The sequence below is a fragment of the Colossoma macropomum genome, unplaced genomic scaffold, assembly GCF_904425465.1.
Source record: "Colossoma macropomum unplaced genomic scaffold, Colossoma_macropomum, whole genome shotgun sequence".
NCBI classification, from domain to species: Eukaryota; Metazoa; Chordata; class Actinopteri; order Characiformes; family Serrasalmidae; genus Colossoma; species Colossoma macropomum.
The window spans coordinates 5201363-5273285 of record NW_023494790.1 but is presented as its reverse complement, the minus strand read 5'-3'; the positions used below and the strand labels follow the sequence as shown (position 1 = coordinate 5273285).

The 71923-nt window shown below is 39.1% G+C and overlaps 2 protein-coding genes across 2 annotated transcripts; one reads left to right on the top strand and one right to left on the bottom strand.

The window, feature by feature from the left end:
* Window positions 1-12621: 12621 nt before the first annotated feature.
* Window positions 12622-57088, top strand: LOC118808800 (cadherin-related family member 1). The gene is made up of 18 exons (XM_036571677.1): window positions 12622-12754; window positions 13076-13078; window positions 13683-13778; window positions 24538-24683; window positions 24808-24858; window positions 25840-25929; window positions 26188-26274; window positions 28690-28806; window positions 30952-31095; window positions 32905-32983; window positions 33759-33859; window positions 33951-34154; window positions 37580-37732; window positions 37885-38049; window positions 40616-40683; window positions 48137-48365; window positions 50390-50644; window positions 55853-57088. The coding sequence occupies exons 1-18, from the start codon at window positions 12694-12696 to the stop codon at window positions 56447-56449; spliced, it is 2646 nt and encodes an 881-aa protein (XP_036427570.1). The 5' UTR covers window positions 12622-12693; the 3' UTR covers window positions 56450-57088.
* Window positions 57089-65237: 8149 nt separating this feature from the next.
* LOC118808934 (leucine-rich repeat, immunoglobulin-like domain and transmembrane domain-containing protein 2) lies at window positions 65238-70519 on the bottom strand. The gene is made up of 5 exons (XM_036571814.1): window positions 70475-70519; window positions 69652-69665; window positions 69444-69581; window positions 67258-68036; window positions 65238-66025 (listed from the first exon to the last, which is right to left on the bottom strand). The coding sequence occupies exons 1-5, from the start codon at window positions 70517-70519 to the stop codon at window positions 65238-65240; spliced, it is 1764 nt and encodes a 587-aa protein (XP_036427707.1).
* Window positions 70520-71923: the final 1404 nt, after the last annotated feature.

The window sequence follows — 71923 nt, the reverse complement described above, 5'->3', positions numbered from 1 at the left end:
GTTTTTCATTGGACAGCGACGATTTGTTTTAGCATATTTTGAATAAACAATAGCCGGTTTGGGTCGTATCGAAATATTAATTAAAAATGAAATGTTCTCTGGCCCACGGATTAAACATGGCTCCTTTAGTGGGGTTTGACACTCGTACTGTAGAGGTTGTAATAACTTATTTCCAATCCGAAAAATATGAAAAAGCAAAACGTGATTTGACCTGGGGTGTTCAAACTTTTGCACATGACTATCAGTCTTAAAGGTAGAGCAACAGAAACAGCCTGTTTAATCCTAAGGGATACACAGAGGTTAGAAAACAGGTATCTAAAAATGAATTATGGCTGTTTATGCTGCATAAAACCACAGAAACATTATACATGGGCTTCGGTGGGGGGTCGGGGTAAAATACAGGCCCATTAACACTGCATACGAGCAGCACCTACTGATCCACTAGCACTCCATTAGCTGTGATGGTTAGCGCTGCAGTAAACTCACGTGCTGAAGACCAACGCACAGGGGTGTTATTCAGGGTGTTGTTGTTCCTAATCTGAGTCAAGACTTCACTCTCACTCTCCCTGCACTCCAACACTCTCTCTCTCTCACACTCTCTGTGGAGAATGTGGGGACAGACTCCGTCCCACCTTTGCGTTCTCTGGCTCAGGCCGTGCTTTGCGCAGTGGCAGATGACAGAGAGATTATACCCACAATCCTCTTGTCCACCATCTGTGTGCTGCTCTGAATTTAAGCCCAAAAAGCAGGCCAGTGCACAGCAGATGCTAACATCTGCACTGCCGCAGGTGCCTTCATCTTTTAAAAATCCCAAAACACAATGAATGCACGAGAAAAAATACCCTCCACCAGCTCTCCCTCCGTTAAAATGGGGTCACGTTCACCATTAAACCACTTAAGCTCCATTTCTGTTAAGCCATTTTGAATCAGCAGGTTTAGACAAATCAACAAACCAGTCATGAGAGAAATGGGGATAAAAAAACAGGCAAATGTTACTGAGACTGTTACTCGGCTGCGTTTTTGGGGGATTTGTTGTTTGTGCTGCTTCCGTGACAGAGGGCGCTGTCGCATTCTGGTTGTATTAGAACCCCTATTAGAACCATTGTGTTATCGCACAGTGGCATAACTAGCATTTTAATGTCCCTCCACTGTACAAAAATTGTTATTGTGTAAATAATGTAAAGATTTGATCACTCGTTGCCACAGGAGCCCCCACGCCTATGCCTCCCCTTCCAGTAGTTATGACACTGTTATAGAGCAGACTACCTAAACCTCAGTTCTCATTTTGCCTTAGGATACATTTGATTTACATTACATCATTTTTTAAGGTTAATTGTGTCACGCATCCCTCTGGCTCTGAGACACACTCGGACTCCATCTCCCAGAATCCTCTGGGAGATCACCTGACTCCAATGACTCCTGACCTTCCCTCATGCTCCAACCAGCGCTCTCCCTCACCAGAATACTAATTCTGTTCACCTGTATTGTGAATCATGTGATCTTCCTAGTTTAGTTTATAAGCCCAGGCTTTAGCATAGAATGGTTGCGAGGTATTGCGTCACTTTTGATCTACTGAGCGTTCTATTGTTTGTTGGACTCCTTTTTATGACCATTTTGTCTGTTTTCTCAACCCTGCCTTTTTGCCTGACCCTTTGGATTGTTTGTCTTTTTGTACTGGCTGTGTTTCCTGGATTTGACCCACGCTTGTTTAGTGACCACGAACCTGGATTTTGTTTCCGTCAGAAAAGCCTTTTTTGATCTTTTTTAACTGCGAGCGTCTGACTCTTTTTGGCATGTTACATATTGCATAATTTCATAATGAATTACATTTGTGTTTGTTTTACATTCTTTATCAGCAGATTTGAATATTTCTGTTTCAGTTTGAAAAAAAAATTTGACAATTTTTTCTGGGTTTCACTGAATGTGCCCTTTACATTACATTACAGGGAGACAGTTTTATTTTAGCCTTGGAGAGCATGACATATCTTGTGGTGTTGCACAAGGAAGCTATGTTGGTTTTTTCTCTTCACATATCGCCGCTGTCCAATGAAAAACAAGCATCTCCAAAATATGAACTTTACAGGAGAAGGCAAAAACCCTCTTACCTTTCAATGTAAGTCAATGTAAAGAGATTTTGTTCCAAGTGATTTTAGAGCTTTTCTATTGGTCCATTCATCATGAACTTTTTACACAATGTAAAGGACAGCTGGTGTCAACAAAAATGGAGATACATGGTTTTCATTGGACAGCGACGATATGCTACCATTGGGTAATATCATCAGAGACCACTATATTCATTTTCATAGCTACGCTGATGATACTCAGTTATACATTTCCGTCGAGCCGAATGACATACGCACCCTAGACTCCCTGACTACCTGGATGAGCAATAACTTTCTAAAATTAAATAAAGATAAGACAGAAATACTCTTAGTCGGCCCAAACGCCAGGGACGCACTCCCCGCTAGTCTGGGAGACCCGAGACATCAGACTAAATGGCAAGTATCAAGTTTGTGTAATTTTAGACTCTGATTTAAATTTTAAGTCGCGTATTAACAAGGTGACCGAAACAGCCTTCTTCCACTTAAGAAATATTGCCAAAGTAGGTCCGTTATTAATGGCGAGAAGCTCATTCCTGCTTTTATTTCAAGTAGACTGGACCACTGTAATGCTCTGTTTACTGGTCTTCCAAAAGAGTCATTTGAGTAACCACAGCTAATTCAGAACTAGGACTAGCTAGAACACGTTACTCCTGTTCTAGCTACACTGCACTGGGTCCTTTTAGTACACAAAGCTCTTAACGGTTTAGCACCTTCTTACATCACTGAGTCTCTGTCGTTTTATGTCCCTGCTCGAGCTCTCAGGTCCTCCACAGCAGGTCTGTTAGACATTCCGATGGTCCCCCGAAATTAAATTTGGGAAAGCCGCCTTTGTCTACTATGCACCCAAACTGTGGAACAGTGTATCAAAAAGTAATAGAGAGGTGGGCTCAGTGGACATTTATAAACATTTCTTTTTAATCAAGCTTACGATTGACTGACTGTTTTTTTTATTTATTTATTTATCTGTTCTTTTAATTTCTTCTTTTTATTTTAACCATTGTTGTGTTTTTATTTATATATTTTTTTTTTTGGTGTTTGTTTTAAAATTGATTCCTTGTTTATACGGCTTTGTTCTTTTATTCATATGACTCTCACTGTTCTATGCATTTTGTGCTCCTTTTCTATCATTACTTTTATTTGTTGGATTCTTTTTTTAATTCTTTTTCCTTCTGTGTTGTTTGCTTTCTCTGTGTTTTAATCTTTCTCTGTTGCTTTTACTCTAAAGCACTTTGAGCTGCATTTAATGTATGAAAGGTGCTATATAAAGACATTATTATTATTATTATTATTATTATTATTATTATTATTATCATTATTAAAGGCATAGCAAATGGTATGGATAGCAAAAAGTCTTTAACAGAATGTACTGGCTTGAATCAATGAATGAATGAATAATGAACTTTATACAGAATTCCAACCAGGTTTTATGTGCAGCATAACTTGAGTCATCTTTTTCTAAGGGCTGAATGTGGCAGAGCAGTTGGGGGAAAACAGATATAAACATCATCTGTATGAGTTTGGATTGGTCTCTTTGGGAGTCACAGCCGGATGATGCCATCTGTGGGTTTTTCACAGCTTTGGCTGCTGGAGCTTCCTGGTCAAAGGATTAATGACTAATCAATTGCTCTCCAGTTACTGGAATTAAGGGAAGTTTTAATCCTGACTTACACTCATATTGACCTTCTGTCCCACCATGTTCTAGATCTACCATCCTGTATGTGTTCCACCATGTTCTAGATCTACCATCCTGTATGTGTTCCACCATGTTCTATATCCACCATCCTCTGTGTTCCATCGTGGTCTAGATCTACCATCCTGTATGTGTTCCACCATGTTCTATATCCACCATTCTCTGTGTTCCATCGTGTTCTAGATCTACCATCTTCTGTGTCCCATCATGTTCTATATCCACCATCCTGTATGTGCTCCACCATGTTCTATATCCACCATCCTGTATGTGTTCCACCATGTTCTATATCCACCATCCTCTGTGTTCCATCGTGGTCTATATCTACCATCCTATATGTGTTCCACCATGTTCTATATCCACCATCCTCTGTGTTCCATCGTGGTCTATATCTACCATCCTATATGTGTTCCACCATGTTCTATATCCACCATCCTCTGTGTTCCATCATGTTCTAGATCTACCCTCTTCTTCTGTGTTCCATCATGTTCTATATCCACCAACCTGTATGTGTTCCACCATGTTCTAGATCTACCATCCTGTATGTGTTCCACCATGTTCTATAGCTGCCATCCTGTGTGTGTGTTCCGCAATGTTCTATATGTACCATCCTGTATGTGTTCCACCATGTTCTATATCTACCATCCTGTATGTGTTCCACCATGTTCTATATCTACCATTCTCTGTGTTCCATCATGTTCTTTATGTACCATCCTGTGTGTGTTCCACCATATTCTATATCTACCATCCTGTATGTGTTCCACCATGTTCTAGATCTACCATCCTAAACGTGCTCCACCATGTTCTAGATCTACCATCCTAAACGTGCTCCACCATGTTCTAGATGTACCATCCTAAACGTGCTCCACCATGTTACCTGTATATGCGCCATGTTCTTCTTGGCAAAGTTGCTGTTCTTGAATCCTGACTGCAATATCCACTGTGGCCCAGAGGGGGAGCTTTCCTCTGTTTGAGTCATAGTTCACCTCAGTGGTTCTTTCTCATGCACTTGTGGAGATTTTCCTTTGAAGTCTTGGTTCCTCTTTGTATTTCCTCTTAACGCTCATAGGGGGCTCATCCTTTTGAGTCTCAGTTCCTCTCAGTGGTTCCTCTTCATGCTCTTTGGGAGCTTTTCCTTTGGATTTTGGTTCCTGTCAGTGGTTCTTCATGTTTTATGAAGACACTGTTTCCTTTGGGGCTGCCCCAAAGCTATGTGTGGTCAAATCGGTAACACTGTACTGTACGGTTCATAAGCTTGTCATGATTACTGACATAACCGTACGTAACTGTTTAATAATGCTTATTCCAACACGCGTAATTTGCTATGAATGTTAAATTGTCCAATTTTGACCAATGTCAGCTACAGTAGCCTTTATGACAGATGATGCCTGTTGTAATAAGCATTTATGAACAGTTATGTAGGGTTATGTCAGTTGTCATGACAACCTCGTGTAGGTGTCATGTAGCCTTATGAACAGCACCCTATAGTAAAGTGTTACAGTCAAATCCTATCCTAACATGAGTCACTCAAACTTCACCAGCTGCTTTATTATTATTTTATTTTAGTCTTCAGTTTATCTACATACAAATTCCACAGTGCATTTGGTTGACTGTGTGAGGGTGAGAGTCTGTGTGTGCACTGAGGTGCAAGCGCATGTGTGTGAGGTGCTGCTGCTGATTTGTCTACATTGTTTAGAACCTTTTCTAACTCTGATATCCATCATATCATGAAACGTAGCAGTGAGAAGTGCTATATATGTCTATTACATTAACCATCCTGGAATAGCTCATATCTATGCATGTAATAACTACATTATTACACAGTAATAAGTACACTGTCTTTCACTTTCATTATATGAATGAAGGGTATTGTTTAGCAGCATTAGCTGTTTTTAAATGAGCAGATTGTTGTGCTGTTAAACATTGCTAACCTATTGAATCAGTTCTCTTGTTTTTCTCATTTATATCTGTAGACTCTGCCTTTCCTGGTAACCATGCATATTTCAGGAAGTGATGAGAGAGCGTGATTGGCTGCTTTTGGTCTGTGCGTGTGCCTCATCACGAAGCGTCACATGTTATTTTTACACCTGCGAAAAGCGTGACAGCTTGACTCGAAAGGTAACATGCACTCATGCACGCTGCTCTGTTTCTGACCTTAAAGCTGCGCTAATGATGTTAATCGTAAATACGTTTCACCAGATGAGTCATCTGTGCTGCCTGGGCTGGACTAGAGTTCTGTAACTGTCTGAGCTTTAACCTCAAAGGTCACGGTGGTGTGTTTAAAACCAGTCCAGTCTGAGTGGATCAGACACAGCAGTGCTGCTGGAGTTTTTAAACACCTCAGTGTCACTGCTGGACTGAGAATAGTCCACCAACCAAAAATATCCAGCCAACAGCGTCCTGTGGGCAGCGTCCCGTGACCACTGATGAAGGACCAGAGGATGACCAACACAAACTGTGCAGCAGCAGATGAGCTGTCATCTCTGACTTTACATCTACAAGGTGGACTGACAAGGTAGGAGTGTCTAATAGAGTGGACAGTGAGTGGACACAGTGTTTAAAAACTCCAGCAGCACTGCTGTGTCTGATCCACTCAGACCAGCGCAACACACACTAACACACCACCACCACATCAGTGTTACTGCAGTGCTGAGAATGATCCACCACCCAAATAGTACCTGCTCTGTGAGGGTCCATGGGGCTCCTGACCACTGAAGAACAGGGTAAAAGGGGGCTAACAAAGTATGCAGAGAAACAGATGGACTACAGTCTGTAACTGTAGAACTACAAAGTGCACCTTTACAGTAAGTGGAGCTGATAAAATGGACAATGAGCGTAGAAACAAGGAGGTGGTCATAATGTTATGACTGATCGGTGTGTGTGACACACACCATGAAATGCACACACAAGTCCAGTACAACACCTATGCTTATCAGTTACAAACAGAAACTGTTCAGTTCAGTCGTTCCTTAAAAGAGCTCAGTAACACTGAGATTAATACCTATTAATTACCTTGATTTATCAGTCTACTCAGGCTTTAGCAGGAACTTCAGTGTTTGTATAGAAGCTGTTTGTTGAGTTCCTTTTAGAGTATGTCTAACATGCATATTTCCTTGTTGTGCATTGGTCTGAAAATAATTAATAAACAAGCATTGATGGTGTTTCTTTTAAATATTATGGGTCTTCGTTTTAATTTAAGTGATGAGTATTCCGTTTTTTTTTTTGGTCCAAAAATGTTAAGGGATTTTCCAGAATGCAGTTTTCAAAATGTAACATGGACTGAACTGAGATACATACCTTCCAGTCGGGCAGGATTATTAAGCAACATCTGTACACATTCAATTGAAAAAGGAAAGTGAAATAAAAGAGGTTAAATAATGTGCTCCAGTGTTTCGGGTGTGTGGAGATTTTAAGTTTTCTGAGGCTGCATTACACTGCCGTACATTTAAACTCGACAGAGTGTCTGTGGCGGAGGCTTGGCCTTATACTGTTGAGGTCAGAGAGAGAGTAAGTGATGTGTGTAGTATTACTGTGTCCTTAAGAAACCAAAGGCCATGCCAAGTGTTCTGAGATTAACCCAGAACGTCTGAGGACATGTGACTAAGTGCAATGATTTTAATCACACGATTTAAGGCGTTTTAGTTCACTAGTTTTACTCTGGAGGTTTTGTGTAATATTCAGCATGTTTGCTCAATTTAAAGGCCAACTGGTGAAAATCATGTGGTGCAAAACATCAGCCCTTGTTTTTCTTTAACCTTGATGACACACCACTGTGAGTCATACATGTTTCAACTCTTCATTTAGATCAGCAGCTCATTCTTTATCTGGTGTGCGTGTGGTAAAAATGTAGATTAACCCCTCAAATTCTCAGGTCCAATACATTCTAAAGCCCTATTAGGACTGGAATATATGAGGATGTGGCTAATGTAATTTTAACCAGCAGTTCTCAGTGATTTTAGTCCCCTCTGAATGTGCCATGTTTTACCTGAGCGCTCCTGCATCAATAAATATCCCAGCACCTTTTACCTTCTATAAAACAAGCTATAGAAATAACCTCAGGTTACATTTAACCCTGTGAGATCGACGTGTCGGTATAAATGTTATCATTTAAGAAGTGCTTGCTTTTGTTCTCTGTGACCAAAATAAAGCAGATAAGCTCAACAGACTGATCAGGAAGGCTGGCTCAGTCTTGGGCTGCTCACTGGATGGTTTTGAGATGGTGGGTAAAAGGAGGTCACATAATAAACTCATTGCTATCCTTGACAATACATCACCCCCCCCTGTATGACCTACTGGTCAGACAGCGGAGCACCTTCAGCAACAGACTCATTCAGCGCCGCTGTAGTAAGGAACAGTGCAGGAGATCGTTTGTACCAACAGCGATCTCACTGTACAGAACCTCGCCGCTGTGCCGGGACAGTACTGTATACTAGACCACTGACAGGACAGGCTCACTGATCACCAACTGGACGTTATATCTCTCTACTCTTCACTATGCACTGCCACTTTGTTTATACGTCCATATATATTGCATATTGCACTGCCACTTGTTTATACACCCAGGCATATTGCACAAATATTAACATATGTTATCGTTTACAGCATTTAGTCACTTGGTTGATTCACTGGACGTGATATGCACCACTGTATTGTCACCTGCATAATAATTAAGCAATTTGACTTAATTATTTTTGTACTGCATATATTTTTAATGGTTGTTTTAGTATATTTTATTGTATATTTTTACTCTGTGTATTTATACAACTGTATAATAGTGTATGGCAATACTTTTGCTCTTGTTTTGGTCTTTACAGTATTTTGGGCTGCTGTAACAGGTGACTTTCCCTCTGGGATAAATAAAGTTATCTATCTATCTATCTATCTATCTATCTATCTATCTATTCATTTATCTCTCTATTCATTTATCTATCTGTCTACTCATTTATCTATCTATCTATCTATCTATCTATGTATCTATCTATCTATTCATTTATCTATCTATTCATTTATCTATCTATTCATTTATCTATCTATCTATCTATGTATGTATCTATCTATCTATCTATCTATCCATTTATCTATCTATCTATCTATCTATCTATCTATCTATCTATCTATTCATTTATCTATCTATCTATCTATCTATCTATTCATCTATCTATCTATGTATCTATCTATCTATCTATCTATCTATCTATCTATCTATCTATCTATCTATCTATCTATCTATCTATCTATCTATCTATCAATCTGTCTATCCATTTATCTATCTATCTATCTATCTATCTATCTATCTGTCTATTCATTTATCTATCTATCTATCTATCTATCTATCTACTCTATCTATCTATCTATCTATCTATCTATCTTCATTTATCTATATCTATCTATTCATTTATCTATATCTATCTATCTATCTATCTATCTATCTATCTATCTATCTATCTATCTATCTATCTATTCATCTGTCTATCTATCTATCTATCTATCTATCTATCTATCTATCTATTCATCTGTCTATCTATCTATCTATCTATCATTACTGTCCTAGCTCATATGTACAACAAAGAAAAAGAAAAGTTCAGTTTTCTGGGTAACGTTGATAGCTGTAAATTTCTAAGCTAATGCTGATGCTAATGATGCACTTCATTCATTTTAGACAGAAAGGTAAACTGTTAGGCTACATGAAATAATGGCTAAATTTAATGTTTTGACATTTTCTGTGTGTAAATTGAGTTGCCATTCGTTTATACTGAGATTCCCTATCCCATGCAAATTGGCCATAAACATTACAGCTGTCCTTTGGTAAATTACATTACCCCACTTCCCAATGGAAAACTAATCCAAATAGGGCGTAAGGCTTATTATTGTACAATTACATAGAAAAGAAATTGAAACTAGCTGAATTATTTATATGTTATATGAGTGAGAAGTGGAAGACTGTACCTACTGACAGATGCTGGCCATTTAAGGGGTTAACCATGTGTTTTATTTTTAATAAATATTAGGGATGGTGAACTTTCATCAACAAGCTCAGTATGCTAGTGTTAGCCCACTGACTAACTTTCAACTGCAAGGCCACAGACAAAATACTGGACAGTTTAGATGCACCATCATTCAAAAGTGTAGAATCACTGTTTTCAATAATATAAAACCAGTCTTGTTATGGATTAACGTATAAAATGATTCTAATATGATGCTAATATTATAAGGTAAGTTTCTTGTAAATAATAATTAGGACATTATATGTGGTGAGCAGAGCTGAGGATAGTTCCATAGTCACTGAGAAAGCTGTAGAGCATCAAGAATGAACCTAATAATAAAATGAATATACAGAATTCCTAAAATGGTGACCAAATCTCAGTGATCAAATAGCTGTTCATAGTCATTTCAGGCCATGAAATTAAAGTAACACTTTATTTTAAGGAACACATTTGGGGTTTAATAAAGGTGTCAGATTAGACACTTCTGAATGGTTTATTCACTGTGCATTAAGCCTTATTCATTTTCACCTGTATTGTATCATAATGTGAGATCTGTTACTTGAAAATCATAATCGCATTTAGGAACAATATGAACTATAGTAATTGCAGTACAACCTCAGTCTACACTGTGTAAGTTATTGTGGCATAACAATTTTTACTATGGCAAATGTTTCCAAACTTCAGAGTGGCACCGTAAAGACAAGCCAGAATCAAACCATAAAACAGCAAAGACAGAACAGAGATAGAAAACAGCAACACACATGCACATGAGTCATCACGTCAGTCTGAGGACGGGGGTTGGTAGTGTGCAGTTTTTCACTTTTTTCTGAATGGAAATAAGGCATTCTTTCAAACTACACCGGTCAGGCATAACATCATGACCACCTCCCTGTTTCTACGCTCATTGTCCATTTTATCAGCTCCACTTACTATATAGGTGCACTTTGTAGTTCTACAGTTACAGACTGTAGTCCATCTGTTTCTCTGGATACTTTGTTAGCCCCCTTTTACCCTGTTCTTCAGTGGTCAGGACCCCCATGGACCCTCACAGAGCAGGTACTATTTGGGTGGTGGATCATTCTCAGCACTGCAGTAACACTGATGTGGTGTGTTAGTGTGTGTTGTGCTGGTCTGAGTGGATCAGGCACAGCAGTGCTGCTGGAGTTTTTAAACACCTCAGTGTCACTGCTGGACTGAGAATAGTCCACCAACCAAAAATATCCAGCCAACAGCGTCCTGTGGGCAGCGTCCTGTGACCACTGATGAAGGACTAGATGATGACCAACACAAACTGTGCAGCAGCAGATGAGCTATCGTCTTTGACTTTACATCTACAAGGTGGACTGACAAGGTAGGAGTGTCTAATAGAGTGGACAGTGAGTGGACACAGTGTTTAAAAACTCCAGCAGCACTGCTGTGTCTGATCCACTCGTACCAGCGCCACACACACTAACACACCACCACCACATCAGTGTTACTGCAGTGCTGAGAGTGATACGCCACCCAAATAGTACCTGCTCTGTGAGGGTCGATGGGGGTCCTGACCACTGAAGAACAGGGTGAAAGGGGGCTAACAAAGTATGCAGAGAAACAGATGGACTACAGTCTGTAACTGTAGAACTACAAAGTGCACCTATATAGTAAGTGGAGCTGATAAAATGGACAATGAGCGTAGAAACAAGGAGGTGGTCATAATGTTATGCCTGATCAGTGTATGTTTTAGTAATTAAATATAATTTCTGTTGTAAGAAAATCTGATACAGTAATTTTATAGTGACATGCAGAGTACATACCAAAATGAGAAGCAAAACCTCTATTACATTGTTTTCATTTTGCTTTATCTCTTTACTGATTAACAACACATGAGGATTTGCACTTTAAAAATAAAACACTGAATATGTGTCAGAATTGAAAACAGTCTGCCTTAAAATGCAATGAAGGCACAACTATTGCTTTCCACTATGCAGTACTTAAAACAACGTTAAATCAATGTTATGGATCTTTTATTGTTTTTTGCATGTTACTGTTTAAATGCAGTGCATTGCATTTCAGTGTTTTAGTTCCATTTCGGTACAAAAAAGAGGTCAAGCAACATAAAACATTATAATAGAGGTTTTGCTTTTCGTTTTGGCACTTATTCCGCATGTCACCTGCGTAAAGTAATGTGAAGTGCGCATTGTGTTTCACTGTTTTTACTGTTATGACTGCATTTCAATAAGGACAAATCATTTCATTACATTACAAGGTGGATTGTACTCAATTCTGACACCAATGCAGCATTTTAATTTTAAAATGCAAATACTTTTTTTCAATAAGGTGGTCAAGCGATGTGAAAGCAATATAATAAAGATTTTGTTTTTCATTTTGGCACACATTCTGCGTGTCACTATGGAAAAGTAATGTCATGTGTGCATCAAATTTCACATTTGTCCGCTGTAGTGATTGCTTTTCAATCTGGCATGAATTCCTCTCCACATATATCATTATGACATTACGGCATTATGAAGTCCCCCTGTACTGAAATGTTACCCATGATGCAAAATTTTGCTCCAGTCATTATAAAATATGCAGTGTAAAGGGCAGCTGATGTTTTCAAATGATGTCAAAATGAACTGAAAAAGAATGAAATCACAAGGTTTTCTTATGTACATAAGGAAAGAGTGAGGAGCTGTATCACCTTGCTGAGTGAGTGTGTGTGTGTGTTGGGTGTTGTTTTGAGTCACTGTTGGGTTCGACAGCGTGAGGAGCCCTAAGGTGTGGAACAGCAGCAGAGGAGCGCGTGATACGTCACTGGATTAGAGTGTGTGAAGCTTCTCCAGCTCAGCTCGGCTCAGTCCTGCTGGAAGACGTCTCCAGAAGGACACCGGCTTCATCTCACTCTCCGCATGAGCCTCCTCCACACTCTCGCTCTGCCCGCAGGATGAAGAGTCCACACTCGCTCCGGCTCTCTCTGCTCCTTCTGCTGCCTCACATCCACCTCGGTGAGTTCATCTTCATTTGTGTAAAAGCTTTCAGGAGGGACGGAGGGAAGAGGTGAGTTAGTTATCAGCTGCGCCGGAGCTGTTATTGCCCTGATAATCCTTTAAGTACACGGCAAAATCCCCAGTGCTGAATTAACTACAGCGTTCATTTGGGTCCAGCTGGACTCTTCAGTAATGGGGAGGGTTAACAGGAACATTGGGCTGGGTGGGTGTGTGTGCACTTTGTAAACACCTAATTTCTTGCTTTTTCTCTCATTTTCCACCATGATGTCATGTTTTCATAACTTTTTCTGCCTTTGTTCTGCTAACCTGCTCCTATAGCAAGTGAGTGACACTGAAACATTTCCCCTTCGCAGCTGCATATTTGCTTATTGGCTTTAATATTGAGTGTATTTTCTTATGGACTTGAAATAGAATTTCTATTCTGTTTCCATAAGTCAGTCATATTTAAGAAGTGATCAATATGAAACCAGTTTGGTCCGTCTAGACTATCATCTGGCTGCAGCTTCAGCTTTGCTTGTAATGTTGCTTTAAGTTTTATTTATTTATTCATTAATTTTTTTTTGTTTTGTTTTTATTTTTTTTGTTTGTTTTTTAACAGCGCTCTCACACGGCTTTGCCAATTTCAATCTCTGTCCATTTCATCGCTGTCAAAACAAAACGTTGTGTCTCCAAAACAGTAACTTTACTACAGCAGGAAGAAACAGAGCTTCCTAAGTTTTAGTCTAAGTTAATGTAATGAGATTTTATTCTACATCAGGCTGTTTCTGTTGGACTATTTGCTATGAAATGTTTGTCATGGTGTGGCTCCTGGCACTTTCCAAAAAAACACAAACAAAACAACAAGAATACAAGGTTTTGTTCTGACCGTGATGGTACGTCAAATTAGAGACACATAAAACTAATTTTAATCTTTACGTTCTTCCAGGACAATCCGATTTTGCTCCTTACTTCTATGACAATGGCCCCAGCAGCACCAGTGGGAACATGGCGCTGTTCAGCATTGCTGAAGACACACCAGTGGGTGAGTGCTTGAATTAACTGGACATTCGAGGGTGCAGTAGTGTGCCCAGACTTTGGCAATGGCAGGAGCTGAGGTGCTTAAAATGGGCACCTTGTGAACAGTTGTGAAATGTAAGCCGTTTGAAGGCGGACAGTTTGGCTGTTGGGCGTTGAAAACTGACAGCTTCAGCCAAAAAAATGCTCGGTCATGAGAAACTGCAGCTCTGCATGATCAACCTGGTGTTTTTAATGCCCTTTTGTAAATTTACGGATACAACCAAACTGTGCCTGGCGTTTAGGGTTAGTTTTAATTTTTTAATAGGTTTAGCACAGTGGCACATTAAGCATTTAGAGCCCATCAGAAAGGGCACTTTAAGACAAAAAGCCATGTGAAACTATGTCTTTATAGACCTCGCCAGTTGTGGTGGAACAGGAAAGGTTCTTCCCCAAACTGTTGCCACAAAGTTGGAAGCATATAATTGTTTAAAACATCTTTGTATGCTGTTGCATTAACATCCCCCTTCACTGGAACTAAGGGGCCCAAACCCTGAAAAACAGCCCCAGCCCATTATTCCTCCTCAGCCAAACTTTACTATTGGTGCTATGCATTCTGGTAGATAGTGTTCTCCTGGCATCCATCAAACCGAGATTCTTTCATCTGAATCTGCCAGATAGTAAACCATAATTCACCACTCAAGAGAACACGTTCCCACTGCTCCAGATTCCAGTGGCGGTGCTTTACACTACTCCAGCTGACAGTTGGCATTGCACATAGTGATCTTAGGCTTGTGTGCAGCTGCTCAGCCATGGAAACCCATTTCATGAAGCTCCTGATGCATAGTTCTTGTGTTGATATTTCTTCCACAGACAGTTTGGAACTCTTTAATGAATTATAAAACAGTGTTTTTTTATGTGCTTCAGCTCTCGGCAGCACTGCTTTTTGAGTTTTTCTGAGTATGGTCTACCATTTCAGCTGTTGTCGCTCCTAGATGGCTTTATTTCACAATAATAGCACGTAAAATTGACTGGAGCACATCTAACACGGCAGAAATTTCATGAACTGACAAAAGGTGGCATCCTGTGACAGTGATACGTTTAAGGTCAGTGAACTCCTCAGTATGACCCATTCCAGTGTTTGTCTATGGAGATTGCATGGCTATGTGCTTGATTTTATAGGCCTGTTAACAATAGATGTGGCTGAAACACGTGAACTCACTAATTAGTAGGGATGTCCACATACTTATGGTCATATAGTGTATTTGTACTATGGTGAATAACATCAGTGCTGTGATTTGGTTGCCGCAGACCATCATACCTGTGATACTGTTTACAACAGCACACAACCTTCTGTTCTGTTGCTTATACAACAGTTTTGCAAAGATAGAAAAAGTAAGCCTCAGAAAATTTTTAAATATGTTTCATTTCACTCCAAAAGTAGAGTGATGCATGTATTGTTGTTTCTTAGCAAACAAAAATCCCAGACTTATCAGATTCTAAGACTTCAGCAAATACATCGATTATGGCACAAACTGGCTGAGCTGTTCTTAAGATATAGAGATATTTAATAGAAGTTTGGACCATCATCGGTACATGGCTATTTAAGAGGCTAATCAGTTAATCGATATAGTATGTTTATTGACAGCACTGTGAGATTACTGTGAAACATCGCTGTTTTCGGAAGAAAACCTCATATCTCCAAAATGGTAATTTTATAGGAGAAGGAAAAAACCTACTTTACTTTTAATGTACGTCAATGGACCCAGACTTTTTCCCAAGTCATTTTGGGCCGTTTCTTTTAGTCCATTCATCATGAAATTTACACACAATGTAAAGGGTAACCGGCATTTTCAAATTATGTCAAAAACTGAAAAATGGAGATATGAGGTTTTCTTCTGACAACGGCGATTTATTGGAACACAGCTGCAGAGGTACCATTCATCTGACAAAGCATTAGTGAGGTCAGACACTGATGTTGGGCGATGAACCCTGGCCCGCAGTTGGAGTTCCAGCGTTTTCTCAAAGGTGTTGGATGAGGTTGAGATCAGGGCTCTGTGCAGACTAGTTAAGATCTTCTGCACACAGTATTTTTGCATGGACCTCACTTTGTGAACGAGGGGCAAAGTTGAAAGCACACAAATATCTGGGATGTCAGATTTCCCACCACTGGAATTAAGGGACTCAACCCACGAAACACATTATATTACTTCCTCCAGACTTTTTAGTCAGCACTATGCATTCACACAGGTAGTGTTCTCCTGCCATCCATCAAACCTAGAGTTGTTGTCAGACTGCCAGATGTTGACATGTGCTATATCAGACCAGAGAGTGCATTTCTGCTGCTCGAGAGTCCAATAGCAGAGTGTTTTACACCACTGTAGGCATCGTTTGCCATTGCACATGGTGCCATGGTTACCAGGGAAACCTGATCCATACAGCTCCCAATGAACAGTTCTTGTGCTGATGTTTCCAGAGGCTTGGAGTGTTTACAACAGACTCCCGTTCTGTGAGCTTGTGTGGCCCACCACTTCACATCTGAGCTGTTATTGCTCCAAGATGTTTCAGCTTCACAACCACAGCACTTACAGTTGTCTAGGACAGCTCTGTCAGGGGAGAAAATTGACACACTGCCATCTTATGACAGTGCCATGCTGAATGTCACTGAGGTCTTCATGTACCTGTTAGCAATGGGTGTGGCTGAATTAGCCAAACACTACTAAATAGGGTGTCCACATACTTTTGGTCACCTTGTGTATATGTGTGTTCTAACAGAGAAATGTCTATTTTTGCGTTTACAGATATATTACACCTGAAAAACATGTTAACTTATTTATTTTTTAAAATAAAACTGTTATTTTAACAATTACACCTTCTTCAGCCATCAATTTAAAAATGTTGGTTTTTAAATCAATTATCTAGAACTCCAAGCACCTCAGAAGTGTTTGTCCCCACAGTCATGTGTAAAGGGTAAGGCCATATTTTGAAGAAAAAACATATTAATTAAATGACATAAAGAAAACAAATGCCAAATAAATATTATAAAATATATAATGAAAGTTGGTCCCCAGGAGTCGTATCACTGGTGTTACTATGTAACAAAAAAATCTCTTATTTTGAAATAAAAGTCACACTGATGACATCACTTGACTTCCTTTTACCCGTTTTCTGAGGATCTATGACGAAAAGCTCATGTCCACCGTGTCTTTCAGTTATCAGAGATTTTCTCATTTAGCTCATGATTTCATATGAAGCTTTTAGCTGAAGTCACTGGTATGACCGACTTTATTCTGAAGTAATTGTGAAAAAATAGAATACAAATCGATTAAATTTCATATTTTAGTGGATATTCCATGATTGACAACATGTGGTTTGATGCTCTGTAGAAGACATTTTGTAAAATGCATTGTTCATTAAAAATGTCTCTGGTGTTCCCTTTATTATGTGTAACACCAATGAGGATCAGTAACACCAGTGACTCCTATGGAGAGATACAAATGTGGACGTTTCTATAGAATGACCCATATGTTTAAGAACATAGCGCATGCATATGGTTCCAAAGTATGCAGCATTGTGCAAAAGTCTGAGACCATCCTTTATTCAACTCCCAGTCAAAATGATCATTAAGTACTAGTCATTCATTTTTCAGCATAAAAATCAGAAAATATTTATTTAAAAGAAAATTATACAGAAACCTCAACAACTAAATATAATATCACATTTTTCAGTATCTACTGTGTCACTCTTTGCCTTTATTACAGCTTCCATTCTTTTCAGGAGACTCGTTTTCAGGTTTTTCCACACCCTCAAAGTTCAGTCTTAGAAGTTGGTTTAACATTTTCTGCATTTCTCCATCCGAGTAATCTCAAACACATTCAGCCTTAGAAAGCTTTTCCTTCCTTATTCAAGTGGATTACCTGATATCAAATCAGAAATATGTCCTGAAAAATTAATAACTTAACGGCAGTTTTGACTGGAAATCAAATAAATGAACGGGCCGGGGGGTTGGGGAGGGTGGTGTGGGGGGGGTGGCTGGTCTCTCTGACTTTGCACAGGATGTGTACTGTATATGTACACATACATGGCATACATGTATGAAAACGGCCTTGTTCTGAGATTAGCTGTGTCAGTCATGTAGGCTACAATGGAGCTGATCCCTCTCTAATCTGTGGGCTTTAGCCATGTAGTAATGCCACATTCCCTCCAGGTACCTGCAACTTTCCATACTCTTTCACTTTACCCTGTGGTTTGAGTTGCATGGAGGGCCCTGAGAACAAATTTGGGAACTAGACTAGAATAGGTTTAACATCTGCGTAGTTTTGGACATCAAGGTTACATGCTTGTGTTGAAGGTTACATAGAGGGATGTAACAATACAACACACTGTGTTGTATCAAATTGCATCGCAGCATATCATATTTTATTGTATTGTGTTGTATTGTATCTTTGTATTTTGAATAGCTTGTGGCTAGTGTGTACGGTTGGAGCTAACTTATTAGCGTAAGGCTAGACTGTGAGATAGCGACATTATAAAGCACAGCTTTTGTTTCGTGTTGAATGCTCAAGTAAACTGCAAATGGAAGCCATGCCTTATTTAAGCTGGGCTGACAATGTAAATGGAATAGAGACGCAACTGCATTTTAACATATCTTACTGAATGCAGGTAACTTGAGTGTGAACTTATGTACAGCTGTGATTATTTGAGTAACATGTAACTTAAATTAACACCACACAAGCACATTTTACACAGGTGAGTTTGCTCTGAGGCCTGTTTGATGACTAAGTGTTGGCGAAACAGAAGGTGTTGATTGGTGTTCACGTACGGGACTCGTTCACCAGATAAATCAGCTCCAGTCTCAGTTTCGTGCAGACGGTGGGCCATTGCCTGGAAATGTACCTCAGTGTAGCCCCATGAATTTTCTCAGCCAACCTCCTTTTGGGCAAGGAGAAGCTCAATTTAGATGCAGTTAGTCATTTAATTTAGCTCAATCAAATAACCGCAAAGACAAGACGAGGCCTTTTTTGAAGCTTCTCATCACACACAAGCAATCAGGCTTGGTTTACACAGTTCTACACTGAGATTATACTTGATACAGATGTTTCATTGATGCAGCTGGAGTCAGGAACATGAACGTTTGAACACCCCTAAATTACATATTTTGTTAATTTTCTGAGTGAAAAGAAGTTAACACACCCTCTACAGTGAACTCACTTAAATATAGCATTTTTTTGCAAATGTTAGTGAACAATTTCTATTTATTTGCTGTTTAAAATTTTGGAAAAAAAACATGAAATATAAAATGAGCGACAGCTTTTGCAATATTTTCCCCCAATATGTTAAATTCAGTAAATAAACAATGGTGTAATAAAGTAATGGTGTTTAAAATGTGCAAAAGTGTGTTCTCTGTAGAGGGTGTGTTAACTTATTTACACTTAGAAAATCAACATCATTTGACCAGGGGCGCCCACACTTTTGCATGCGGCTGTACACTGATCAGGCATAACATTATGTTTCTACGCTCATTGTCCATTTTATCAGCTCCACTTACTATATAGGTGCACTTTGTAGTTCTACAGTTACAGACTGTAGTCCATCTGTTTCTCTGCATACTTTGTTAGCCCCCTTTTACCCTGTTCTTCAGTGGTCAGGACCCCCATGGACCCTCACAGAGCAGGTACTATTTGGGTGGTGGCTTATGAGAATAGTCCACCAACCAAAAACATCCAGCCAACAGCGTCCTGTGGGCAGCATCCTGTGACCACTGATAAAGGACTAGAGGATGACCAACACAAACTGTGCAGCAGCAGATGAGCTATCGTCTCTGACTTTACATCTACAAGGTGGACTGACAAGGTTGGAGTGTCTAATAGAGTGGACAGTCAGTGGACACAGTGTTTAAAAACTCCAACAGCACTGCTGTGTCTGATCCACTCGTACCAGCACAACACACACTAACACACCACCACCACGTCAGTGTTACTGCAGTGCTGAGAATGATCCACCACCCGAATAGTACCTGCTCTGTGAGGGTCCATGGGGTCCTGACCACTGAAGAACAGGGTAAAAGTGGGGTAACAAAGTATCCAGAGAAACAGATGGACTACAGTCTGTAACTGTAGAACTACAAAGTGCACCTATATAGTAAGTGGAGCTGATAAAATGGACAATGAGCGTAGAAACAAGGAGGTGGTCAGAATGTTATGCCTGATCGATGTATATTTCATATAAGACACTATTTCAGTGAGAAAAACGATGAGCTGGATTAACATTTAAAATGATGGTAATGATTTTTCAGCTTTTTATGTACTTTTGCTGATAAGTACATGCAGCACATTAGACCAGCAAAATAGTCTGTGCTGACTCAGTTGACACCTGACGTGGGGTTTTGACGGCAGTTGTTGAGCTGCAAAAACTACATTGGATCAGATTAAATCAACTGGAAGCTGATATAACTTCCCATTACTCTTTTATTTTGATATATACGTATCTCAGCTAATTATTAGATGCTATACACGTGAATGCTATATGACATCCAACAAATATCTGGACTAATATTCATCATTATATTTATCTGTATAACGTGTGTAACATTCAATAGTGAGTACTTATATATACAGAACAGGGGCGCAGCCATGGGTAGGCTGACCCAATCAAATGGGGAAAATGTTCATTAAGCTGAATTACTTTAAGATAATGGAAATAGATTTGTTTTCTGTGAGTGTTGTCATTTTATTATGGCTAGTCAAATCATTACACTCTCTAACAAGCTCCACCTTCTTTTCTCAGCCCTCCACTTGCTATATAAACAGGCTATGGCCGTCTGCCATATCCTCAAGCCTTCATTTCGTTACATGCCAGAGTTCGTATTTGAAACCTGGGGGTGTTTCAAAGTGACATTCAGTCCCATAAATTATGTTGTTTTTTATCAGTCCAATGCTGGAAAGAAAACAAAATGTTGTTGTCAGTTTTCCGCAAATTTAGTACTTATATTGCTCTTTTACTACAAAGGCTTAAATAGACTTTCTGAAAATGTCAAAGCAAACATGAATGTTGGTTTAATACATCAAAGGTAAGACACTAATGGATCATAAACATGTTTTAGACCCACTGTGGCAGTACGTTTTTGGCTTTGATGATGAGGTTTAGGTTTTTAAGTCATTTTTTCCTCATCTTTGCACGTCTCAAATGTCTGCTTTTAACTCAGCCATATCTTCTTTGGGTCGGGTCTGTGATGAATGGACGTTTGCTTTATAGTAAAGATTTGCCACCTCTGCCGTGTTAGTATGAGCCTTGCATTCTGGTCGATTGTTGGAATAGGTAGGGTGATGAATGCATGGCTGTCAGGAATGGGCTATAGGCTGATGATATGACATTGTGAAGTATTACCACAACCTAATTTGCCTACCTAACTTTTTCACAAACTGACTCAAAAAATATTTCTACCTATTTCACTGGCACACTATTGTTTAATTGTTTGAAATCACGTCCTATAATAACATTTTTTATTTTGTGTACAATAATAACTTGCACACAGTACACTTCGTTAGAAATTCCTGCCTTTTACTTCCACTCAGTGTCTCAAGCAAAGTCAGACATAAGCACACTCTTTATTCATACACAAACGCGTTTTGAAAGGAAATTATGTTTGTATTTATTGATTTATATGTGTGCTGTCTTAGGATTTCTCACATCTTTTTTTCTTAATTAATTTAAAACTAGGTGATAAACAGCCATCGTGAGGGATGCAGGAAGGCGTATTAGGTTGGGGGTGCTTAAATTTTTAGCAGCATATTCATGACAAATTCCTTAGCCTCATGCTAAATACTATGTAAGGGTCCAGCCTGCGCTGCCAGCAGAGGGCAACGGCGGCAAGGTGCCCAAGTGAAGTGCTATAACTTCAGGAAACTCCAAGTCCCAGAAGCCCTCAGGCTGATTAGGCCCAACCTGACACACCTGTGGACTCCTCTACTTAAGGCCGTGGAAAACAGCAGCACTTTGTCACACCTTTGTAGAGGGGTGACTGGAATGGTACTTAGCCCAGGAGGGTATTTGAACAAAAAGAAAAGAAAAAGAAAAGAAAAGAGAGCTAGAAGAAACGAAAGAAAGTAACTGCCCCAAAACTTCTTCAAAATAAAAAAAAAACAGGAAGGCTTGAGCTACAAACGGCTCCAAGCCATACAAAGCTGTTTGCTCCACTAAGAGCAAACAAATGAACATAAAGTCTGCCTTCCCCTCATAATTACAGAGGAAGTCATTTTTGTTTTCTCATTTTCTTTTATTTCACGTTTCTAGTTCAGCCTTTGTTTGAGCTTCCTTTAGCGTCCCCTTTGTTGGCCCTTTTTCCCGCCTTTCTATTTCCCATTCCTTGAGGTGTTTTTCCCAGTGTTGCCTGTGCTTCCCGGTGGCGCAGCGGTAACTCCATGGACCTCCGATCAGTACATCGGTGATTCGAGCATGGCTCTGGGCCACCTCAACTCCAACGTGCCAAATTCACACTCCATTGCCTCAATAAATTTAATCAACACCTTTTCTCACGGGTTTTCATCTTTGCACGTCCCGTAACATACTGTGCTTTTTTCCTCTTTTCATTTGAGTTATTTGGAAATAGATGACACCATACAGCTGTGCACGGGTAACTGACACAGCAACCACAGCTAAAGCTCACCCTGCTGCTCTCTCTGCTCTCTCCAGCTGGACAAACTGTATGCAAATGAGCTGAGTGTCGACCAATCAGATTGTTGATGTGAGCCAGGAAACCCGTGCTTGCGTCACACATGTAGTCAAGAGATCATTACAATGGTTGGGAGTGAGAAATAATTATGTATATTTTTACGTTAAGAAAGGTTTTCGAACAATATTAGGCCACGTCAGGGTACAGAACTGGGCTACAGCCCCTGTTTGTGCTTTAGTGATGCCCCCAAAGCAGCCAACGGTTGGCGAGGGAAGCGATTCAAATCCCTGCAAAATGCAGTATTAACTTAAACAGTGCTACTACTGCAGATTTTGAACATGTATAAATCATTTCTGAAGAACAAAATCAGTTCTGTTATTATTATTTTGCAGTGGAATCCTCCTTCTGGAGGTGCTGCAGCCCCCTCAACACCCCCACTTTCTGCATCCTTGCCCATTGCTGTAGGTCACAACACATCCTAAGAGCTTGCTGGCCAAAATGAAGATACAAGTAGCATTTCGGGAGCATTATGTAGACCGTTTAAAACATCCTAGTCTTATAATCCTTGAAATTAGTGGATACTTTATTAGTGGAATTTTTTATTAATAAACTTACACATCTTAAACACATCAACTTCGACACATCAAGTTGTGTTATTATGTGCCCTGTCATTAATAATCCATGTAATTACTACTTTTATTCATTTTCATATATGGAAGTTAAGGAGATCCACCCCCATTATAGATCCAATATGTTACAATTATAATAGAACATCTGTTGCTGAAAAGTTAGACAATCAGGTTTTGTTTTTGTCTGAAATTGATGTAGAGCATATTTGTTTCTGTGGATTGTCTCAATGCGATTGTCTTCATATTGCATTATAAGAGGCAATCATAGGGGTCCAAGCACCTCACACCTTATGGAGCCAGTATAGGCATTTCAGCGGACAGAACGCAATAGAATGTCCTCTATTTATATTAACAGTTGAGGAGGGATCTCAAAAGGAGATGTCTGACAAATTCCATACAAACTGACCTTTTGACTCTGGTATGGTAAGCAATAAGTTATTTTAAACAAATAATTTAAAATGCAGAGAAAGCAGTACAGTTGTTGACATGACTTACATTGGCATAGCTGTTCAACTCAGTTAGCTGAGCCAGTCTGCAAGAGAGATACCCAATCCTGGTCCTGAAGACCTGGCACCCTGCAGAGTTTAACTCCAACTGTAATCTAACACATCTGATCCTGGTAATAAAGGCCTTCAGAGACATCTGAATGTTACAGACAAGCGTGTTAGATGTGCATGTTGAACTTTAGAGGGTGGGAGATCTCCAGAGTTAGGATTGGATACCTCTGGTCTACAGCAGCTGCTATTTTCCTTGTGTTTTACTCTCCATAGTGCTTAAATTTCATTTCAAACCACTAAAACTTTCTCTGGAGGACCAAGCCTCTGGACCCCGTACAAGAGGTCGGTTTCTGCATATCTGTATACAGTTAAATTGTTAGCAATTGCAATTAAAAATTAAAAATTTAGTAGTGAAATTTTTAGCATTGTGATTATATATTTTACCATGTCTGCTGCTAAATGTAGAACACATTGAGTAATATATGATCGCTTTCCAAAAATAAAACACGTATCTCCATTTAAATAGATTTTTATTTTTCTGCATAATTTGAGTGCACCAGCTGTCCTTCACATTATGTAAATATTTCATGAAAAATGGACCAATAGAGATGCTCCAAAATCACTTGTGTAATCATTAAAACCTCTTTACATTAACTTGCATTTAAACATTTTTGCCTTTGCCTTTTCTTGCAAAGTTATCATTTTGGACTTATAGAGCTCTTTGATCTGAAAGAATTGATTTGGCCCCTGAACAGGAAGTGTGGCCAACATTGTGGCCTGATCCAAAAAAAATAATTCTAGAACTGCCACTGACTAGCAAGTGAGCTATGAGGGAGGAATCTCTTATGAAGTAGACAGAGAATGTATTAAGTACAATCTCTGTTTTTTAGAGTTTTTTTGGGATACTATGAAATTTCTATAGTAAAACTTAGTGGTCAGTACTGTTATCATTTCTCTGATGATGTTATCCTCATACTTTTCCCACCACAGGAGCTCAGGTATACACTCTGAATGGTACTGACCCTGAGGGAGACAGCGTCAGGTATGGCCTGACCTTCGAAAAAGGTTCTAAAGAGTACTTCCGGGTTGACCCTAAATCCGGCAGGGTCACTCTGATCTCAGAGCTGGACCGAGAGGTGAGTTTCATCTGCAGTAGTGCTGCAGTAATTTACAATATGTACAATCATATCTGGCATGTCTGTAAAACAAAGTCTGTGCAGGTTTCTGGAAGAGTTAACTGATGTCTTGCTTCTTATTTAGGTAGAGGATGAAATAGCCGTGCTTGTCAGCATCACTGATGGCAGGAATAAGGTAATACGGCTGGACATGCTTGCTCACTTCCTTTTGAAGGATTTTTAGAAGTAAAATTGTTTCTAATTTAGAAGATTAGTGATGCACTGTGGTGAAAAACTCAGGCTGAAACCGAAACCAACATTTAGGACACGGATCAAATAAACACAATGAATGAAACAACGCAGAGCAAACTTTTAGTTATGGACAAAATCGATATTTTACATCAGTTCAAACCTCACAAACAGTTCAGATTGACTCCTACACTGTTCATTTTTACAGTGTAGCTCAGAATTGTGCAAAAGTTTGGGCGCCCCTGGTGAAATGACGTGTTGTTGATTTTCTGAGTGTTACTAAGTTACACGTCCTCTACAGAGAGCACACTTCTGTACATTTTAATGTACAATCACTGTTTTTTTGCTGAATTTAACATTAAAAAATAGAACATAAAATGTGTCGAAAGTTACGGCACATTTTATATTTAATTTTTTTCCCAATATGTTAAACTCAGCATATAAAAAGGAAAAAAATAGCATTTTAGGAGCATTACTTAGACCATTTAAAGTTTTCTGTTCTTAAAATCTTAGAAATTATTTAATATTTTCACACTTCTAACAGTGAACTGGCATATCTTAACATATTTTAGCAGAACTGTATGATGTGCCTTATGATTGCAATTAACAATTGACTATAAAGTGACATGTTCATTGATTAAGCATAAAAAGACACAGACACAGTCACTTTACTTAAGTGGCTGTAAGTGTAAATGGCTAAAGCGCCTTTCTACGGTAAATAAAATAAACCTTTAACTTGTCATGGTTTGTGCCGTTACTGTCGTGCTGTATCTGTAAAATCTTAAGAAACTTTGAACTGTGCTTTTACGGGTAGCTGTGCATCTAACACTAATTTCAAAATGTACAGAAATGTTCTGCAAACTTTAACACCAAAGTTTGCATGACAGATGTTTGGACTGTAGTTTGTTTTATGCTTCTGTTTTCTCAGGTGGTCGAGAAAGGAAGAGTGTTTGTCACAGACGCTAACGATGAAAAGCCTGAGTTTCTAAACCTGCCCTTCATCGTCAGTGTCCCTGAGGTCAGTAACAGATTACTGATGGCTTCGTGCTGCACTCCTGCCACTTCTCTCTCTGTTATCTGGCTGTTATTGAATGGTGCTGAATGTTGTCCTTCATTTTCTGGTGTTCTGAAATACGGCATCATGTTGTGCCTTGCAAATGAAACAGATGGCGCCGGTGGTTATGAAGCAGTTTACTCCCCCATGTAAAGATGCAGTGTAATGTAATTATCGATGTGTCATGCTGATGACATTGTGTTTGTTTGTGTTTTGTTGAAGGATGCTGAAGCAGGGAGCAGCATTTTTAAAGTTCAGGCTGTGGATAAAGACCTGGGCTCTGGGGGGAGCGTCACATACTTCTTACAGGTGTGATCCTCAGTCATTAAATCTAGAAATAGAGCTCATCAAAACAGCCAGTGATCTCAAGGAGTGAAAACAAGTGAGGACTGAAGCTCTTTAACCCTTAGAGGTCTTGAGGTCTTATTGTTATTTTGCTATATTATTTTAACTATTTAAGGATGTTTTTCCACTGCATATGCAAAACAAACAGTGCTGCCCACATACTTCTAGTTCGTTCCTCACCTGCTCGAGAACCAGCTGGAAACTTCATAATAACCACAAATTACATATATTTCGGCTAATTAGCTACCTTGCTTGCTAGTTAGCTTAACTTTTTTACCCCTACCCCTTGTCTTTGAGTGTCACCCTAACCCCTTGGAACTGAGTTACAAGGGGTAGTGGTTGAAATCTTGCCCTATGAAATGGGACCCTCAAAAAAAACAAAAAAACAAACAAAAAAAAACATTGAGTAGCTTCTAGCAGTGCTCTGTAGGCAACACTGCCCGTCTACAGTGATAGCAGAGGAGGGTAAAGTTCAGCTCCTCACTGCTGGGCTTTAGCTACATTTAGGGAATCATATGCTTTCAAAGAGGGGGCAATTATTTATTATCACCCACCACTAATTCTTCAGTGATATGAAGCTGAAGTCAGATATTCACCAGCTTCTTGTTCAAATTTTCCCGTTCCACCTTAAATGGTGCAGCAGTTACATTCTGGTACTTCATGCATCAGAACTGCTGGACTATTTAAGGTGGAACAGGAAAGTTAGCTAGCTAGCTACCGACATTAGCATGCTATTAGCGATTTTTTTATGCTTGTTATGAAGAAAACGACCATAATACACTGAAACAACATTAAACTAAGATAATACAGTGATTATTGTGATTTGTTAGCGGATAAATTCTCACATTTGTGGGTTTCTTTGGTCTCTTGTTCAGCCATCTTGCCGTTTTTCTTTTTTTCTCATATCACTCTGTTTGGAGTCTCTGAAAAACCTCTTTTTGGAGGGACATGTAGCCCTAACACTTTGCCCTACCCCTCTATCTCAATAAAAATTGGGACACCCTACCCGTAGACGTGAATTCGCAAAACAGAGGAGTAACAACATTTTATGTTGTCTGCTGTTTTATAAAAGCAATAAGCCACCTGAGGCCATGTGTTACAGTGATTTTATCACAGGTGAGGGGACTTTACTTCACATCGTGCCTAATAACACCCTTAACCCTTAAAAAAATCACTGTAACGCACTGTATCACTGTATTGCTTCAATGACTTTTCATCAAATCCAAATTATAAAATAGTTCCTCTTCGAGTTTAGAATCTGCACTTTCAGCAGAACCTCCCCCTTGTTTCAATGAGCTACACTCTTAAAAAAAATAGTTCTTCAAGGGTTCTTAGTAAAGGCAATGGTTCTATATTAAACTTAGAGCACTTAAAGAACCACTTGAATGCTTAAATTGTTCATTGTATGGTCAAATAGTTCTAGTTCCAGTTGTTCCAGGGTTCTTTAAAGACCTTATTAAAAATCTAATTCTATATAGCACCAAAAATTGTTGTACTATTGTTACAAGTCAAAGAACCCCTTTTCAGTACCACATAGAACCCGTTTTTGTTAAACGTGTATAATTAATATGAAATTACAACGTGCTTTTGTTACCACCGATGACAGCTGTGACCTCATGTTGACGTTTCTCTCCTTCAGACAGCTCTTTCAACAATGCCAAATCCATATTTACTCCACAACCTTTGTTATCTGCCCAGCCTCGGTAATGCAGGCAGAAAGCAGCTGAGTATTAGAGTGGGCAGCATTACGTTCACCCTTTCACACACAGAGTGCGCTCAGAGCCTAATGTCATTGCAGAGAGCCATCAGGAAATGTGCTGCTACTTTGCTGGATTAAATTTCAATTACATTTGACCAAGGTATTGAGAGCTTAGTCTGGCTTAGGCCTAGCACTGGCTGCAAGCACACATTTGTTACAGCCGTTCATGTGGCTGAAGTGAATAAGAGCATCTGGGCATCTGATTGGTGCATTTAGTTTTACATGTAATGGAAATTTCTGAAGACTGAACTAAATATCCCTGCAGATTTCTTTGAAAAACTGAAAGTGAGTCTCCTGAAAAGAATGGAAGCTGCAATAAACACAGAGTGGACACACTAAATACTGAAACTGATATTAAATTTAGTCATTGAATCTTCTGTGTAATTTTATGTTACATTTATGTTCTCTGCTTTTTTTTTATCAAAGAAAGAGACAAAAGTCCATTTTAAGTGTAGATTTCCAACTAGGTTGGCCAACACTGAATTTGATTATACTGCAAAATGTCACAATAGATCCATCTATAGAACAGTGGATACTAGATGGAAAGTAGATAACTAATCGTTTAAAATGAAAACTGTTGAATGGTAAATATATTTATTGATTTGCTGTTCTTCTTCCAGACCACTCCCAATACCAAGTTCACCATTGATGGCCATAGCGGAGTCCTTCGCATCAAACCTGGAGAATATCTCGACTACGAGACCTCCAAAACGCATTTTGTCACTGTGGTTGCTAAGGTAAGCGGCATACTCAATAACGTTAATCTAGATTGACATTACTCAGGGGTCAAAGGTTACACCATACTCCGATCTACACCTCATCAAAAATCAAAAAGAGGTAAAGGCGGCCTGCATTGGCTGGTCATCTGTCTGAGTGAGAGGTCAAAGAATCATTAGGTTGTTAATTACCGACAAATTTTCTATATACAGTACAGAGCAAAAGTCAGAAAACACAATTATTTAATTTCCAGTCAAATTGGGCTTCAAGTTCATTTTTCAGATGTTTTCTTTATTTGATTTGAGTCCTGAACTCAACATCATAGAAAGTGTGAGACCAAATGAATGGTGAGAACCAGAAAATGCGACCAACTTCGAAGACTGAACTTTGGTGTGGATAAATATCCCTGCAGATTTCTTTGAAAAACTGAAACTGAGTCTCCTGAAAAGAATGGAAGCTGCAATAAACACAAAGTGGACACACTAAATACTGAAACTGATATTAAATTTAGTCATTGAGCCTTCTGTGTAATTTTATGTTAAATTTATGTTCTCTGCTCAAAGAAAGAGACAAAAGTCTATTGTAAGTTTAGATTTTCAAGTAGGTTGGTCAACAATGAATTTGATTGTATTGCAAAATGTCACAAAAGATCCATCTATAGAACAGTGGATACTAGATGGAAAATAGATAACTAATAATTTAAAATGAAAGCTGTTGAATGGTAGATTTATTTATTGATTTGCTGTTCTTCCTCCAGACCACTCCCAAAATAGCAAAGAACTTTTTCTTTTCATCATCTATGGTACATAATAACATTAAAAGATTCAGAGAATCTGGAGAAATCTCTGTACACAAAAGACAAGACCGATGGTCAATATTGGATGCCCGTGATCTTTTGGCCCTGCAAGGTAGCGCTGCATTAAAAACCGACATGATTCTGTAGTGGAAATCACTGCATGGCCTCAGAAACACTTCTGAAAACCGCTGTCTGTGAAAACAGTTTGTCGCTGCATCCACAAATGTAAGTTAAAACTCTAAAACATCAAGAAGAAATCATATATGAACAGGATCCAGAAACACTGCCGCTTTCTCTGGGCCCGAGCTCATTTAAAATGGACTGAGGTGAAGTGGAAAAGTGTCCTGTGGTCCAACGAATCAACATTTGAAATTCTTTTTGAAAATCGTGGACACTGTGTCCTCCGGGCTAAAGACCACTCAGCTTGTTATCAGTGCACAGTTCATATAGGGTTACAATAATGCACATGGCATGGGTGACGTGCACATCTGTGCACATCTGACACCATTAATGCTGAATGATGTTTTGCCAAAGCTTGTATATATGCTGCCATCCAGATGACGTCTTTTTCAGGGAAGGCAACACAATGCCAAATCACATTCTGCATGTATTACAACAGCATGGCATCATAGTGAAAAGAGTCCGGGTGCTAAACTGACCTGCATGCGGTCCAGACCTGTCACCACTGAAAACATTTGAAACATTACGAATGAAAAATATGACAACAGAGACCCCGAACTGACGCAGCGGAAATCCTATGTTAAGCAAGAACAGGAAAACATTGCACTTTCAAAACTACAGCAATTGGTCTCCTCAGTTCCCAAACGCTTACAGAGTGTTGTTTAAAGAAGAGGTGATGTAACACAGTGGTAAACAGGCCCCCGTCCCAACTTTTTTGGAACTTGTTGTTGGCAACAAATTCAAAATGAGCATATATTTTTCAAAAAACAATATAATTTCTAAGTTTCAACATTTGATATGTTGTTTTTGTAGTATTTTCCTTTAAAAATATGGTTTATATGATTTGCGTATCATTGCATCCTATTTTCATTTACATTCTGCACAGAAATGGGGTTGTATTTATTTTATTCCACAGGAGTCATTAGACATTTTAAGCTTGTCAAAACTGAGGAATAAACCTAAAATGATGTACACTTAGTTATTAGAACAGGTTTAATCTCTGTAGTTGTGTCTGGTGAACTGAGAACAAACCTTATCCTTTTACAACCATCATATCATGTACTATATTTCTTGACCAGTAGCTGATTTTTACCACTCCTGCTTCAATGTGTTATAGTTCATATAAGATAACTTTCACTATAAGCTGATTTTCACAAAAATCTGATTCATTTCTGTAACCTGTGTCCAGGATGGTGGTGGCAAATATAATGGAAAACATCAAGTAATGACCTCTTCAGCCACCATAACCATCAACGTCCTCGATGCCCAGGATGCTCCTCCTACTTTTGTAGGAACGCCATATTTTGGATATGTCTACGAAGTCTCAGTCCCTGTATGTATGAAGTTATATATATACATTTATATATTTATATATACACATTAATGGGAAAATGCATGTCAAACATATTTGCATCAACTGTCATGCATGGATATACAGTTATAATGTAGTCAGTATTACATAAGGCATTATTCGGAGTTATTTGGAAGCCAGTAGAAGCTCCTATGCATGTGTGCTTCAATTAATTTCAATTTTATTTATATAGTACTATTTACAGTAAACACTGTCTTTTAGAAAGTCACTGTAAGATCTGACTGTACTGTGGAATCTATCATTTTAACAGGGCTGCACAATATAATGTTTATTAATCATTACTGTAGCATCAGCCTATTTATATTACAGCAGTCTGCAATGTGTAAATGAGCCCTCAAGCCAGTGTTTTTACTTTTTGGTGTGAGCATTCTGACCAATCACAGTTCTAGATGAGTTTCTGTGTGTTTCAATGAATCAAAGTAATGTAATCCAAATAAAGGAAATTATTTTGGTAAAATGAATGCAGACAAGTATTTACCCGAGTAACACTGAGGGCCTGGGATGATAAGAAATTTTGAAAAATTGATAAATCTGCAAAGATTCTTGATAAATATCTATTTTTTCTATTATTTGAACATGTCAAAAGTAAACAAATGACTTGCACATAAAAAGGGCCGAAGTAAAAATTCAGAGCTGAGATATCAAAAGTTTTTCTTTATTTGTCGGACATGTTGCTCAAGTTTTTTTTTTCTTTTTTTTTTTTGGATACCTCAGCTTTGAAATGCTTAACATTGTGGCTTTTGCTATGTTTAATTGATTTTTGACCTATGCACCCAAATTTAAAGTTCTTCATAGAAGCCACTGCATTTTAGGTGCAGTTTGAAGATTCCTATTTATAGATTCCACCATTTTCAGCCTTGTGTGTTTCACAGTCATATATTCTGTGTATCTTGGATAGTTTCCATTTGCAACAAAGCCATAAGGCCTCTTCACACCTCATCAGAGCTTCACTGGCCAAAAAAAAGTGTAAAAAGTGTAAAAAAAAAAATGTTTTGAAAAACATTAACATTAATTAAATATTATCTTTCGTATCAGAGTTCATGGTTGCTTTTACAGTTTGTTCGCTTGTAATACTTTGTGCTGAAGTGAAGCAGAGCCTCTCAAACTCCATCACACACACAGATACACAGAGCTTCGGCTCCTGTGTGTTAGTGGAGCTCAGGGTCCACGTCTTTGACACACGCTGGTGAAAAGAAAAATGAAAACCGTTGCTGTTATGACTCAGCTACTTATTCCTGCATTGTCAGTGTTAAATATAAAAGCACATTAGACTTGATGTGAAAGTTTCAGTGCGTTAAACCTGTAAAAATCGACCCAATGTGAAAAGACTTAAACAATATTAAACAATATTAAACAATACACCCGTTAAGCTTGAAATATACTGTTTTTCACTTTGACTTGTGACATTCACTGATGTGTATATACATCAGAACTGGAGTTTCAGATCATGGATCAAAGCTCAGAACACAAAATGGGAAAAATAAGACGAATGTATAGATTTCATAGCCATTATCGATAATGATCGATTAGTCAATAAGTGGTCCCAGCCCTAGTAACATTATTGGCTTATCAGTCAGTTTTTAATATACATCGCAAGGCACTGAAATTGTAATAAGCAGCTATATAATTGTAACACTACGACTTTAGTCATATTGTTCGGACCTGATTTATGAGGTGATAGATTATCAGAGACGTATTGTACACAAAAAGTGATTGTATGCCATCGGTGTTTCGCTGACTGACCTTTGTTTTGGACATTTATGTGTTCAGGGGTCAGAGATCTTCACCGTTTTTGCCAAGGACGGAGATCAAGGCAACCCCAACGCTATTCAGTACTCTATTGTTAATGGTAAGCAGTATATTTGCTTTTCTCCCTGCTTGTATAGGAGGAGCACAATGTGCTCATAGACTGCTGACTTCCGTACAGTGCTGTGCAAAAGTATTAGCCCCCTCCTGGTTGTCTTTCTTTTTGCACATCTGGCACGCTAAATAGTTTCAGATCCTTATGTAAAATGTAATGAGAGTCAAAAAGAACGTGAAGAAAGCCAGAACATAGTTTTTAAATGATCATTTCACTTGTTGAAGGGAAAAAAGTTATCCAACACCAACTCATCTGAGATGAACAAGGCCAATAGTTGCTTAGATGTTCATCAGAGTTCTTTTGTGACTTTCTGGATGAGTTATCGATGCAGTCCTGGAAGAGTTTTAGTAGGCTGACCACTTCACCACTGTTCCAAGTTCTCCATTTGGAGATAACTTCTCTCCCTGCGTTTTACTCGAGTCCCAGAAAGTTAGTAACTCTTTCCGGACTGATAGATTTCAATAACTTTATTTCCAGTCTCTTCTTGAATTTTGAGAAATAGTGTGCTGCTTGGTTGGATTGACTGACTGTCTTTGTCTTATATTAAATTTTATTTGAGCATCTCAAACAATTAAAGGGTACAAATATGGAAAATAAAAGAAATTAAGAGAGGGCAAATACTTTTTCACAGTGCTGTACATTGACTTTTATCTTCAGGTTTTTGTACTGAATCACTTATGTGGTGTTGTTCGTTCTACACGTATGCGTAATTGTGGATAAGGATAAATTTGAGCCACTGAGGTTTTTTTTATTATTATTATAGGCAGCGATGGCTCCTTCAGCATCAACAGCTCAAGTGGCTGCATCACCTTGACAACATATCCCATCCAACTGAAAAATGAGTTGTATGAACTTCAAGTCAAGGTACTTTCATACAGTTCTTAAGCAGAGTAGTTGTAAATATGACGGTATATTACTGGTAACATTGATAATCTCTTCCTTGTCTTAAAACAAGGCCTCAGAAGTTGGGCCAGAAAACCAGTTGCTTGACTACACCATCACCATGGTGACTATTCGCGTGGTGGACCTCAACAACCACCCACCAACATTTTATGGTGAGAATGGGCCACAGAACAGGTTTGAACTGACCATGTATGAGCACCCGCCCGAAGGGGAAATCCTCCGAGGCCTGAAGATTACGGTCAATGACTCTGACCAGGTCAGTGCTTAGAAACTTTATCGAATTTACACCACATGTATGTCTTTTTCGACACTTAGTGCTGACAACTGAAAGCTGGAGCCAGTTTGTTTTATGAAACAGTGCATTCTGGTCACCACTAACTTTTTGTAAGCTATTCCACTAACCCGATCACACTGAACCTTTCGCTACCAATCCATTCAGAACCTTTTGTTTTGTCTCCTTTAACTACGGCACAAGCAAGTTGGCCAAAGTAACATGGATCAGTGGAATTGAAGCTTTCTGTGTTCTACATTGTTTTCTATTACTATATAAAATAAGCTCTATGCTGTCTTTATTGTTGGATGCACTGGGATAGTTTCTTAGTGACCATGCACACAGATTCAGAAAGCATTTAGGATCGGTATACAGTTATTATTGATTTATTAGCTTTTACACTTATTTGCATTATTAGAATGTGTTCCTACATAGTAAATATATGCAGCAAAAGCACTAAGAGAACATGTTATCATGCAGATTAAGGGCAAGAATTGTGACTTTTTTGCATCAGCCTTCAAAAGTGTAACCACCTTCTGCTGCCCCCTAGTGGTTGCTCTGCTGGTGGAATGGAAATTATATATAAAACATTTTCCCTGTAAATATGTTATCACATTAACTAGAGCACTGTTCTCTCTCTGTATGAGAAATGTTGCGACTCTGTGGTGAGCTGCTAGTGAGCAATGAGGGGTGAAGTGGGGGGGTGAGACCCTCCTGCTGTGAAATCTGTTCACACCTCTCCACAAAGATGGCAATGCTGAGATAAAAGAGACAACTGCAGCTTTCTTTATATCAAACAATCTGTACAACTGACAACTGCCTTCACAAATGCTGACTTGCTTGCTCACCTATGATGAAAATCCAGTTCACTTCTGGTTTTGTAAATCGGTGACACTTTATTTTGAGTCATATTTTAGATGAAACAAACACTCAACGGACTCTCAGTAGCATGTCAAAAACATATGAGGGTTATAGTTAGGGCCAGGGCGAGGGTTAGGATTAGGTTTTGGGTTGAGTTTAAGGTTAGGGTTAGGATTAGGGCCAGGGTGAGGGTCAGGATTAGGTTTTTGGGTTGAGGTCAGGGTCAGGTTTTGGGTGAGTTGTTGATGTGTTACCTGAATCATACACATTTCAATATTAATATCCAGAGCTCAAAAGTAGATTTGGGACATTTAGCATTATTTAATTTATTAATCTATTGTGGAAATTGTGCTTTGTTTCATTCCAAAGGACATCATTTCATCTGTATTATGACGGATCAATCGATACTTTGAGTCCGACTGAGCAATAGTGAGCTAGAAAACATTGACTTTACTCCCATTTTACTTCCAAATGAATGCTGGGACAGTGATCCAGTTATTCATGTATGCACATGACAAAGATTACCGATATGTTCTTAATTCCAAAATCAAGAATGAAAAGTGTTCAGAAGCCACGTGATCATCCACAAGAGAAAACCCAGCAAGCCTGGCTGAGCATCAGCTGTGCAAACTCACACACTCCATAACTAGAAGACTTAAAGCTGTCATCCAAAATAAGAATATACAACACAGTACTGACCTAAATAAACACTGGACACTGACCTACATGAAGGAAGGAGACACTAATGTTTGTCCTGCTAATGTTTCAGTACTTTTACTTGCCTTGTTTTCAGTTAATTACTGGGATCGTTTTCAGTTTCAGTTTGTAAACATGGTTATTTTTGCTAGTTATAACTTTTCAGATGGATACAAATGAATACATGATAAATTTGTCTTGGAAAGTAATAAACAAACAGAAAATACAGGAGTAAACTTCAGACACCAAACGTGTCTCGGATGATCGACTACATTTGCAGTTTGGTGAAAATTGTTAGCGTTGTTGTTGTTGTTGTTGTTGTTAAACTGTTACTTTAATGCATTATGGAGAGCAAACTGTGTGTATTAAATATATTTTTTTAACAAATAGAATACGTCTGCAGCTCACTGTGCTGGCAAGGCAGAAGCTGTTTCAGGATTCTTAGAAGGGTCTTCAATGGCTTGCCAGTTATGCACACCTGCAAAACCCAGATTTTTAATGGAAAACATGAGCTCTGACTGTAATAACTGAAGTAAACATGCCAAAATGTGCAGAATCTCTGAAAATCATTTAACTAAAGGATGTGGGTTGTTTTCCAAATCAGGTCAGATCATGACCATTTAGGAGTTTTTTATATTGTAGAAAAGTCTGTTAATAACAAAAAAACTACTGCTGTCTTTTACATAAAACCAATTAGCATCAAAACACATTTATCTCAGCTTCCTGTGATGAATGTAAGGATCCTCAACAGTGGAAAAACAGTTAATTATCACAGAATAGCATCAGTCTAGACAGCGATACATTTCACATAGACAGAGGACATGCTGTACTGTATACGCTGTCTGGTTGGTCTTATGTAACATAATGAACATTTCCCCATGTATTTAATCTGTCTTTATGCATGGAACAGCCAAAATATGTATAAAAGCGCAACTCAGCATTGCATAAGATCTGATATAAGCTGCTGTCAGCTGTTATCCTTTGATTTTGGAAACGTTTCAATGTTAGTCTCAGAAATTTGGATGTATTTTTATCCTGAGAATGACCACAGATTTAACCGTACATGGTGCAGTATGTTAATTATCTCCACAAAATAACCCAAATTCCTAGGAATAAAACTTAATTTATAATATTCTGATATTAGGATCAAGATTGTTGTGCTCAACTCATGCATTATGCTTTGGATTAAGTGCTTTAAACCAGCTTTTGCCAGCTTATTTGTATAGTTTGATGCTTTTACATATGCTCTAATGCTTTTACTTTGTCTGGGCAACATAGCTGTGAGGCACTATTACTTCAAAGGGGAATTTCATCAATTTTCCAAATTTTCAGCATAATTCAATCATTAAGATGTATGAAAAGTCATTCAGAGTGGTTTGGTGTGAAATACTCAGTTCTACAGAAATGTATTTATTTAACAACTCAGAATTGTTCACAGTGGTGGTGATAGGAACCAGACGTCTGAAGTGTTTAATGTCTCTATAGGCTCCCTCACAGAAAGTTACTACATATTCCTATATGCACGTTCATTGGTGGTTTTCAATAGTAAATGAAATGGCTATGATTGTATTTTAGACATCGTGATTTCTTGTTAGACTGTGCACAACAAGAATTTGCCACCCAATTCGAAACATAGTGAAATATCCCTTTTCTACTCTGTGGTGTTGTATGGATTGAAATTTTAGAATCTGCACAGAGTGTCTCCATTCCTGTCAATGATTTAGAGAAGTGAGAGATAATTGTGTAAAATATAGATAACTATATATAAAATGAAAAAGTACAGCATGATTGTGTTATCAATAATGATAACTGTAGCTGGTCTAGATTAACGTTTCTTTTCTTCTTTCCATCAGGGGGCAAATGCTAAGTTCAGACTGAGGCTGGTGGGACCTGGTCGAGTTCTTCGTGTGGTCCCTCAAACAGTGCTTAATGAAGCCCAAGTCACCGTTATAGTAGAGAACTCAACTGCCATCGACTATGAAAAATACACATTTTTATCATTCAAGGTATGAAAAGAAAATGGCACTTTAGATTGGAATTGGTCTATTCGCTATTGCCAATAGTGACTGTTTTAGATTTAGATGTGTGTAATAAAAAGAAAAACAAGCTTTTTGTAGAGCCAGAGGTTCTCTTCAATGATATTTCCCATATTTTCCAGCTGTTAGCTGTTGAAATTGACACGCCGGAGCGTTTCAGCGCCACAGCAGACATCATAATCCACCTCCTGGACACCAATGATAACACCCCCAAGTTTTCCACTGACTTTTACATCGCCAGGATCCCTGAGAACTCACCTGGAGGCTCCAATGTCGTATCTGTCACTGTGAGTGCGGCAGGGTTCAGTTCTTATTCCACCTGTGATTGTGTTACAGCATGATAAACACTAGCGTTTCAGTGCATGAGCCAGTTTCACAGACCCAGGTTAAAGGGCCAGTGATTTTTCAAAATTTCTGTATAATTCAGTGATTAAGATGTAAATAAAATCATTCAAAGTACAACCCCATTTCTAAAAAGGTTGGGATGCTGTGCAAAATGTAAATAAAAACAAAATGCAATGAATTTATTTAATTGAAAATAGTACAAACACCATATCAAATGTTGAAACTGAGAAATTATATATATATATATATATATATATATATATTATTTTTTTAAATATATGCCCGTTTTGAATTTGATGCCAACAATACGTTCCAAAAAAGTTGGGCCGGGAGCAACAAAAGGCTGGTAAAGTTCTAGCATGGGTGATGTGCACATCTGTGAAGGCACCATTAATGCTGAACGATATATACATGTTTTGGCAACATATGCTGCCATCCAGACGACGTCTTTTTCAGGGAAGGCCTTGATTATTTCAGCAAGACAATGCCAAACCACATTCTGCATTTATTACAACAGCATTGCTCCGTATAACAAGAGTCTGGGTGCTAAACTGACCTGCCTGCAGTCCAGACCTGTCATCACTGACAACATGTGGCACATTATGAAATGAAAAATACAACAAAGGAGACCTCAAAACTCTTGAGCCACTGAAATCCTACATGAAACAAGAACAGGAAAACATTTCTCTTTTAAAACTACAGTAATTGGTCTCCTCAGTTCCCAAACACTTACAGAGTAAAAGAAGAGGTGATGAAACACAGTGGTAAACGTGCCCCCGTCCCAAAATGGGCATATATTTTTCAAAAAACAATAAAATTTCTCAGTTTCAACATTTGATATGTTGTCTTTGTAGTATTTTCCTTTAAAAATATGGTTTACATGATTTGTACGAATGACCACTGCATCCTATTTTTATTTACATTCTGCACACCATCCCAACTTTTTTTGGAAATGGATTGTAGTTTGATGTAAAATGCTCTGTTCTAGATAAACTTATTTGTTTTGGAAGTTTTCACAGTGGTGGTGATAGGAACCAGACATCTGAAGAGTTTATTGTCTCTAAAAGCTCTTTCACAGAAAGATCTTACTTGAAATGGTTATGAATTCCCTGCTTGATGTCTGAAACATGATTTGAATCTCAGTTGACTCGCTTCACCCTGTGTAGTGCACAATGTAGATCATGACATAATGACTTTTAAACCCATAGAAAACCTTTTGGGATTCATTCACAGGCTGCCGGACTCCTTATTTAACATTTAGTGCACTATTTGGGTGTAGAAACCATAGTTTAATGACTTCTATAGCATAATATATAAGAAACAGGGAGTGATTTGAGATTCAGCTATTATTCTATGATAGTTTTGAGCCTAAAATACATTTTTAAAAATATTTTTAAAATTCATAGTGAATAGGTACAAGAAAGGCACTATGAGGCGAAAAGTGCCCAGAGAAAACATCATTTTTCAGATCTAGTATTATTTTACACTTATCAACAGTAGATATAAAACACTGCACAAAAGACTTATAGAAGATCTGTCTGAAGGAGCCACACGTTCAGGACAGAATCGCCAGGAGAGGCACATTTACAGTAAAATATCACCAAATATCTACTAATTTAGGAAATGTCTGCTGACTTATCCTTCCATAACATACAGTGCGTTACTGAAATGCAGCTAGTGAGATGAGATGAAATTAACCTTTTTAGCCAACTGTATCTGAACACATCGGAATTGGACCTCCGCTTTTAACCCATCCGTGCAGTGAAATACCACATACACACTAGTGAACACACACACACTAGGGGGCAGTGAGCAGCCCTATCCACGGCGCCCGGGGAGCAGTTGGGGGTTAGGTGCCTCGCTCAAGGGCACTTCAGTCACGTACTGTCAGCTGAGGGGATCGAACCGGCGACCTTCCGGTCACAAGGCTGTTTCCCTAACCTCCCTAACGACTGCCCCCATACAAAGTACAAAGTGATGCATGCAAACCCTCCTGTGTTAATAGAGTTAGCCCTTTATAAGTGGAACCAGTGCAGCAGCTTACTCGGAGTTTAGCCTTACTTTGTTTTTTGCCACCTACCAATCATAGAATCATGTACAAAACAGGGGGTTTTGTGGGACATGAATAGTTGGTGGGCCTAGGCTAATCCCCACGGCCCCCGACTCCTTTATGGTCTATGAAAACCACTGTGGGCTGTGAGCTGTGTTTGAACAAAAGGGCTATAATCGAGGATTGTATCATAGCAATATTCAGTGTGCTGCAGCTGGGCTTCAACCTGCACTACTGTGGATGGTTTGAAGGGTCAAACCAGGAAAACGGGCAAGCGTTTAATAATTTGTCACATTATAAACATGCAACAAAGTTTGACAGCCCTAAATATTGTACATATATGGTTTCCCAGACATAATTATATATCTGTGTATAGATCCAGATAGATAAATATAGATATATATTTCTCTGAGTGTTCTATTGTGGGGTCTATGTTTAGCGGATTCTTTTATTTTCAGGCCACAGATCCGGACTCAGGCCTGTGGGGAGATGTGAAGTACTCCATCTATGGCTCAGGAGCTGATCTGTGAGTAGAGCTAAAATGACCTCCTTGCTAATATTAATAATCACAGCTTCATGAAATTAAGTGATTGACTCAGCCTGCGACCGTCTCCCAGCCAGCGACCCAGACTAAATCACACTGAACCAGTAATAGCTTATGCAATATTATTATCTCCCAAGCTGTGATTCATGTACTTAGGAAGGAAAACAGATAGTCTAGTGACAGCGGCATCTGATCTTTATGTAACAGCACACATGCTGCACAGAGTGATCGATAAACACTAGATTAGTACCACAAAACCTGTTCGGTTTAAGGAATATTTGGATTTTTCAACAGTGAAAGCTACTGGCATACTTACACTAGTCCGTTTGTGTGGTTGTATGTACTGAAAACAATCGCAGTTGATTATATGACCATTTCTAACCTCTCTTTATACCTCAGAGTTAAACGGCCATGCTGTTAAGACTGATATATGTAAATGACCTCTGTTTTCTGACTCCTAAGTAAAATCTGTTTTTCTTAAGAGCGATGCCATTGAAGAACAACATCTGGTTCCCTAAATAACCTTGCAGTGCTTTAACCCTTGTGTGGTGTTCAGGTCTGTGGGACCCATTTTCAATGTTTAACAAAAGAAAAAATGATGCAATTTATTATTATTTCAACCCCTTTGCTCATTTTCTGTGAAGAACATATAAAATAACCCATTTTCAGTGTATTCACTCTGTTCACCCCCCACACATTTATATTACACATGTGGTGTTGGGCTGAACCCGCGGGGAATAAAAGTGTGGAGGTGCTGTGTCCTTCACTCTGTTCTCCTCCTACATGGCCTGCTGTTAGTGTGTGTGTGTGTGTGTGTCTGTGTGTGTATGTGTTTGTATATGTGTGTCTGTGTGTGTGAGGGTGGACAGCATGGACAGGCTGCTGACTGGCTACAGCTGCTAAAGGAGAACCCTACCCTGGACACGTGATATTTTTAAATATCTGGTATTTTTACATAAATTGTTATTGTATTGATACTGTATTGATTTAAAAAACAATAATGTGGTGGGTTCACCAGACCACATCAACACCACACAAGGGTTAAGTCACTTTTGTAAATGAGAATAATGGGTGACATTTTTAAAGTTTAAAGAACCTCCAGATTATTGAAAGATTCTATACCAATTACATTTTTTTTCCTAGAACCAAAAGTCCAGACTAAGAATAATTTAAGAATCTTTGCTTTGAAATTAGCTTTCATTCATGATTTTGGATTAAATGTGGGTGGGAATATAGACTCATAAGAGTGTGAAACCTCTAAACCACTCCAACATTTTGTGAAGGTGAAGCTCAAAGTAGGGGGCGATGGAGCGCTCGTCAGCATTATTTGACAGGCCTGCTGTTAGTGTAAGGATGTAATGTAAGACAGCATTGGTAAAAAAAAAACTCTAAGCATGTAGATGTGAAAACTCTAATTAAGCATGTGTTCCACCTGTGTGTGGAGAACATATTACACATGAGAAATTTAAACCTTGCCTTTGCAGGGAAAAACAGTTCTGTTAGTTAACAATAGCGATTCACTAACAGGCTTGCTTTGCTATTGTTATCAATTGTAGAGCATGAACTAGAGGACCGTAGGGGGTTTAGAGGAGACATACGCTTGTTTGTGGCGGATTTTGCAGCGGCATCCAGAACAAAAGACTAACAAGTTGTCTCCAGATGTTTATTGTCATTATGCATCGATGTCTGCTCCTGCAGGACTAATTCATTCTACTATGTTGGCATATTTGCTGTGTTCTGGAGGCTGTGCTGATCACTGAATGTGTATCAGATTCTGAGATGAGTTGCCCAACGTTGTATGTTTACATTTGCAGCATTAAATGTATCCTAGCTTATACTAATAGGTGAGTCCAAACTACCCTTGAGTTAAGATACTGCCTTAATCAAAATTCAGTGGTGACGCCTAGAAAGAAAACACATAAATACAGAATACAGACATAACATCGCAATGCAATACAAGACATTAGCACTGAGATCTTCTACAAGTAATCTTTTGCCAATGATCCTAACACTGTGCTGTTGGCGGTCCTATCAATGTACTGGTACTTTTCAATGGGCTTTTTTGTTTTACATCTCTGTATGATTTTTTTTAAGCCATTAATCATTTATAAATTGATTTTGAACAAGTTGAACAAAAAATAAACACCTATATGAAATATTCAAATGTTGAAGTTCAACATATTATTGCGTACATGTTGGCCACTTTATTATTGCTGTTTTTTCAGTGGGCAGTGTGGCACAGTACAGTTACTAATCGAACCCAGAAATATCCACCCTACTCGAGCACCTGTGTCTGTTTCTCATCCCAGAATTGTTAAAGTAGGTGCCGATAAAAGTGAACACACAGCAATAGAGGAGCATCAAACTCTGGTTTAGCTTTTACTTGGCATTTGATTTCATGTTGAGAGTCGCAAAAAGGCTGACCAGCTAGTGTCGCTTTTTAATGGCGGTGGTCTGACGATTGTGTTTGACTGTCATGACGATTGCAAGTCAGGTACAGTACGGTTCACTTAGCAGTGGAAATGACTGCAAAATGTGTGATCATGGGTTTGTAACCATATCGTGCTGGCAAGTGGAAAAAATGCCTCTACAGGCTGTAGTTCCTGTATTGATGCACATTCTGTGGTCAGTTTGGTCAGTTTCTCACTACAGAGCAGCTGTTGTCTGGATATTTTTGGATGGTGGTCCACTCTCGACCTAGCAGTGTCATTGACATGTGTAAAAACTCCAGCAACACCGCTGTGTCTGATACACTCATATGATCACCACACACACTACTATGTCAGTGTCACTGCTGTGCTGAAAATGGACCACCACCAAAATAATATCTGGACAACAGCTGTGCTGTGGTCAGAAACTGACTAATGATGAATGAGGTGGAGGGGGGCTGATAAATTGTGTAGCCGCAGGTGAACCACAGGCTGTTATTGTACACCTACCTAGTGGAGCTATGAGGGAGATCTTTCTAATAAAGTGGCCAGTGAGTGGAAGACCAAGGTAGTTGTTTCTAATAAAGAGGCCACTAAGTGGACATTTCTAATGAAGTGGCTAGTGAGTGGACGTACAAGGTAGGTGTTTCTAGTAAAGTGGCCAGTGAGTGGAAGACCAAGGTAGTTGTTTCTAATAAAGAGGCCACTAAGTGGACGTTTCTAATGAAGTGGCTAGTGAGTGGACGTACAAGGTAGGTGTTTCTAGTAAAGTGGCCAGTGAGTGGAAGACCAAGGTAGTTGTTTCTAATAAAGAGGCCACTAAGTGGACGTTTCTAATGAAGTGGCTAGTGAGTGGAAGTACAAGGTAGTTGTTTTTTAATCAAGTAGCCAGTGAGTACAAGTTCAAGGTAGGTGTTTGTAATACAGAGGCCACTAAGTGGTCATACAAGGTAGTTGTTTCTAATAAAGAGGCCACTAAGTGGATGTACAGTGTAGGTGTTTCTAATAAAGTGGCCAGTGAGTGGAAGACCAAGCTAGTTGTTTCTAATAAAGAGGCCACTAAGTGGACGTTTCTAATAAAGGGGCTAGTGAGTGGACGTACAAGGTAGGTGTTTCTAGTAAAGTGGCCACTAAGTGGACGTACAAGGTAGTTGTTTCTAATAAAGTGGCCAGTGAATAGAAATTCAAGGTAGGTGTTTCTAATAAAGCAGATGGAAAACATGTCAACAAATATTGTCACATGTCACACATGAGCCTGCAGAGAGTGAACTGGCCTGCCATTATGGTGACAAGCAGCCATGTGGATGTTTGGAGTTGAAAGCCACCTGGTTAAGAGGATGATGGGATATGTTTTGGAGGGCGGGGCTGGGCTGGGCTGGGCTGGCCTCTTTAAAAGGAGAAGACTCTCTGGATGGTTCATCTCCTGCACAAACGGTTTACTTGGAGACTGGAGCAAAGACACTAGCTAATCGCCTAATTGGATTGGAAGAGTAAAAATAGACTCTCCAGGCTCCTTTTGTGAGTCAGAGCCCAATTAGCATGCGACGTGACAGCTGGAGATAGGAAGACAGCCATGCTGACAAGAGCACGAAGTGCACAGTAAATGCAAAAACCTGTTAATGTATGCCTCGCTCCCACCCTGGCACGGAAGGCGCATTGGAAATGTGCGAAAGCTCTCAAGTTTAATGCAGACTTGTTAATTTTCACCAGCTGAGCGCTGATGGTACAACGGCGAGAAAACAGATTGAGGCGCAGGCCTGTCTGAAATGAAATGGAAAATTTCATTGTTATCACAGGGTTTGAGACCCATCTAGGGCCTTAATGGCACATAATGCTTAAGATTACTCAGCTCCTGAATAGTTGGCAGGATTTACATTATAGTATCTCTGGTCAGCACAAAGCATGATGGCTGTAGATGCAATTGTGTTGTAATGCTGGGGTCATGCTGCCAGCAAAGACTGGTCACTGTGCTATTCTAACATGCATATCTTGGTCATCACATATCAGCATATTTGATCACACATTCCTGCTGTTTGTTGAATGTCAGTCATTGATTATCGTGTGAATTGTTTATCCTGGGTGGTGTCCTACACTCAAGGCTCAGTCTATAACAGATAACCAGCTCCTGGGCTACATATAAAAACAGCAATTTGTATATGTAAAATAATTTTGACCAGGGTTCAGAATAAAAAAAAATAATTAAAAATTAGATATTTCATATAATAAATGTATATAATATTTTTAAAGGACCCGTATCGTAGAAAAAACAAATTTTCCTCGCTTTTTTGAATAAAAAGTGTTTGTATCAGTGTAATTTGTAATAGTAATATGTAAACATTGTTAAAGTTTCAAACCATACAGTTCACAACGGTCCACATATGGAAACTAAACTGTGAAAACAGCCCATATTGATTTCGTGATATCACAAAAACAAACATACATACATATGTCCACTTATTCAGACTACAGCAGTTTAGCCCCGCCCATTCACATTGAAGTTCCAAAGAGTATTTCAGCTCTGATTGGTTTTTAAATGAGGCACAACCAATCAGAACAGAGTATTTGCATGTGTTAGTCTTAAAGACACAGTAACAAAAACAGCAACAAAACGTTGGAAAATGGTCATGGAAAAGTAAATGATGACCATTTTTGGTACATAAAACTACACAAATGTTGTAAGTGGGACCTCATGGGGAAAAAGTAAAATACAAGAAAAATTTAGGATATGGGCGCTTTCCATTCTTGTGTTTCAAAGAGTGGAGTATTTCATTTTAGGGGGCTTGGTCTCAGGTTGGGGGGGCCAGCTAGGAAGGATTTTATACCAGAGAAATTACTGTAGTGAAACTGACAACAACCTACTGTCCTTCAGTTTCCTTAATCAGAGAGGAAAACATAATGAAATATTAAACGCAACACACAAGCGCTGGCATTGCATTTAACTGTTAGTGCTATAACAGCTGACATCATAACAAAGCAGGTAAATGCTAATTAACCTTTTTTCTACAATATACACTCCTGGGCAAAAAGCCAGAGCCAAGCCCAAAATATGATGGTTTTTACTGATGGTTTTGGGCTGATCAGAGTCCAGATTTAAACCCTATAAAGACTATTTGGTCTCACAATAAAAACAAACTAGCTTGGCAATGTTTTTTGACTGTTTGAAGCCATCAATGCTGTGGAATGAGTGGAAAAATTTGTTGTTAAGACTATTGAAAGCATCACATTTTGCAATTTTGGGCTTGGCCCTTTTTTGCACAGGAGTGTAGCTTCCACTAGCTCAGAGGTCGACAACCCAAATGTTAAGAAAAGCCATTTTGTCCTTTCAACAAAATTCATCCACTTTGGGAGCCACAACATTTTATGTCCATTTATTTAAGTAACGTTTTACCATCTTGGTTGTAAATGTGTCTCAGTATGTGCTAATGTCCTGGTATAGGCTAAAAAAATATAATATAAACAAAAACACAGACTAACTTTGCTCTGCTTTGAGCTTTAACTCAGCTATAGCTGTTTTCTCACATCTCCAGCAGGAAACTTTTTCTCAAAAGTAGAGCAGTTTCTTGTGAAATATCACTTGATGTTCAACTTTTTATGACACTGAAGTCGCTTCTCATTCGCCAGCTTTGTGTTGGAATTCTCCCGTTCCACCTTAAATGGTGCCTGAGGTGCCAGTATGTAACTGCTGCACCATTTAAGGTGGAACAGGAAAAATCGAACAAGAAGCTGGCAAAAGAGAAGCTGAATTCAGCTTTGCAACTTTTTTAGTGTTTGACCGTTTCTCATTGAATCAGTGAATCAGCAGTTCTACATTAACTCCAGCGTTTCAGACCATTTGTTGTCAAACTGTGTTGAACGATCAGCAGAGCTTTATTTTACTGTAAAGGAGGATTATTTTATTTTTACCTACTAATCTAATTCTGCTGTGGAGCCACAACAGGGCAGTAAAAGAGCTGCATGTGGCTCCAGAGCTACATGCAGCCGACCACTGTACTAGCTGTTCCATGCCTCACTGCATGGCTGGTTTAAAACCTCATTGTTACGCCCCTGATGGTGCCATGCAGCTGTGTAAGCATTGCTCTGGTGATTGCTGGTGCCAAAAATTAGTGATCAAATGAGAGTTTTGGCAGTCACTTTTATTTAAGGTGAAAATAAAGACACAAAGACGCAAAAACACAGCACCATTGGGTTCAGCCTGTATTAGAAGTGTGTAAGATGAATTTATTCTTTTTACATGTGGGGCTAGCTTCCAATTGAGAGGTCCTAGGCCCACCCCCCCAGACCCCCATAACTACACCAAACATTCCTTAATCACTTCCTACACCATTTATGACAAACTTATACATTTGCTTTATGTAAGCCCAGTATAGTTCAATAGCACATTTGGAAAGCTATTAAACTCAACAGTTGTATTGCAGTTTATCCTATCATAGCCACCAACAAACAGGCCCAGTTATCTATCTAAGATAGATCCAAAGCTTGCCCGCAGCCCACCAGAAAGTTACCCTAACCCCGCCCTCTCACCCCATAAGAGAACAAACATATTTGTATGCTCTATATAACTCAATAAATTCTTATTGTCCATTTACAGTTGTATTTTTGAAACAGTTAACTAACAAAATATAGTGTGCAGTTATGAATGCATTTATTTGAAACCTACTTACCTTCTTTATTTGAATATTGTTTTGTCTTTGAAGGCCTAAGCCCACCACAAACATTGCATTTTGGCCCCTAAGACAAAAAGTTTGAGCACCCCTGATCAAAGGCATACAAGGCATACATTACAGATTGTAATAAGAAACATTTATAAGTCAGCTCAATTTACTTTAGCTCATGCATAAACAGAAGGAAAGACATAATTAGCTGATATAAATTTGTGTTTTTCTCGCATAATCATGGGATACACAGAAACCAATAAACACTATTTATAGATGACAGATTTATCTATGAGCATTTGTATTTGTTCTCGAACCAGTTTTGAGCCCTGATTTTGACTTTCTGCATTCCAGGTTTCTGATCCACCCCACTTCAGGAATCATCTACACTCAGCCGTGGGCCACTCTGGACGCTGAAGTGAAGTCCAAGTATAATTTCTATGTGAAAGCAGAAGACACTGAGGGTAAATACAGCCTGGCGGAAGTCTTTGTCACTGTGCTGGATCTAAATGACCACCCTCCAGAGTTTGATGAAAACTTCCTGGAGAAGACCATGATCATCGGAGCCCCTGTGAAAGTAGAGGTTTGTGGTTTTCTTCAGTACTGGAGGTCTTACAGCAGTGGTCTCCGACTCTTATTTAACTGTAATACCTCTGATCCAGCCAATCAGGGACTTGAGAAGTGGTTGATTAGCTGGAGCAGCGTGGCAAATTGTGGTCGGACCAGGAAGGACTCCCTCCAAGGCCGCTGCCTTCAGAGTGAACAATAATACATATAAAGAGAATTCTTAACTATTTTCATGGCTCTCAAATGTGCTGAACTAAATATAGACCTTCACAGTTCCTGAACCTTTAACAATCACAGCCTCATAGAATAGCACATATCACACATACCTACTCCTAACAAGATTATTAAAATTTCTAATTAAAGCATGCGTCCAGCTCCACTAATGCACCTAACCTCAATTCTCACGCAGACAAGAGAATCGCTTATAGTAATTTTAATGTCCTGTGTCACCAAAACAGGTTTTAAGACATATTTGTTGTTGTAAGGCCCTTTTGATCATGAAGCAGCATTATTTTAAAGCTTATAGTCATGAAGTTTCCAGCATGTAAAATATTTTATTTTCACAGAATCTTCATGTAATCCATAGTTTGTTGACCAGTGATAAAAGGGTTTCATTTAACACTGGCGTTTCTGACAAATCCCTTCTACAGAATATATATGGAGTGGAATGTGTGACAACACTGTGCCCTTCTGTTTTGTGGATAGCCATCTGTCCTGTTGGGCAGTAGATTAGACCAATCCCTGTAGGCCTAGCACTTATCTTTTCCGGCTGCCACAAATTCCCCCTGACGATTTCGGTTTTTATCCCCTTCAGGATTCTTCTGTATAACTAGAGAAAACTTGTGGAAAATGACTAGAGTTTAAAAATTCTTTGAATTTACAGTACTGTGCCAAAGTTTTAGAGAAAGTTAGGTGCAAGAAATCTGGACAGCTATAATCATCTATAATGCATTATACACTGATCAGGCATAACATTATCCTTGTTTCTACGCTCATTGTCCATTTTATCAGCTCCACTTACTATATAGGTCCACTTTGTAGTTCTACAGTTACAGACTGTAGTCCATCTGTTTCTCTGTATACTTTGTTAGCCCCCTTTTACCCTGTTACCCTCACAGAGCAGGTACTATTTGGGTGGTGATGTGGTGGTGGTGGTGGTGTGTTAGTGTGTGTTGTGCTGGTCTGAGTGGATCAGACACAGCAGTGCTGCTGGAGTTTTTAAACACTGTGTCCACTCACTGTCCACTCTATTAGACACTCCTACCTTGTCAGTCCACCTTGTAGATGTAAAGTCAGAGACGATAGCTCATCTGCTGCTGAGATCAGGATGTTGGTCATCCTCTAGTCCTTCATCAGTGGTCACAGGACGCTGCCCACAGGACGCTGTTGGCTGGATATTTTTGGTTGGTGGACTATAAAGATTGTTGTTGGGGTGGGAGAGTCAGAGCATACATTACGTTGCAGTGCATGCTGGGGATTGTAGTGCAGCACGTGGTGAAACGAGCTAATATTAATAGAAAATTAAAATACTTCTGTGGGCCAGATAGGATTGTGTGGTGGGCCAGATGTGGCCACATGGGGCTTAAGAGGATCAGGCCCTTAGAAACAGAATCACTATTCTGATAGACAGAACCACAATCCAACAGAATAGAGCATGATCATATGACCAAGTGTGACTGTGTAGAAATTACAACCCGAAATTGTGCCTCCTGTAGTAATTTCATTACCGTACAGATGCGTGAGTTTTATTACTGAGGAGACATGAGGGTTTTTTTACTGCAGTCTTTTTTCAATCTTTTTTCTTTGACTATTTTTTTAAAGAAATATCTGCCAGACCAAAAACACATTTCATTTTAACCTGTTTAACCACATAAAAATCTATGTTACATTTCACCCCAAGTTACTTTGTACCCCATGCAGCCAGCATAGGTCAACTGAACACTGCCAATGTAGCTAGCAATGATTGACTTAGGCTTCACTGTTAGTAATGATATCATTGTTTGGTTAAACTGTCCCTTCAACCCGCTTTTCTGTGTGCAGGCGGTGGACGACGATGCAGAAGAACCAAACAACGTCATCGAGTACTCCATCATGAAGGCGGACCCCGAAAACGTTTTCGACATCAACACTAGCACAGGCGAGATCAAGCTCAAACCGTTCATCAAGTCCATGGAGATCGTGCAGAACATCACCAGGCAGAAAGACTGCAAGTGGTCCGTGGTGGTCCAGGCTCGAGACCGCGGATCGCCGTCTTTCACCACCACAGCTGTAGTGAAGATTGACATCACTGAGGCGGTAAGAGTCATTAGATGGTATCGCAGTGTCGACTCATGTAACATGCTCAGTGGTGGGCCTTCAGAATATGTGAAAAAGGTGCATCATCTTCAAAAAATCTGTGAAAACTGTGAATTAAATTTAAATACTACTTAAAGTTAAAATGGTTTCTGGCTTCTGAAAGCTTTTTCAGGTTTTTCACACTCACACATCTCATCCAAGAACCATCCATTACGAGATTTTTTAGGAACAGTTAGTGGTTCTTCTATTTAGTGGAACCTTTATTTTTGAGATAAGGGGCAAATTAAAGTAGCTTTGGGGTTTCAGGGCCAGGTTAGGTTTAGAAGCAGGGTTTGGGTTGAGGTTAGGATTAGGGATAGGATTAGGGCCAGGTTTAGGTTTAGGAAAGGTCAAGGTGAATTTTCATATTCATATAAGCTAAATGAAAGGAATATAAGAAATATAAGAAAATTTCATGATGAATGGATCAGTAGAAATAGTCCAAAATTTGGTTACATTAACAGCACTGCAGTAACACTGACGTGGTGTGTGTGTGTTGTGCTGGTATGAGTGGATCAGACACAGCAGGTGTCCAAACTCCAGCAGCACTGCTGTGTCTGATCCACTCAGACCAGCACAACACACACTAACACACCACCACCACGTCAGTGTTACTGCAGTGCTGAGAATGATCCACCATCCAAATAGTACCTGCTCTGTGAGGGTCCATGGGGGTCCTGACCACTGAAGAACAGGGTAAAAGGGGGCTAACACAGTATGCAGAGAAACAGATGGACTACAGTCTGTAACTGTAGAGCTACAAAGTGCACATATAGAGTATTATCTACTCTGGCTTAGCCATTTATTTGTATGCAAAGTTGGCACTTTGTTAAGTATAAATAAGTAACACATCCTCTGCACAACACACAGTTCTGCACATTTTAATGCACAACTACTATTTATTTGCTGAACTGAACATATTAAAAAAAAAGTGCATTTTTGGTGCATTTAATATTTCATATTTTATTTATTTATTTATGATGTCTCTTTTTTTGCAGGTAAAATTTGCAGGAAAATGTCACATTTAAGTTTGTTCCCAATAGAGGACGTTAACTTATATTTACATAGAAAATCAACAAACCTGTAATTTGACCAGAGGTGCTCAAACTTTTGCATACGTTTAAAACTACTTCAAGTGTCTATGAATTGTTAATCACATGTTTACATTTTAGCTGATAGCACAAGTTACTTGTAAGTACGATCTAATTCCAGTAATTGCACTGGACCTTTTCTATCCCTGTATGCATTGAACTACTCCGTATTACACCTAAGTAGGTGCCAATTTAAGCAGTGCAATGTTTGCTTCCCCTCTCAATTTTCCCACGAACCACCACTGAGCATGTTGATTTAAAGCCACGCCTCGTTTCAAAGAGCCAAAGTCTGCTGGAAGTGGAAAGTACCTTATCTGAGACATGTTAATGGACCTTTCTGGTTGAATTATGAGGTTGGAAATATTGCTAATGGAGACTTTGGTTATTCGAACCCAGGCCTGTTAGTCTTGAACCATTAGTTTTGTTTGTATCTTGTTGTTTGTGTCACTTGTGCTCCTGTTCAGGGTTTGGGGTTGATTACATTTCAGTACTACACCTGAACGGCTCTGAAATCGAAAGTCACCTTGGCTCACAAATGACACGCACTCGAGGTATATTGACTCAAACCCTGACTTGTAGAAAGCCCCAGTGTGGATATTTGTAGAGAGACATCCTTCATGATGTTGCAATATAAAAAGCTCATTATAACAGTCATTTTTAACAAGCAGTTAAAGAGTTAACTATGGACATTGTGAGCGATGTCCTTAACGTTGCTTTCAGCGGGCGATCTTGCTATCTTAAGTTCTTTGTGTGTTGTATTGTGCTTTCAGATCAAAGAAAGAATAATTGCGTACTTCTTGGGCCTGAGGAATCGTCCGTTGACTGTTTTTGGAATTTGTTTGAGCTTTGTCACCTTCGCCGTTTCGCTAACCGTCTTCATTTCATCAATGCTTTACTGGACTGCAGTGAGACAGGCCCGGGTCAATCCCGAGGCTAGCTTCCGAAAAATAATCCGAAGGCCCAAACTGTAACTCTTAGTCCACCTCATCTCAAGGGTCACTGAACATTTTGAGGGGAAATCTATTTTTTGAAATACTTGATGTTTAATATGTTATATATTCAGAAAATCATATATATATATATATATATACATATATATATTTTATGTTTGTGTAGTTTAGCAGTGTTACATCTAAGGTCTAATTTGTGCCCAAAACATTATGTATTTTTTGTTCGTCCTTATTTTCAGTTTGATTATTTTTTTCTTTTTATATACGTTTATTTTAGTAGTTATTATAGCCTGCATGTCTTTTTTCTGTCACTGAGTAATTTTCATTAGTGTTGTTCTGCAAAACTTTATTGTTTTGTTTTATTTGCTATTATAGATTAAACTGCCTTGTTTTTTTAATATTATATTTGATATCTACACTAAAGACTCTTGTTTTGGGGATTTTAATCCAGGTTAAAGGTTCTCTTACAGCGATACTCAATATGCAGACAGGTGACAAAGGACAAAACAACATAAATTGTCGAAAGGTGTTGGGCCACCACAAGCCACCAGTACAGCTGCAGTGCACTTTGCCATAGATTCCACATCTCTCTGGAACTGCGCTGGAAGGATGGACCATCGTTCTTCCAAAAGATATTCCCTCAGTTGGTGTTTTGATGGTGGTGGTTAAGACCACTGTTGGTTCACAATCTCCCATAGGTGTCAGCTAAGTTGAGATGTGGTGACTGTGAAGGCCAAAGCATATGATTTACATCATTTTCAAACTCATCAAACCATTCAGTGACCACTCCAATTAAGAAAATAATGCTCATGAAAGATGAAGGGGATCGGTCAGAATTTGTATTTATTTGCAGAATTATGCCAGCAAAATGCTCCCCCACAGTATAACAGAGGCACCAGACCCCAACCCTGTAGGGGTCAGGCATTCCAGCCTATAGTGCTCTCTTGGTGTACACTGCACATGCACTCTTCCAGTTGTGGAGAGTATGGAGACCCTCTGACCATATCACTTTATTCCACATCTCTGTAGACTAGTGCCTGTGGTTCTCACACCACTGAACTCTCAAACTCAATTACTCTACTCAATAAAAAACTCAAACTCAATCACTAATTAAAATTTGATTAATTTAATAATCATTTATTCAAGTTTTTCATTTAATCTATCACCTATGACCCTATCTATGGGTTAATGGTGAATGATAATGTTGGATAAATGATAATATTGGATAATGCTGGATTCAGAATATTGATAAAAATGAAGTTTACCTGAAACATCTCTCTAAAAAGCAGTTTGTAGAACTCTGTGTTTTGCTATACATGAATTTATATGATAACAAGGACATATCACTCATTGTAAATAGTGATATGAGTGATATGAGTGATTTCTTGTGGTATGTCTTTTACAGTAGCAAGGATAATTTCACTCTTATTGTATAAAAAATGTCATATCTCATATGATAGCAAGAATTATATCACTCTTATAATAAATAATGAGTGATATGAGTGATATATCTTACAGTAGCAAGGATGATATCACTCTTAATGTAAATAATGAGTGATATGAGTGATATATCTTGCAGTAGTAAGGATGATATCACTCTTATTATAAGAAAATGAGTGACATCTTGTATGACAGCAAGAATTATATCACTCTTATTATAAATAGAGTGATATGAGTGATATATCTTACAGTAGCAAGGATGATATCACTCTTAATGTAAATAATGAGTGATATCTTACAGTAGCAAGGATATTTTCACTCTTATTGTATAAAAAATGAGTGAGATCTCGTATGATAGCAAGAATTATATCACTCTTATAATAAATAATGAGTGATATGAGTGATGTATCTTACAGTGGCAAGGATGATATCAATCTTAATGTAAATAATGAGTGATATGAGTGATATATCTTACAGTAGTAAGGATGATATCACTCTTATTGTAAATAGTGAGTGATATGAGTGTCTCTAATAGTAGCAAGAATGATATCACTCTTACTGTAAATAATGAGTGATATGAGATGTCTTTTACAGTAGCAAGGATATTTTCACTCTTATTGTAAAAAATGAGTGACATCTCGTATGATAGCAAGAATTATATCACTCTTATAATAAATAATGAGTGATATGAGTGATGTATCTTACAGTAGCAAGGATGATATCAATCTTAATGTAAAAAATGAATGATATCTTACAGTAGCAAGGATATTTTCACTCTTATTGTATAAAAAATGAGTGACATCTCATATGATAGCAAGAATTATATCACTCTTAAATAATGAGTGATATGAGTGATGTATCTTACAGTAGCAAGGATGATATCGATCTTAATGTAAATAATGAGTGATATGAGCGATATATCTTACAGTAGTAAGGATGATATCACTCTTATTATAAGAAAATGAGTGACATCTTGTATGACAGCAAGAATTATATCACTTTTATTATAAATAGAGTGATATGAGTGATATATCTTACAGTAGTAAGGATGATATCACTCTTATTGTAAATAGTGAGTGATATGAGTGTCTCTAATAGTAGCAAGAATGATATCACTCTTACTGTAAATAGAGTGATATGAGTTATGTCTTTTACAGTAGCAAGGATATTTTCACTCTTATTGTAAAAAATGAGTGACGTCTCGTATGATAGCAAGAATTATATCACTCTTATAATAAATAATGAGTGATATGAATATATCTTACAGTAGCAAGCATGATTTTGAACTGCACTTGCCCAAATGCACATTTGCTAGAGCAAAATAAATGTGAAGGTTTGTCAGCTTGAGGATGCTTTTCTACCAGAATAAACAAGCGCTGCCTCTGAGTTTGAGCAGATCCCTCAGTGACATTAATAAAGAAATAAAAGGTTCTGAAGGCACCACATTTCCCAACCTGTTTCAAAGTGCTGATTAGTTTCTCACATGGTTACCTGGCCCCACATGAGGAGTGGCATGAATTACACTTCAGTGCCACATTAACAGACCCTTAATCAATGGTGGAATTGGGCCTCATCTTCCCATATGGACATTCTTCATGCTTTGATATTATTTCTTTATTTCTTTATTATTTTTTACAGTTGTTTTCTGTGGGCTGTATTTACAGTGTGCTTTTTGTGCTCTCTTACAGAATCCTCTCTCGGGCCCCATGGCGGCCTTTTTAATGCAAAGTAGGGACAATCCGTTGAAAGCCCTAGGCATGGTGGCCGGGGTCATTAGCGTAATGGTAATGGTCACGGTGTTGATCTCGACGGCCATGTACATGCGCAACACAAAGTCCAACAGGATCGCGCCGGCCCATCGCATCATCCGCCGCAGACGCAGGGAGCAGCAGCAGTGGAACTTCAAAACGCCCTTCGGCCAGTCTGACAGTCCTGACAAGGTAGTGGTCGACGACGTGGAGAGCAGCACTGCCAACCGCAACAAGAACAACAACAGCTCGTGGCCCAAGCCACCCCCACCCACTGCGCCGGTCCTGCCTCCGCCACCGCTGGCCAATCCCAGGGTCACTGAGCGTCAGAGGTCGGCGGTGCCCACCATCTCTGGGTCACTGACCTCTAGGAGCTGCAGCCGCACCTCCAGCCAGAAATCCCTCACTAGCAAAGATACAGAAGACAGGCCCAGCCAGAGCAAAGAGGGAAACGTCAGCTCAGCGCTGGTGTCAGAGCTGAAGAAAAAGCTGGAGCAGAAGATCATCGAGGCAAACCAAGGCTATTACTACTACTGAGGCCAGTGGCTTAGCATAGATGCTAACTACTGAAGCCAGTGGGTTAGTGTAGATGCTATTGGACCTGTCGGGACGGTGGAGTTTGGACTCTTTGATGTGAAGCACATGCTGAACGTCCTCTGTTGGAATGGAAGTGCAGGATTACAGGACTGCAGCGGGATTTTGTGCAGAAATGTCTGCTGGGGAGGAAAATGGATGTTGAAAGTTGCTTTTCCTTAATGATGGACCGTCAAATATATAAGCTTCTATAACATGTAGGAACATAGAAAACTATAAAATAGCTTAAAAGTGATATGCAAAGGCTTGAAATCTCTTGGAGAAAAATGAAATGAAACAAAGGTGCAGTGGAATAACTAGGATTGGAGATTTAGAGGCAAAAACAAGGAAAACAGAATGAAGGATAAGGAAATCATACATTTAAATGTGAATTAAAATAGTATCTGCTAGTTTTTTTCTCTCGTACAGTCCGTGTGCTTAATCCCTCCAGCACAGTCAGCTTACAGAGCAGCACTACAGAAGTTATTTAGGCAGCTTGAGACGAGCGCTCCTGATTCTTGAGTAGCTCGACGCTGTGCTGCCATCTTCAGGTGAAGGTAGACCTTTAGATTAATGATAGCTGGATGGCGTTCTCACTCACATGTTACATTTATAATATAGTGAACAGAGACAAAGCACAGAGAAAAAAACATTAGGTCCAAACAGCTGGGCATTTTTGTTTTGTTTTGTTTCGACTTGGCACTTTTGTGTGTACATATTAATGTTTCTATATTATTTCAGCCTGCATGCCCAGCTTAAATGACTGTGATGTATATTCAAATGCACAACACCCATATTGACTGAGCATGGGAGCGTGCTAATTGACACAAAAAGCCAGTTCTTCCAGTATTAACTAATCAACAAACACTGTAGCAGATACAATAAAGAGGAATTCCACCAATTTTTCAGAATTTCAGCATAATTGAATGGTTAAGATGTAAAGTAATTCAGAGTAGTTTGATGTGAAATGCTCTGTTCTAGAGAAACTTAGAATCAGAACTGTTCACAGTGGTGGTGGTGATAGGAACCAGACGTCTGAAGAGTTTAATACCTCTAAAAGCTCCCTCGCAGAAAGTTAGTACATGATATGGTTATGAATATGCTGGTTTTATGATCGTTTTGGACGATCACGGTGTTGCAAGGCAAGGCAAAATTGTCTCCCAAGAAAACGTATTACTTCAGATTTATCACTGTTTTATCATTAACAACATCATATATCACTCAGACACGTGTCGGTTCACTGGTGGGTTTTGGATGGTAAATAAAATGGAGGTATTTGTCGTTATTGTGACCCCTGGTTCCATTCACCACCACTGTGAGAGTAGGAAATGAGAGTCTCCATAGTTTAAATCTCACCACTCTGACTGACTGTGTTTACATCTCAACCTCTGAATTATTCAGCAGTATTATATTCTGTGGAAATCACCTTTAAGTCCACATAGACAGTAGCAGTCAAAATTTTGGACATGATTAGGTGGCTTGATTAGGTGTTATATTCTTAAGGACATTTTGTTAAGGCTTAGCTCGAAATCTATTTCTAAGACAAATGTAAATAGTAAACTTGATGCATATGTATGTGTTTATTTCCAAAATGAACACTGTTAACATTATACCTGACATTATATGCTGTCAAGAATTATGACAGATTTCGCTCAGTAATATATCGGTGTTATATGAACAGCATATGTTAGATGCTCATTTTTGCTCTGTACTCTAATTAGCTACTTTGGACTGTGCTAAAAATGCATCTTGGTACATGAAAATGGCTTAAATACCATATGTAATATGACTAATTTTGAGATTGTTGTAAGGATATTACAAGATTAATATAAGATCTTACTCTATTGGTAGATCAGTTTTCTTATTTTAAGCATTATTTGTGCATTCTTTCCTGAAATATAGTTATTTGCCATTGAAATAAGACACTTTGACTAGATTGCTGAAATTACTTAAAACAAATAAAAAAACATCTAGAAATAAGTTACTTACATTCGACATTTGTATGTATTTTTACCCCCCATTTATAATACAATTCATTATTACGAGACATTTTCCAGCCTTTCTTTATGCCCTTTCAATTAAACAGGCTGTTTTTTGTTACTGCACCTTTAAAATGGATATATGTAAATGACCTGTCCTCCAAATTGGCTGCCCTTATTATGCCTTGTTTAAAAAGCAGCCCACCTTATAACTTCAGCATTTATAGTAAATAAGTAAATAGGTTGGTACAGATGCTTTATTTCTTAAAGATAGTGTGTCCAGACTTTTGACTGATGCTGTGCAGTGGATGGAACCACAGTTGAACGGTGTCAGCCCCTTTAATATTAGATGTTCACTCACTTCTTCTTCCGCAGCTAAACCTGTCTTTATGATATGCTTCCAGTATCGTGTTCAACGCGAGCCTCTTCTATGAATTAATCTCTTTTGTGTTTATCAGACTTTTTTTTACTTGTGCAGCAGCAGCAGCTTTGCATTGAGTCACGTCTTTGGTTTTGCATGTCTGATAGCAGCATTGGAGGATGAGCTTTCACCTTCAGCTGCTTCAGTATCTATGTAGCTTATTCCAAATTAGATAAGGTTTTGCAGAAATCTAAACTGGACACATGCTCAGAATACTGTATCTCCCAGGTCCAGTTTTAAGACATCCTGTGGAAGCAGATTTACAAAAACACTAATGTTTTATCAAAATAGTTCTGGAAATTCACTGACATTTTAAAAGAATACATGAGGAAGCAGCTTATTGGAGTAATACAGATATCAAAGTGTTTTTATGGGGGTTATAAATTCCTGTTTATTGTGAAAACAGTTTGTTGTAATGAAGTATGTTTTTTGCATGGTAAATTTACTTAACACTGCCTAACGTAGCATTTTTCTTAAATGATTCAAATTGTTCCACGTTCAATGCGACGTTCCTCAGAAATTGACTGTTCAGTATATTTGACTATCTTGTGTCTTTTTATTGTCTTTGTATTATTTTGAATAAATATGTACAAATCACTGATAAAGTGACTGTTTCAAGTACTTGTTTATTCCGTTTGGTGCAATTTAAAGAGGCATTTCAGCCTACAACTAGATTTTACTATGCTATTTGTCATGTGCCATATTCCCTAGTGCAACGCTGAGTCCCTCCGTTTCATTGGTTTGACAGAATTCGTGAGTTATTTACTACAATACCCAGCATGCATTACGCAAATGCATCATACGACTTTTGGGAATCCCTGCGGTGTCAACTACCTGCTAGTCCAGCCACTGATCTATAGGGTAATAAAATAAATTTATAAATCACAAAGAAAACAGTGATTCTATCTTTATTCAGCACAAAATGGACTCTAGAGACAAGTTTTTTTCCTCTGTCAGCCAGATATATTGAGCCATACTGAGGTAACGTGTCTATAGGTGAGGTAAGGTGTCTTTAGCGTATAGCTTGCTGTCCTCCTTATCTGATGAGATATTTGTCATTTGAGTAATGCATTCCTACTATTGTAATAATAATTTGACAGTGCAGCTGCAATACTATATTTGGTGTCCTAGCAGCAACGTTAGCTTTCTGCCTTCCTTCTGTTTTTAACAGCTAACGAAAAAAAAAGAAAGATTTTGCACACAAAAATCAAACCCGAAGCAGTTGTAAGTTGCATAAGATCACTCTATGCAATGCCAAGCATTGGCTTGAGTGGTGTAAAGCATGCCACCTAGGGGTGGGAATCTCTAGGCACCTCACGGTTCGATTCGATTACGATTCAGAGGCTGCGATGCGATTATAAAACGATTATCGATGCATCTCGATGCATCTTTTTTTTTCTATACAGGATTTCTTTTTTCTCACTGTGTGAGGACTTGGAACTTTTAAAGGAAAGTATTTGTAATGATCCATAATGCATTTACACCCAGTATCTTTTATTAATAAAACAAATGGAAGTGATGTGGCAAGTGAACTAGAAGGCTCTCATTCACCGCTCTTGTTTGGAGCACATGAGACGCTGCTGCCACTCATCTGTGATAAAATGCGCTGTTACGGTGAAATAAGATCCAGTGGCAGTGGGTGTCCGTGCAGCACGTTACAGCCGTCCTGCCTGTTTCCTTTTATATTTTTTGATTTTGTAACTTCAGTTTTGGTCTGGTTGTAGAGAGTGGGGGGGGTCGCTGTGTCAGTAAAATATCATGCAGAGGGAGCCGGTCGGATTTCTCGCTCATCCAGTTGTCTTTGTTATGTGCCGTTACAGACTGTCCGGGCGCTGCACTTCTGCACTTCCAAGTTCCTCCTTTTGCGTTCCGTCAACATTACGTTATAAATTAAATATTTAGAAAATCGTTTTTTGACATTTGTGAATCGATTCAGAATCGTCCATGTCCGCATCGCAATGCATCTAAGAATTGATTTTCCACCCACCTCTAATGCCACCACTGGACTCTGGAGCAGTGGAAATGTGTTCTCTGGAGTCATGGATCACAATTCACTATCTAGCAGTCTGATGGACAGTTCTGGGTTTGGTAGTTGCCAGGAGAACGTTACCTACTGGACTGCATAGTGCGAACAGTAAAGTTTGGTGGAGGAGGGATAATGAGCTGGAGCTCTTTATCAGGGTTTGGGCCCCTTAGTTCCAGTGAAGGGTAGCACACAAATAAATTTTCAACAATCATATGCTTCCAGCTTTGTGCCAGCAGTTTGGGGAAGAGCCTTTCCTGCCCCAGCAAGACTGAGCCCCTGTGCACAAAGTGGGCTCCATAAAGGCATGATTTGGCAGGTTTGGTGTGGAGGAACTCCAGAGGCCTGCACAGAGCCCTGACCTCAACCCCACTGAACACCTTTGGGACGAACTGGAATGTTGACTGTGAGCCAGGCCCTCTCATCCAACATCAGTGTCTGACCTCACAAATGCTCTTTTGACTAAATGAGTACAAATTCCCACAGACGCACTCTAAAATCCCGTGGAACACTTCACAGAAGAGCGGATTCTGCTATAGCCGCAGAGTAGAGCCAATATTAATGCCTAGGATTTTGGAATGGGATGTCTAACAATCTATATAGGTGTGATGGTCAGGTGTCCACATACATATGGCCATATAGCGTACATCATCAGAAGGAGGTTTTCCTAGTCTTTTAAACTGTAAAACCTCACTGGAGACTACTGTGGCACTACTGTACTACTGAAAGAAAGCATATTTACAACATACCTAGCAATGGTTATGTTTTCATTTTGACCACAGTGTCCCTTTAAGCTTCATACAGTCTTGCAGTCACAAGCAGGTCATACTGCAGCATCTCGACTGTCATACAGGCCTTTTACATATATAAATGTACCACTGCATATTGTGTGAAGTTTAATGTCAATGTGCTGTCTTGACATTTCATGCAGGACATCTTGACGCCTCACTCAGATGTTTGAAGAAAGGGTTATAACTGATTGAGAACACTAGGAGGAACATGCTGCCTGGAAAAGGACAAAAGGTCTTGTCCATTCATGGAAAACAATAGAAGCAAATAATCCTTTGAGTCAATTTTTTCCCTAAGCTTTCGTTGTTGATTCTGTCTTAACCTCATTCTCCCACCATCACCTGTAATTATAACCACACTCTCACAATGTGACCTGTGACCCCCACCTCTCACCTCTCACCTGAATAATCAGCTTTTGATGTGATGATATGACAGAGAGTCAAAGTTAAAGCTAAAAGTGCACTGCAGGCTGATTTTGCCCTACTTACTAAGTAGTTACTAGGGTGTGAGCTGGACTGTCCTGCAAAAATGAAAGTTATAAAGGAATTTGGCCTAATTAGTCATCTGGCAAGAAGCTAGACTGACTACCTCTACCTCAAACATACACTGATCAGGCATAACATTATGACCACCTCCTTGTTTCTATGCTCACGGACCCTCACAGAGCAGGTACTATTTGGATGGTGGATCATTCTCAGCACTGCAGTAACACTGATGTGGTGGTGGTGTGTTAGTGTGTTAGTAGGAGTTTTTAAACACTGTGTCCACTCACTGTCCACTCTATTAGACACTCCTACCTTGTCAGTCCACCTTGTAGATGTAAAGTCAGAGACGATAGCTCATCTGCTGCTGCACAGTTTGTGTTGGTCATCCTCTAGTCCTTCATCAGTGGTCACAGGACGCTGCCCACAGGACGCTGTTGGCTGGATATTTTTGGTTGGTGGACTATTCTCAGTCCAGCAGTGACACTGAGGTGTTTAAAAACTCCAGCAGCACTGCTGTGTCTGATCCACTCAGACCAGCACAACACACACTAACACACCACCACCACGTCAGTGTTACTGCGGTGCTGAGAATGATCCACCACCCAAATAGTACCTGCTCTGTGAGGGTCCATGGGGGTCCTGACCACTGACGAACAGGGTAAAAGGGGGCTAACAAAGCATGCAGAGAAACAGATGGACTACAGTCTGTAACTGTAGAACTACAAAGTGCACCTATATAGTAAGTGGAGCTGATAAAATGGACAATGAGCATAGAAACAAGGAGGTGGTCATAATGTGATGCCTGATCAGTGAATCTTAATAAGTTAGGCTTCCTCTTGTTGATAGAAGGACAATAAAAAATATCACCCTTTCCTAATGACGTATCAAATTTATTGTACATTTAGTTCAAACATTTATACAGACTGTAAAACCAAACAGTGCAATACAGGTGTGTAATTTATTATAAATATTCCTCCACTGACTTTGGAAAAAAAATAGGTTGTTTAATCTTAAAACGATCAAGTTTCACACCTATAAAGCTTCACTGTCACAAAAGACGAAGTGCGTTCAGCAACACGACTGCAGTAGCACTTTATTTGGATGTTCCACTGTACATAGTTTACACATGCTTACCTTGTCAATAAACCACCTGAAAGCTTACATTTCTACATAATTCAGTGGTTAAGGTGTAAACAAAGTCCTTCAGAGTGGTTTGATGTGAAATGCTCTGTTCTAGAGAAACTTATTTGAAACATTTTATGCCTCTAAAAGATACATCACAGGCAGGTATTACATGAAAGGGTTATGAATATGCTGCCTGATGCCTGAGACACTGTTTTATGCTGGACTAAAACATAGTTATTTTGTGAGTTCAGACCATGCCTTCAACATGGTGGTGGTAGTATGAGGGAAGATTGATTGAGGGAGGGGGGAGAACTCTGAGAACTTGGGCTGTAGTTCTGGGCAGCTTCTGCCCCCCTTATAGCTGTAGTAGGACTGATACAGGACTGAGGAACAGGGAGGAGATGGGGGGCGGTGGGGATTGCGAACCCTTCATTACAGGAACGGAAGGTGAGGATGTGAATTTATAGGGCACTCGATTGGAAGAAGGAGGGGTTTTAGGCATGTTCCTCCCCCCAAAACGTTAGATATAATATAACTACATTTCGCTGTTGTCCGAAGAAAACCTCGTATCTCCATTTTGGACGTTTTTCAGTTTTTGACATAATTTGAAAATGCCTGTTGTCCTTTACATCATATGTAAATTTCATGATGAATGAACTAAAAGAAATTACCCAAAATGACATGGAACAAAGTCTGGTTCCATTGACTTGCATTAAAAGTAAAGAAGGTTTTTTCCTTCTCCTGTAAAGTTTTCATTTTGGAGATACGAGTTTTTTTTCTGACAACAGCGATTTAAATGCATTCCCGCAGGAGGGGTACATGCAGGGCATTGTAAGGCAAAAACGCAAATTTTTCAGATTTTGTACTGTTTTACTATGATCACCATTACATATGAAAGTCAGACTGACTGGTCATTTTTGATAGTAAATAAAATGGCTATATTTACATTGTAGACATTGCAATCTTTGGATTCTATCACTACCATTGTTAAGAGTCCCTCTATAATGAATCACTTCGTATCCAACCACTCTGAAGGAGTTTGTCTACATGTCAGATCAGCTATAGAAATTTGAAAAATTGGTGAAATATGTACTTTCTCTCAGCCTAAACCAGCGGTTTCTGGTCCCCTGTCCTGCACACAGACTGCAGTAACACTTTATTCGGATGGTCCACTGTAGACAGTTTGCAAATTCTTAACTTGTCCTTAGATTACATGTAAACACCTTTTAGTGTCACTTAAAAGGGGAATTCCACGTATTTTTCACAATTTCTTAATTTTTGGGAACAATTATAATTCTCAGATTTTTCTCAAGTAAAGTGCACTTGCACTTTGTATTTACATCCTGCCTTAATTTGCTTGTTACACCCTGTCCTAAATATAACACTCACTGACTATAACACTAAACCAGGTCCTAATCCTAATCCTAACACTGTTGAGAATAACCAGTTAATAACGTAAAAAAAAATTGAGCATCTGTAAATCATCTTATACATTGCAAAAAATGGTGTCTTATCAAGTGAAATGACCTTAAATCTAGTCGACATGTCTAAGATTTCCCATTTTGGGATGGTTGTGAACTTATTATAAGATTATCTATCTTATTTCTGGACATTATTTACTTGCTTTATTTAGTAAAATTATCTCACTGTACTGGCAGATAATTTTGCTGGTTTCAAGCCCATTTCATAAAACAAGCAAAATCATCTGCCAATACAGTGAGATAATTTTACCATATAAAATTGCTTAGAACAAGTAAAAAATAAGGTAAATAGTCTTAAATTACACTTCAATCTCAACAGGAGAAATATTAGATTTATTGGCTATAAGATAAATTTACTTGACAAATGACTCTTTTTTGCCGTGTAGAGGACTATCCAAAAAACTGAAAATATAAAAACAAAGCATCGTCCGTGTCGATTAGACAACTGGTTAGTACAGCTGGGCGCTGTTGCCCTTCTGTATTTTGTCTTCGGACCGCCTCCTCGCTTTCATCTCTTCGCCAGAATCTCTGCAGAGTCCTTCGTCGCTGGCCGCCTGCAGACTGTCGAAGGTTCCCTGCCTGTCGCCCAGCTTTAGGCCTTTGGCTTCCCTCTTCCGTCTCTTGCAGAGCTCTGTGCAGCGGTCGAAGCAGCCGAGCCTGGTGTCCGTGGTGCAGGCGTACATTCCTGCAGGGACAGCCAGCACCATGGCGCAAACGATCACGATGATGTGAATGAGTCTCTCGCGCTGTTCCAGTTCATTTGTGCCACTTCCGGTCACAAACACGATACACTGCTCTTGCCGAGGTGGCTGGTTCTTCAGAGACACGCACACTTCGTACTTGGTCACCGGTAGCAAGTCGTTCACAGAGTAGCTGTTGATTCCTGGGCCGACGTAGAGCATCTCTTTCTTTGGCGAATCGTAGCGCCCAAAGTGGACCGTGAACCAGGTTTCTGCAGGATTCTCCGTCGCTGCGTACCACTCTATGGTGATGCCGTACACGGTCTGCTTGGCGATTCGGATGTCGATGTAGACGTTCTCATCAGCAGAGGCCAGCGGGAAGGCGGGGGACATGGGGAAGGAGGTGTCGCCGGACAGGACGTTGAGCTGGATGCCCACGGATGAGTTGCCGATAAAGTTGTTGGCGGTGCAGGTGTAGAGACCTCGGTCAGCCAGGTGAACCGAGGGGATTATCAGGGCAGAGCTGATGGTGTCTTCGCCCACCTGCGACTGAGAGACTGTAAGCAAAAGCAGAGACAGGAAAACAGAGCCATCAGAAAAAAAATGAGTTTGAAAAAAATTGCCAGTACACCAAGCGAGGCTGCAGCTGCACTATACGAATACGACAGTAGACAAACAACCGAAATCCAGATATTCCATGTTTTCTTAAGGTGTGGTGATGGAAAATTCCAGCAGTGGAACCACCAATGTCAGTGTTAGCTAACCACAGCGCCAGTGGAACATTTTCTGTCAACAAATTTTTCTGTCAGCAAAATGAATTTTTCCAGAAACACAGGCGCTCAATCGCAATTGCTACCGAACGATATAGCTAAGGAATTCTTATTTTTATTCATTTTATTTAATAGAATCATCATGCTTGTTGTGTTTAACCTCTGTGTTAATACTCTTATTCCATTGTTAAGCTTTAGTTGGAAACAAAAGGGCTAAAATCTTGAATTACCTAAAGAAAAATTGTCCAATTAGGATTTCTCTTTTCATGGTATCTAGGTAGATACAGACAAGCAAGTGCTTCTATTCATTAGGCCTTCAGGAGCTGGACAGAAGACACCTTAGATCAACTGGCGGCGTAATTAGCAAGTAACAGTGGAATAATGAGGGTTTAAACAGAAAAAAACCTACTGCAGACTTCCTTTCCAGAAAGCCAACATACACTACATGCCCAAAAGTAACCAGACAGCCCTCCTGATTAGTTAATTCAGCTACTATAAGGTACATTATACAGTCAGTCACATAGCTTGTATAATCTCATAAATAAATGCTGCATCTAGTCCTAATTTCTGTTATTTATAGATATTTATGGATCTGCAGTGGCAGATAAATACATGGAAAATATCATGTATTGGCATCAGCCAACAATTCCCACATCGGTGCATCCCTAGTAAGCATATTTTGTATTTAACTGGGACAGCAGGATTATTTTCAGTTTGTTTGGGACTGTAATATATTGCAATATAGATTTCCAGACAAAAAATGTTTTGGAAAACTATAGATGTAATTTGGACGCTCTGAAATAAGTCGCTCGCTAAATTCAGAACAAAGCCAGTACTCTTGTGTAGCAGTGTAAGTGCTTTTTTGACCCAGTTTCATTCTGATGTTTCTCGATAATCCGTGTGTGAAGGTGGGCCACAGACATGCTTACTGTCTTTAAGCTCATTGTGTTTTCTGCAGCAAAGTGTGTCAGTACGATGGCACTTGAGCCGTGGTAGAAACCAGGGCCGGGTGGCTTTACCTGTAAATCCTCTGATGGTCTTTAGACTGTAGCTCCATTGCACCACTGGATCGGGCCTTGCTTTCACGAAGCACCTCAACGTCGTGTTCGCTCCCAGCGAAAGCGTGACGTTAGCTTCTAGAGTGGACGTTTCTGGCTTCAAGCAGTTCTTCAGCTCCAGCTCGTGAAAAAACTTCCCTGCTCTGAAATCCGGGCCTGAACAAGTCAGATAAGAGTTCATCAAAATGATGGGTGGACTGACCGATCTGACGAATTCAACGAAGCCTTTGAGGCGGCAGTCGCAGAGCCAGTGGTTGTCGTGCAGTGCTAGCACAACGTTAGCCGCATTGTCTTCCCTCCTGCCATGCGTCTGTGGGCGGTAGCGCGGCCAGTTGAGAAAGACATCTCGGGAAATGACCGTAAGCTGATTGAAGGATAAGTCTAAGTAGGTCAGCGCAGGCAGGTGGCGCAGGGCGTATTCCGGCAGCACGTCTAGCCGGTTGTGCTTCAGGTCCAGGATTTTAAGGTTGGGTGTGTCCTGGAAAGCCGTCCATGGTATCGATCTCAACTTGTTGCCTTGCAGTCGCAGTTCTGTCAGGTTTTGCAGGCCCTCAAGGCTCTTAATGTTCATCAGGGTGATGTCATTAAAGTTCAGCCATAGTGATTCCAAGGCACTGACTGTGGAGAAAGCCCTTTGGGGTATTTCAGTTAGGTGAGAGTTCTCAATCCTGATTTTTATGAAATCTCCAGGGATGTTCTGAGGTATCGATCCCAAAGCAGTTTCCATACACGATAAAGACCTGGACAGGAAATGAGAAAATACAGCTGCTTTTCCCTAGAATTAAGGAATGTCACCAGATAATGTGAACATTTTTAATACTGACAACATATAAAGGGGCGCAGGATGATAACAGAGTCATGTAGGTATCAGCAGAGAATTGCTTCAAAAAATGACTGGAGGTTTGGATTTGTCCAATATTTCTGACAGATTTGGGCGCTCTTAGTCAAATGACATGTTTTGTTGATTTTCTAAGTGAAAATAAATTAACACACCCTCTACACTCTCAGATAACTGTCACTGGGGCAGTGGCCCTCTTGTCACTGGGGTGGGACCCTCAAGGGTCCATCTCAGTACCTCTAGTCAGGGAACATAACTGAACCATAATCCACTGAAATGATATGTTCTAAGCTGTACTGACTCCACACACCCTCGTCTCGTCTCCAGGCTTTTATTTTACTGTTCTGTTTTAAAACATTCAGTTATGAAAAGGTACAAATACGAACTTTTTCACCTGGAAAAACTTATTTAAGGTTCACAATCAGACCTTAAAACCACTGTTGTACCTTTGAGGGAACATTTACATTGTTTGTACCTTGATGAAGAAAAAATGTACCTGAACAGAACCTTTATTTCTAACAGTGTACATAGAACAGAGTTCAACACATTTTAACTCACAGTTACAGTTTACTTGCAGAATTTATGAGAAAAAAAAACATAGCCTCTGCAAAAGTTATATTTCATGGGTTTTTCAGTATGTTAAAATAAACAAATAAATAAAAACTGTGGACTAAAATTTGTAGACAATGTCCTGTTTAAGGTTGTTCCCTGTAGATGATGTGCTGACTTATTTTCACTTTGAAAATCAACACAACGTCTGTATTTATTCCAGCAAAACAAGATTGTTTAGGTGTCTCTGGTTTACTGCACTAAAATGAATGTTATAGTTCTCTTTCTATCTAATCTCAATTTCTTAATTTAATAAAGGCTTGACAGGTAAAGGTTTCACATTGGTGTCGGCATCGCCCCACAATTCCTATTACCAGTGCACCCCTACATATGTATATTTATTCATGTCTTTCAGATATTTTATAAACGTAAACTAAAAATCTTTTCTCAGCTTTATATATTATAGCAGCTCAGATAAACACAGACCATCTTTAAGTCTTGCTAGATGCGAATGAAATGTTCATGGCATAAATATTGGCAAAATATTTAAAACATATTCTCATTATTTCATGATTACTTCAGATAAGAGTAGACCAAATTATTTTGTACCAATTTTCTCGGCCCATTTTTGTCAATGAACAGAGAGCGTCGTTCAGATTACCTGCAGATCCTCCTTCAGTAAACACAGACCCTCTAACCCACTGACATGATGCTGCCTTCAGTCTTTACCAGCCATTTGCTAGATTCCCAGCCAACTTACCTCCCAAAGCTGTCCTCCGTACAGGAGCATCCCGTCACGCAGAAACAGAAGGCAAAATGAAAATGACTGAATACTAACAGTGCGGCTAGAAAGCAAAACGTGGCCATTGTGGTTTTTGAGGAAGGCATGGAGAGCGGGCTATTTTGCAGGACATGTCACTGAGCTTGGTGGCGTTAAGCTCATTGTACTTAATCCAGCCTGACGCAACTCCTGAAGCAAGAGCTAGAAAAAAAAGGAAAGAACACACTTGAGAAGGAGCTTTAATGAATAATGACACTGATAGTACTATGTTGATTCACAAAGTTTACATTTAGGAATCATGCAACCCATTTTGAATAACAGCAAATATTTGCAAACCATTGTATATTTGATTCTAATATTAAATTAATATCTAATTAAATTAATACTAATACTTGAACCAGCATGAAAGATACAAACTGCGCTGTTAAAAGTGATACACTGACAAGTGAAAACACCTTAATTCTAGTCAATATATCTCATATTTCAATATAATATGTAACCCCATTTCCAAAAAAGTTGGGACGCTGTGCAGAATGTAAATAAAAATAGGATGCATGATATGCAAATCATGTAAACCATATTTTTAAAGGAAAATACTACAAACACTGCTGTAGTTTTGAAAGTGAAATATTTCCCATTCTTGTTTGATACAGGATTTCAGCTGCTCAGGAGTTCAGAGTCTCCTTTGTTGTATTTTTCATGTCATAAAGCACGAAATATTTTTAGTGGGTGACAGGTCTGGACTGCAGGCAGGTCAGTTTAGCACCCGGACTCTTTTAATACAGAGCAATGCTGCTGTAATACGTGCAGAACGTGGGTTTGACACCGTCTTGCTGAAATAATCAAGGCCTTCCCTGAAAAAGACGTCGTCTGGATGGCAGCATATGTTTCCAAAACATGTATATATCATTCAGCATTAATGGTGCCTTCACAGATGTGCACATCACCTATGCCATGCGCACTAATGCCCCCCTATACCATCATGAATACTGGCTTTTGAACTGTATGCTGATAACAAGCTGAGTGGTCTTTAGCACAGAGGACACAGTGTCCATGATTTCCCAAAAAAAATTCAAATTTTGATTTGTCGGACCACAGGACACTTTTCCACTTCACCTCAGTCCATTTGAATGAGCTCGGGCCCAGAGAAGGTGGCAGCGCTTCTGGATCCTGTTTATATTTGGTTTCCTCTTTGCATTTTAGAGTTTTAACTTGCATTTGTGGATGCAGTGATGAACTGTTTTCAACGACAGTGGTTTCCAGAAGTGTTTATGAACCCATGCAGTGATTTCCACTACAGAATCATGTCGGTTTTTAATGCAGTGCCATCTGAAGGCCCAAAGATCACGGCCAGCAAATACTGTTTTTTGTGCTTGTCCCTTACATACAGAGATTTCTCCAGATTCTCTTAATCTTTTAATGATATTATGTACCATAGATGATGAAAAGCAAAAGTTCTTTGCCATTTTATGTTGAGAAACGTTATTCTTGAATTGTTGCACTATTTGGTTGTGCAGTCTTTCACAGAGTGGTGAACCCCTCCTCATCTTTACTTCTGAAAGACTCCGCCACTCTGGGATGCTTGCTTATACCCAGTCATGTTACTGACCTGTTGCTAATTAACCACCAGGTGTTTTTTTAGCATTATACAACTATACCAGCCTTTTGTTGCTCCCGCCTCAACTTTTTTGGAATGTGTTGTTGGCACCAAATTCAAAATGGGCAAATATTTTTCAAAAAACAATAAAATTTCTCAGTTTCAACTTTTGATATGTTGTCTTTGTACTATTTTCAATGAAATATAGGGTTTAAATGATCATTGCATTTTCATTTTATTTTATTTTGCACAGAGTCCCAACTTTTTTGGAAATGAGGTTGTAATGCAATAAGGTTATTTAACTTATTTCTGAATGTTTTTACTTGTTTTAAATAATTGTATCTGCAGATTCATAATTTTGCTTGTTTAAAGACAGAGTGCAGATCGTTTTTGCTTATTTTAATAAATAATGCTTGAAATAAACAAAATTATGTGCCCATAGAGTAAGATAATTTCATTAGATAAAACAACTGTAAACAACAAACAAAAAAACAACAGTGCTGGGAAAAGTAATTGATTCTTAGATAAATCACAATGCTCTCTTTAAAGACTCTGAATTCACAAAACATCATATTCGTATTTTTACACAGGCTCTTACTTTTTGTTAGGTGTTTTTCCCGTTCCACCTTAAATAGTGGCTTAGGAACTTGAATGTCTGCTCCACCATTTAAGGTGGAATGGGAAAATATGAACAAGAGGCTGGCAAATGAGAAACTGACTTCAGCCTCGCAGCTTTTCTGTGTGTTTCTCATTGCGGATTAAACATATCAGGAAACCAGCTGGGGTGATTATAAACGCAAATAAGTCTGTCTATTCATCTCTTAAATGGGTCATTTAAGGGTCACAAAAACATCCACTTTTC

Bases quoted from the DNA above. Each gene is read 5' to 3' on its own strand.
- LOC118808800 (XM_036571677.1), top strand. From the start codon at position 12,694: ATGAAGAGTCCACACTCGCTCCGGCTCTCTCTGCTCCTTCTGCTGCCT. The intron at 24,684-24,807 runs GTGAGTTTCATC...CTTCTTATTTAG, and splicing joins TCTCAGAGCTGGACCGAGAG to GTAGAGGATGAAATAGCCGT. The intron at 31,096-32,904 runs GTATGTATGAAG...TTATGTGTTCAG, and splicing joins TCTACGAAGTCTCAGTCCCT to GGGTCAGAGATCTTCACCGT.
- LOC118808934 (XM_036571814.1), bottom strand. From the start codon at position 70,519: ATGGACACTGTGTCCTCTGTGCTAAAGACCACTCAGCTTGTTATC. The intron at 68,037-69,443 runs GTAAGTTGGCTG...TTTCCTGTCCAG, and splicing joins ACGGAGGACAGCTTTGGGAG to GTCTTTATCGTGTATGGAAA. The intron at 66,026-67,257 runs GTAAAGCCACCC...TTTTGCTTACAG, and splicing joins GACCATCAGAGGATTTACAG to TCTCTCAGTCGCAGGTGGGC.